Source organism: Amblyomma mixtum, chromosome 2, assembly GCF_055824585.1.
Source record: "Amblyomma mixtum isolate Tamu chromosome 2, ASM5582458v1, whole genome shotgun sequence".
In the NCBI taxonomy this organism is placed as follows: domain Eukaryota; kingdom Metazoa; phylum Arthropoda; class Arachnida; order Ixodida; family Ixodidae; genus Amblyomma; species Amblyomma mixtum.
The window spans coordinates 206,379,453-206,451,541 of NC_143013.1; the positions used below are offsets into that span (position 1 = coordinate 206,379,453).

Sequence of the window (72,089 nt, forward strand, 5' to 3'; positions counted from 1 at the left end):
GCAATAACCCCTTTAGGTTTCAACGTACTGTATAGTCTTTCTGGCTCTTGTATTAGTCAATAGTATACGCTCGCTGACTTTTGCATCGGTATAATTCTTCATCGTCCAATCTTATCCTGCTGGTGGATTCAAACGAAACCGGCATTGTCTGAACGGCGTTACCGTTAGGAGACATCTTTCGTGCTTGCTTGCGAGTTCGTGAAAAGACTATCGCCTGGTTACCAGCCTTAGAATGAGACGGGATGACTGATGACAATGAGATAATTTAATAGCTGGTGGCCTAGCGCGAGCGCTGTGTGCCGCGCCACTGCCAGCTTCTTTCTACACTGCCCGGGGCGACTCAGCGATCGTCCTGATTGTGAATAAAAGACGTCAAAGCGAAATGCCGATGGGCTTGAGAGGACGGTGCAACAGAAACGGCAAGGTGTGGTGAAGTGCTGGCCGCCACGATGAACGAGCTGAGCCAATGAGTTCAAATGCACAAAGCTTCTGTGCTGCAGGTCACCAGGAGAGTAGGCGAGTCCCTTGGACGCGCCAAACAGCATGGGCACAGGGCTGTGTCGTCACATGTGAGCTGTGTCTCGGGTCGGAGGGGTCGATAGATCGGGTCATTGCGTCTGTTCCAGCTCGTCGTGTCGGGTGATCGGGGCGGGGGAGCAATGGCGAGGTCGGTTCGTGCCTGGCAGGCGGGAGGCAGCCGGGCGGCGCCGACAAGGAGCACACGGCTCACGGCCACGGCTCACGCGGGAGCTGGAGCCTCAAGACCACAATGGCGATGATTTACCGTCATCATCATCATTATAGTCATCAGCCTGACTACGCCCACTGCAGGGCAAAGGCCTTTCCCATCTCCCGAAATTAACCCTGTCCTTTGCCAGTTGCGGCCACCTTATACCCGCAAACTTCGTAATCTTATCCGCCAACCTATCTTTCTGCCGCCCCCGGCTACGTTTGCCTTCTCTTGGAATCCACTCCGTTACCCTTAAGGACGAGCGGTTATCTTGCCTTCGCATTACATTCCCTGCCCAAGCCCATTTCTTCCTCTTGATTTCGACAGGATGTCATTAAACTGCGTTTGTTCCCTCGCCCAATCCGCCCGCTTCCGATCTCTTAACGTTACACCTATCATGTTTCCTTCCATGAATCGCTGCGCTGTCCTTCACTTCAGATGAACTCTTAACTTAAGTCGATTTACGGTACCTCACACCGAATGTTAGGTAGCGGCCAGACGAAGAATGAGACGAGATGACTAATGGTAACGACCATATTTAATGGCTGTTGTCTTAGTGCGAGCGCTCTGTGCCGCGCCACTGTCAGTAGAAATCTTCAACACCTATACGGAACTAACAGATGCCATCCGTACATCTGAAACGCTAAGACTTAAGGCCATCCAAGCTGGATGAGCTCTCGTACTCCGAGTAGGCACAGTTGCGGACATCGGCGAACTGGATACTAAATCCTCCTTAGGCAAACAACACAGCAAGTATATCTATCTGCGTGGCTCCGGTACTGAAACATATGCTTAAAGACGGTCGCACAGGCACACGACGAGAGCTAGGATCCTACCTTCGTCGACTCCTAGCCAATTACCCGAACGTGGTTTATGTGGACTCCGCAGCACATCTAGGCCATGACAAGTACTCAGTTTCGGTGGTGGACCACCGCTTGTCGACTCTGCTCGCTGCTTTTGAAAGAGCCGAAACACCAGCGTCCGCGCAGACCATCGCCGTGGACATTGCCATTATTCATTACGAGTCACGACGCCAAAGCGCTCATGCGCCAACAGATTCACAACACGCGTGTCGATACGTCATGAGAGGCCGAGTTCCCAAGCACGTCAGCTGGCTATGGACACTATTCTCTTCACCAAGCACCACCAAATAACCTGCACTCCACATGAACTGGAGGTAAACGAGGGCACATGCTCTAGCTCGAAGCATCATTAACCGAGCGGGGCCACACTCTGTGCCCCCTCTTGCCCCCTACCTTCTAAGTGCAACGAACGCCTAGTGCTTCAGCGTCTTCAAATGAGACACCTACCCGCCCCCCCCCCCCCCTCATAGGAAATTACACAACGGAGATACCGTGTCGTGACGGTAGATACAGACCAACACATTTCCAAATGGTCATAGACTGCATCTTGCACATCAACATTATACACCAACACATGACCCTGGTCCAAGGTCCGCCTTACACTTTTCGACATTTCCGGGGTCGGTGGGGGGGGGGTGCAAATCAAACAATCTACCTACTGAAAACACGTATTTTGAGCGGTGGAAGGCATTCATGACCAGCCAGAAACTTGAGGACCAACGGACCCTCATACAAAAGGTCCGCAGGGCCGCTGAAGCCAGTGGAGCCCTGGAATGAGGACTCCGCCCATAAGCTCTGGCACAACTCTCGTTCTTCTTTAGTTTTCCTCCTTCTTCTGCTCCTCCTCTATCTTAACGCAGCCAGCGCTGTCGGGTTTGAACCAGGGTACGGCGGCCGCGTTTTGAAGGAGGCGAAACCCAAAATGGCAGCCGTGTGCTGTGCGATGTCAGTGCACGTTAAAGATCCCCAGGCGGCTGCTGCCGTTGCTTCTTCCAGCATGCCTGCCTTGACAACTCAGGTGATTATTGAAGTTCATTGTGATGCGCGCCGAGATGCAACGTTTTGTTCAACCACAGACAGTGGACTGAAAACTTTTGTTGAGTATGTCACTGCGAACAAGCACTTGTCCGGTCGCAATCAGTGCGTAACGGGTGAAACAGTTTGTGTTTTGTTTTGAGTTTAATGGGCTCTGGAAGCAAAATCGCTGAAAAGTAAACGCGGCGCAGAGACACCAGAGTAGCTATGTGGACGCGGCTACCTATTCAATCGGCCATCGCAATGTACTAGCCGTCACAAACAAGAGCAAAACTTTTCACTGCTGGCGCTGTTCTCGCCGATTCTACAACCGATGCACAGGAGAGAGAGAGCGAGCAGAACTTGATTATGGCAAGTTTGTTTAGACACTCCTTGGGTGCCTGGACCACCGCACGGTCCTACTCTACGTCGGAACGTTCTTGTGGTGTTTGTTCATGACGTTGGCACCCCGAAGCACCGCATCAAGCTGCGATGGCGGGTCCAGAGACGAGAGCACGACCTCCCAGTCCTACCAACTTGATAACGCGGGCTGTCCGAGGCATTCATTGCGCTAGCCATGACCCCACGCGCGCCACCAAAATCATCTGGGACTCTAGAACGGCTGTCCTTAACCTTTCCAATGGCATAGTGTTCCGAACCGTACGCCGCCTTTTGCGTTCTTAGCACCCCGGACAATCCGTCACCCTTATTTGGACACCCGAACATGTGGGTATTCCAGACAACGGGGAGACTTGCTCCCTAGCCAGAGGTCTACCTTTGCGAGCTGAGGAGGAACTGCCACCCATGGATGCTGGGAGTCCCTGCTGTCTTTTAGAGACATCTTTACATACTACCGCGGAAACAGGAAAACATCCGCTTCCTCTGCCACGACTCTCACAATCACACCAGCCGCTCATTGGCGCAGGTTATAAACGCGCACAATCCGATACCCCATTGTCATACACGCCCGCTTTCCTGATCAATTTCATTCCACCTGCAAGCTCTGTGGCGTACCTGGAGGAGGAGGAGGAGGTAGAAGAAGAAAGGCAGGGAGGTTAACCGGAAAAATAATCAGTTTGCTACCCTACACGAGAGGAAAGGAGTGCGGGGATAAAAAAAAGAAAGTGAAAGGAGAGTAGCAGGAAATTGACGTCAGTCTGAAATGTGAGTGTTCGTTGAAGTCACAGCCTATCATGCAGGCCAGAAGTTCGCAAGAAGCGGAGCAGTGCCTTGGACTCCTTCACCGCCGACTATCGCCGCGGCAAGTGGCCGAGAATCTTCACTTCCGTCAGAGGGCGTGGATCTAGACGCTCCAGCGCACGGCTGAGAGACTGCCTTTCGGCGCTGTAGGCAGGGCAGTCACAAAGATTGTGGGTTATAGTCTCGTCATGCCCGCAGATGGCACATGCAGGGCTATCAGCCATACCGACTGAGAATGAGTATTGGTTGGTGAAAGCTAAACCAAGCCAGAGGCGACGCAGCAAAGTTTCTTCTCGTCGTGGTAGGCCTGATGGAAGCCGGAGCTTCAGACCTGGGTTCAAGGATTTTAAACATGAATTGCAGAATTGCCCGGAATTCCACGCGGCAAGCATGATGTTCCGCGCAAGTGCGCGAAGCCTGCCCGCTTCGTGTGATCTCGAAAGGGGGATCGACACAAAATCGCCGTCGTCGTGAGCAGTTCGCGCGACCTCATCCGCGCGGTAGTAATTGCTTGCTATGCCGCTGTGCCCCGGTACCCATTGGTAGATAATGTCATGTCCTTTGTTGATGGCAGAGTGATGTAGTTGTCGAATTTCTGCGACCAGTTGTTCATGGGCTCCACGGCGAAGAGCAGCTTGTAAGCCTTGAAAGGCAGCTTTGGAATCGATGAAAATAGACCACCGCTAAGGGCGCTGCCGACTGATGTGTTCAATGGCGACACGAAGAGCGGTGAGTTCAGCACACTTCGAAGAAGTGTGGTGAGCTATCCTAACTCTAATTTCTTTACTCGTTGCGGGGATGACCACGGAGCCAGACGAAGTGATGGGGTTCACTGAGCCGTCGGTGTAAACGTGCGCCCGGTTTGCATGGTGCTCGTAAAAATATTCAAAAGTGACTTGTTTTAGTTCAATCGGTGATAAGTCTATCTTCTTCCTGATGTCAGGTATCGAAAGAAGCACATCTGCAGGGAATCTGCAGGCTCGAAAGTGGGGAGGATGGTCTAGAGGCGGGTCTAAACTGGGACGGAAAAATGGCGCGATGTGCGTCAATGATGTCTGTAAACGATCTGCGCGGCCTAGTAATAGGAAGACTGACAATTAAAGATGCTGAGAGGGAACCCGGACGCGGCCGTATGGGCACATTTCGGCAATCCTAGGCAAGTCCGGAGAGCTTGAGCTTGAGCGCTTTGCAGAGTTCTTATTTTTGTTTTTCGATTTTTGGAATGTTTAAGTGCAGGGTGGCTGTAGCGAGGAAATCCCATGAAGAAGGCGTTATAGAGTTGCATCATCAACCGCACCGACGCACCCCACGACTTGCCCTCAAGAATGGCGAGAACGTGAGAAATCGCTGTCAGTGTCTTTTCCATGTATGAGGTATGAGGGGTCCATGATAGATTTCGGTCGATGATTACTCCCAGAAACCGATGGCTCTTTACGTAGGGTACTGCTGTGCCGCTTATGCATACGGTATAAGGAGAGATGTTCTTTCGTGTAAAGGCAACCAGCGAGCAACCAGCGAGCAGCGAAACCTGGAGACTTTTTATACAAACTACTCACCTGCCCCTCATTACCACATCCTCCCGATCCAGAGGTGGTCCTAGATTACTGCGAGCGCCTGCTCACCAGTACTTGCGATCGGCACTGGCGCAAGGATGTTACTAACGTTCTCTCTGGGATAGCACTTCAAGGGCTATCTTTTGCTTTGTAAGGGAGCACTCCGTACATGGGGAGGGCTCCGAGGGGTCAAGTAGGGGGCTGCGCCCCCACTTCTCTAATATTCGTAATAAATGGTTCCACCACTTCCAGAACCAGATAAGATTAAACTCACCGACGACCTTCAGCTATTGCAATTTCGTCCGCTACCTATATTAGTACTGACCGACTGAGGTGTGGCCCAGGCCCCTCTGAACGCTGAGCGCGTCCTCGTCCACGTCCAGAGCCGAAGATGAATAGTGGTAAAAAACAGTCTAGCGAATGATGCTGCTGTTGTCAAAATACAAATCCGCCGTTAAATTTATTGCTGCCGCCTCTCATGAAGTGTTTTCATTAAGGAAATATAACTATAGAAGCAGTACCTGCAAACAGCCCAGGTAAGTACGTATGTTGTCTTTTCAGCAGCTGACAACAGCGTTCGTGAACGCCACGTCGGTGACATCGTTGGGTCTTACGTCGTTGATGTCGTCGACAAGTCAGGAAAGTAGAGCAGGTTTAAAATGAAACTACTGTGGAAGGGGCCCCTTAGTGGTCGAAGACGAAGATAATAAAGGAAATGGTGAAAAGAATGACGTGGAAAGAGGTATGGAGGTGAAAGAAGAAGTTGAAGAGAAAGATGACATGAAATAATGGCGTGGCAGAAAGGTGCAAGATTAAAAAAGATAAAGAAAAACGTGCACGATATGAAAGCGCGTGGCATGACGTGGCAGGAGGGGACAGAGTGCCAGAGAAGAACGCGGCAGCTTCGAATGTGAACCCTTTGCGCTCCAGCCAGTGTCTTGTACAACGCGAGGTCGCAGCAGGTCAAGAACACCTCGGTTGGTAGGAGACATCGCCGGCTGCGGTTCCCACTTCTCACTGCGAGGTGACTTTGGACCACGAGGTGCAGTAGTTGCGAAGTGTTAAGGTCCTAATTCGGAGAAAGCGCGGCAATGAGTGTGCGATTCAAAAACAACGAAAAAGCGAACATGACTCATTTTCCCCCATGCGGCCCTCTCCGTATGACATCAAGTGGTTTATACCATGAAGAGGTTTATCATTGCAGTGAACCCAATTCTAAGTTGTCTAAAGTTAATCACATATAAAAGTACATATAAACCTGCGCTTCGGTAATGCACGACAGAAAAAAAGCGACGGTATGTGTAAATTAGCCTCTGACACGGAGAGAAATTGTGCTTGTGGGGAGGGGGTATGCTTGAACATACGTAACGCGTTTTCGAACTTTGTTGTGAGACAGAAATAGAACATCAGCTGCTTTTAATAGAAAATTTGCCTGCCAAGAATGGACAATCGCAGCCCCGCCTCCCGCGCTTGTCTTCGAGTTAAAACCCCCGAGTTGTTTGCCTGTCTCCACACTCGGAGCTCTCCGAAGCTGTACCAGTGGTCTGCAATAAGTGTGCTGCATTATACTCTCTCTGAGCGCAAATAGTGCGATGTGGAACTCAAACAAAGGGTCAGCCACGAGCGCTTGTGGCTCAAATTTAAAATGCAGCACACCTTAGGTAGCAGGGGTCGGATACTTAGTCCAATCAATGTATCCCTTTAGCCACTGGCAGCTGTGGACTCTTTTTGAGCCTAAAGTTGAAACCTTCTGATCGCCATCAGCAGCCGTTTATAACAAAATTTCCATTTTTATCGTTTGCAATATGTTACTGCTAACAGGCTCGCCTCGACTCGGCTGACAAGGGGAAATTCTTAAAGGACTGCAGTGCAATATTTTTTACGCGATTGCTCTGTGTTGCAGGCAACGCGTCACTAAATGTTGCGTTACGCGACCTGTTTTCCTCTCACTAGAACCGCAAGCATCTTTTAAATATGCGCGGTTTAAGCCTCTCCAAAAAAGGTCGTATATTTTGGTTTCATGCTTTATGCGTGTCTAACTCAAGCAAAGAGGAAAGCCGTAGTGAAGGGCTCCGTAAATTTCGACTACCGCGGGTTTTTAGCGTGCACTGACATCGCACAGTGCACGGGCCTCTAGAATTTCTGACTCCATTGAAATTCGAGCACTGCGTCTGGGATTGAAATCGCGTCTTTCGGTCAGCAGCCGAGAGTCATAACCAATGAGCCATCACTTCACGCAATTTGTTATTGAGAAGTGGTGGAAAACTTTCGCATAAAAGGAAAAAAATATCGCGCATTAAAACGAAGACTTTGTGCAGTATTTGATAATATAGCAATGAAGCCATATGTTTCATTAGTCTACAAATGTTGATGAGAATTTCCAATATATTGTAGTGGAATATAAGTGCACCACGTATGTTCTTTTCATCGAACCCCGGCTGCATACGTCTGTAGCAGTAAAGGATAGTGAGTACCCAAGTTCACGGATTGTTAATAAAGGTAATTTATTTATTTTGAACATCGTTTACAATCTTTCTTTCTTGTCCACTTGAAGCCATCAATGCTTCTACGCTGACCACGGCAGTGCAGGGTGAGACTGCAACACAAGCGTCCACAATCTTCAGGCACATATATGAAATTCCTCATTCTTTCTCGCTTTCTATACAGCCATAGAGGCAAAGAACTAATGTTTAACCACTAAAAACTACATAAAATAGGAATACCACCATGAGATTTTAGTAGGCACTATTCAGGTCAAATAAACTCTTCTGTGTCGTTTGAATTTACGCATAGGAAGAAGAGTAGAAGAAAAGCATTGAAACATAATACTTATGAAAGTTTGCATGGAAAAGAACCTATTCAGGAATCAGTTTTTTCTCTTTGCCTATCGAAATTATTCCAGAATTTGAAGATAATTGAGTAAAATAATAGCGCAAATATAATTTCCTTGTTCTTTTACCATACCCCGCGAAAAGTTGCCGCCTTACAAACTCTTCCATTTTTCTCTATTCGTGCTGCCAACAGTAACACTTTATGCACCCTGAATATGAAAAACCTCTTAATTATTTCCGACATGTCATAATAGTTTCTTCTTGTCCTGTAAATGACGTATTATATTAGCTAGTACCTTGCCTAATCGATATATACGATATTACGAGGCCACATATAACTAATGAATGTAGACTGGCTTCCGTCATATTGAAGCTTCGACGGCTTAAAACGATTTTCTGAATTAAGAGTTTCATGTCGTTCTTATTCTGTGATTTACTGCGGTGACATCCATAGACGTATGCTGGGTGTTCGGTGTCAAATTTTGATGAGCATATTTCGTCAAATACTAATCCTAGATATATTACAGTCATGAAATTTATGAGCGTGAACACGGCAGCGCGTGGCAAATAGCCTCCAGCCCTACTTGTGGCGATACGCGGCGGCTGCTTTCCGCAACGTGGTGGAAAGGGTTATACCGCCTTGCCTGCTTCCGACAAGCCGAAGGACAGACCTCCCTTTCCACTTTGTGTACGAAAGCGGCCGCCGCGTATCGCCACGAGTAGGGCTCGAGGCTATCTTCCACGCGATGCCGTGTTCGCGCTCATAAATTTCATGGCTGTACGCATCATTGCTCAAATAAAGTAGTCTTGAACTTTTGGGTCTTCAATGCTTGTTGAAAAGACAAGTGAGGTTTTTTTTATGCAGAAAACTGTACTTTCTAAGAAACTATGCTATTAATTTGTGGATACGTGTATGCATCATATATATGCCGTTTTTGTAATCTGAGCCTGCAAGTACTTGCGCGGTATCACTAACGTATCACAACAACCTTCAATGCAAGGACAGATGTCATTACGAGAGCCGAATGCATGCCAGGCAGAGATGCTGCTTCAAGGTGACCGAGAGCAACCTTGTAGTTAACAACACCTGCCGTGAACTGATATGTGACATGCTTTACGACACATCTCTGAAGAATCGTGTCTAGAAAGATTTCAGCGTTGCAGCCCTGATATAATGCGCTTTTATGCGCTCTGGTGCAAATTCGTGCGGCTGTCTGTTTTAGTTCAACCCGAAATAAAGATGATGTGAACGTTTTCTGCACTCTCTTCTTTACAAGCACTCGATAGAGCGGCAAGCCTTTTCTGGTCGCATACAAAGAGAGAATTAGTGGCCTTTTTCACAGCTGTTCATTCATATGCTATGTTTCGGAACACTGAGGAATACAAGGTTAAACACACAAAAACCTATCTAATCGCTTAGACATTTGCAAGCCTAAAGTATATCTGAATATTTGATATTCCGTCTAAAACAACTTCTTGCATATTTCTCAATGTCTACGGTCGTGCGACTAGTTTGCCGATATATGGCCATCACCAATGCAAACTCGAAACGGCTTGTAACTCACAGTTTCAGCTATGTCGACGGAGGAAAGCAGTTTGGGGTAACGCACTCCTGCGACGCTTGCAACAAGAAATATACTAAATCGAAAGCGTGCAAAGCTGGCCGCTGCAAACATGCGTTGAGTAGATTTGTGTTTAATTCGTCCTCCTACTTGTGTTTCATTCGTCCTCCCACTTAGGAATATATTTAATGCAGGCAAAATTGCGTTTTTAAAGTAAATTAGTTATGGATTCCTTCTCGCAGGTGTGAACGAAGCTTGATGACAAAACCAAACGGGGAAGCGGTTATCCAAGCGTGGTTAATGCGGATGGCGAGCTCGCTATGTTCTATGGGAACACTGCTTGGCTGCTTTACCCTGCATGAGCTGAACCTCCGTGGGCAGTGCGTTGAGCAGACAACCGTCCCTAAAAGTCTATGCGGTGACGCAGTTGAGCTCTATAATGGCATTGAGCTCAACGAACCGGCTCCCAATAGAGCTGGTTCGAAACTGCCCGATGGGCGGGCGAAATGACGAACTGAGGTCTTTGGTACAGTGCGCACGGGCTGAGCGATGCTCTATTAACAGGGGACCGGTTGCTGGTTTCTCGTGGCCTTGTAGTGCGCGTTCATCATGTCCATTCGTCTAGAAACGGATGACCGGTGTCCACCGAGATATGAGAAGCAGTTACTGCGCAATTTCATTTCCTCAAATACAATTTTCATTTTCTTGATTACGGCCCCTCTTTCTCTTTCTTCTTTCACTCTCCCTTCCTCCGTTCCTCTACAAACGGATGACGGGTGTCCACCGAGATATGAAAAGCAGTTACTGTGTAATTTCCTTCCCTGAAATACAATTTTCACTTTCTTCATTACGGCACCTCGTTCTCTTTCGTCTTTCACTTGCCCTTCCTCCAATCCTCGACAAGCGGATGACGGGTGTCCACCGATATATGTGAGACGGTTACTGCGTAATTTCCTGTCCTGAAATACAATTTTCATTTTCTTCACTACAGCCACTCTTTCTCTTAATTCTTTCACACCCCCTTCCTCCATTCCTCTATAAACGGATGACGGGTGTCCACCGTGATATGTGAGACAGTTACTGCGTAATTTCTTTTCCTCAAATAAAATCTTCATTTTCTTCATTACGGCCCCTCCTGCTCTTTCTTCTTTCCCTCTTCTGCCCTCTCTATACGGTGCGGTTCTGGTGTCTACCGAGATGACAGAGAATTACTCCGCCATTTCCTTCCCTCAGAAAGCGTTGCGTTCAAAGGGGCAAGTTCAAGAAGAACAGCGCGAAATAGACAAGGACTAAAGGAAGATACACACAGACAGGCGCTAGATTGAGAAACAGTTAATAGGGTTCGATGTACTAGGAATGAAACTCGTTAGAACTGATGCTTGGGCGAGTTGGTTTGCCATGTTCAAGAAGAACAGCGCGAAATAGACAAGGACTAAAGGACTATCTTCCTTTAGTCTTTGTCTATTTCGCGCTGTTCTTCTTGAACATGGCACACCAACTCGCCCAAGCAACAGCCCCAAACGGCAATGCATCGCGCCGAATGGGTGGTGGCGTTCCGTGGACTCCCTAGCAGCGCTACAACACGCTGTTCGTTCCACTCCTAAAAGCGAAGCTTAAGCGTAATTAATTAGCCATTAATTGGTATTTTGTAATTAATAATTAATTAGCCATTAATTAATAATTTGTCATTACTTAGTCATTAGTAACTATTTATGTGTGACGGCATCCAGTGGCGATGTCACCAGTGCCACAGAGGCAGTCCAAGTGGTGTGGAAAACGCTTTCGCCTCTATGCACTTTCGAAAAAGTGCCCCATGAATTTTTCTTGCTATAATTCAACTTTCTTTTCATTGTAATGTCTCATGGCTTCACAGGCGACCAACTTTCGGCGACACAATTTTGTATACTTCCGGCGTCAACATAGCCTTCTATTGCTTTCTCATTAATAATTTAATAATGAGCGTGTTCCGATCAAGCGAGTAGCGGTTTTCAGAACGCACTCAACGCTTCAGACGCCAAGCCGCGTCTAGTTGCCCGATACACCACACCTTGCGCTGTCTGACCAGGTTCAATAGGAGTTCTTGCTTGGCACAGGAGGAGCACTGTGCGTTTAAAGCCCCGCTTGACATTCGCGCTGAGCCGAGACGACGACGACGTGGAAACAGCCGTGTGAAAAGCGCTCGAGCTAGACTCGAGTATTTAAAAAAAAATCATGGCTTCACTTGAAGTCACAAAAGTCCATGGTTAAAAGGTCGCGAGTGGAGTTGCTTGTCAATGGGGCCCGGAAAACGGGATTCATCAAGTATTGCGAGGAGAGGGGGTCAATAAGGCTACAACCCTATCACCTCTTCCCAATCATTTAATGATTAATAGATGTTTTTCACCACCACAACCTCTGCGGGTGCCGGCACTATTCTCTTGGATGTTGGCAATATGCAAGTCTGTTTCATCTTTATAGTCACCATACGGGCTCCTCCACTTCCGGTTCGGCCGTTCGCGGAAGGAGGTTTTCTTGATTCCTTAGACTTAATCTTTAGGTGAACTCGAATAATACCTCACCTCCCTGCCATTCTTACAACCTAACCCATATGCCCTCTACGACGTGGGTTCTCGCCTGCTTTTTACTTTCTTGCCGTTCAATTATTTAATCTTCTATGAGGACATTCAACTACGCTTTTACATCACTAATTGTCAATTCTTTACATACATTTCGGCTACTTCCACATTCATTAAGCTGTGACCCACAGTTCCAGTGCGAGCTCTAGCGCGTCTTCTATGTAGCGACTTTCAACAAGAAACTTGGTCCACAATACCAGGTGGCGGACAGCAGCAACGAATGCAGAGTATGCGCTGACCTCAAGTGCGGTCGACGAAAGCCAGTGAACGCCATTATTGTCAGGCATTCAATGTCTGCAGAAATGCTTCCACGCTGTCGTGGTCCCGACGAAGCGCGCGCTCATTGGGCATGTACTGTCTGAAGACGAGCATGGAGGATATTACCCCAATCTGTTTGTATGTGGCTTAAATGTCGGTCTTCATATTGTGCAACGAGCTGTTATCAGGAGGAGATTATGACATTCCCCGCAATCTGTTTGCATGTAACACAAATGTCACTGTTCACACTGTGCAATGAGCTGTTATATCTTGCTGTGGAGCTTTGTGCGTTCTCACCGCGGATCACACTGACAGGCTCCCCGTACTTCTAGAAAACTGTCCCATTTCCAGAAAAAATTGCTTGTCTGCCATTGCTAGCCCACCGGCTAAGCAACGTTTCCAGGAAGATTTAAAAAATACCTCGAAAGTAGATTAAAAAGAAAGGCACATCAGCAATGGAGGAGCCGGGGGTCGAACCCGGGACTTCTCGCATGCAAAGCGAGCGCTCTACCTCTGAGCTACACCCCCGCCGAATATTGCAGAAATTTGTTATCACTATATCATTAAAAGAGTTGCGCGCTAATTTTTTCTCCACGCATACTCTAACAATTTCGCATTTATTGCTACAAATGCGAGAGAGTGAGTGTTGCCAGTACACGTTAAAGATCTCCGGCTGGTAGAAAGTGTTCTGGTGCCCTCAATCACGATGTCACTTTTTCTCTTTCTTACACTCCAACGTTTCCGCTTCCTTCGCGGTGCGGCTGTGTCCACCGAGAAGTGAGCGTTTCCGCACCTTTCATTCTGGCAACTATTCCCCACACAATATATCAAACGAATCTTTCAAGGATGTTTCTTCCGCTGCATTAATTTCGAAGGCAGTACTTCTGGGCATTATGCATACAGATGTTTGGATGCATGTGGTTTGAGTAGTTTAAAAGTGTAGAAACACAACTTGTGGGAAGAATTGAAAGCACCAATAAAGGGAGTGGTTCATGGTGTTTTAACGTCCCAAATCGACTCAGGTTATAAGGGACGCCGTAGGGAAGGGCTCCAGAAGATTCGATCACCTGGGGCTCTTTAACGTGCACTGACACCACACAGTACACGGCCTCTAGAATTTCGCCTCCATCAAAATTCTACCCTGCGTCTGCGACCGAACCCGCGTCTTTCGGGTCAGCAGCCGAGCGCCATTACCACTGAGCCACCACGGCGGCTGAAGACGACGAGGAGAAGAATGACGTGGCAGAACATTGCTGGTGGTTTATCTCCGGTTTACCCGTGTAAGCGAATGCTTCATCGCATGGCTACACAAGAGTACAAACCTTTTCGTTAGGCTGCCTGCTTTCGACGCTTTGATAGGCGTGCTTCTCGTTCCTCGTACGTCTCGGCGTACCTCTTGGCCTTCTCCGCTTCTAGCGCTCGCTCTAAAGCAGCAACTGGACGAGCAATGTCAGGCCTGTGGTCTGACGCAAAAGACGGTGAAGCAAAAGGCAGCAAAAGACAATACAGAGGTATTCACACTAATTGAAAAGATCTCAAAAGCAATGCAAAACATGCAACAGAAGACACTTTACTACAAACAGTGGTTTAACAATTAACTATGCACGAGAGTAAGAACAAATAAACACCAAATTATTGACTGGGCACTGTAGTACACCGATATCTGGAGAGTCACATTGTGGCCGTCCCGTAGACGTGCGCCTCCCGCTCGCAGATTGGTGGGCTTACCGAAGAGCGGGTTGACCCCCGAGCCGAGCGGTAGCACTTCATAATTCACTGCAACATTAGCTAGCTTCCCTAAGCAACGTGAGCTCAAATTATAACGCGCCTCATCTGTCTGTCACAACGCGCCAAAGCAGGCGTTCACATTAACGGAGCTTTTACAGCACAAATGTCCTCTGTCCCTCCGGAGAGAGACACGCGTTGTCATTGGTCAGGTGCGCTGGAAACGTCGGAAACCTTCTATTGGCTTCCCCGCCTATGAGTCAAAGCCGCCTCCGAGCAATGAGGACATGATGAAGCCAAGTGCGCGCAAGTTTACAAACTTTCAACGCGTTAAAAGGAGACCTTCGCCATAATTCTCGAACAGTCTGTGGTGCGACGCGCCCGCGCTTCCTAAGCGCCCCGTAGGCTTAACAAAAAAGCGCACCAATTTTCGTGACATACGAGCCTCCCAGGGTCTGAGGAGGCGTCGGACCACCACTTCTTGCGTGACGAACACCGCTATGTTCTCTTCCCAATTAGGGGAGAGAGTTAGAGTGGGATAGGGTGATAAAGAAATGCCCAGAACATAACCAACCCTTACATATAACGTTCACTGATTACAAGGAAGCATTTGACTCAGGTTAAACCTCAGCAGTCATGCAGATATTGCGGAATTAGGATGTAGAAGAGAATTATGTGAAAATACTCGAAGATCTCTATAACGAGTCCACTGCTACCATAGGACTTCATACAGACAGCAATAAAATTACAATAAGGGAGGGCCTCAGGCAGGAAGACACTATCTCGCCATTGCTGGTCACCGCCTGTTTAAAGGAGGTATTCCGAGGCTTGGATTGGGAGCAGTTGTGGATAAGAGTTACGGGAGAATGCCTAAGTAGTTTGCAGTTTGCTGATGACTGCCTTGCTAAATCACTCAGGTCATAAGGTTCAAAGCATTATCAAAGAGAAAGGAGAAAGGTAGGTCTTACAGTTGACACGCAGAAGACCAAAGTAATGTTAAACAGTCTCGCAAGGAAAGAGCAGTTCACAGTTGGTAGCGAGGAGCTGGAAGTTGTAAGGAAGTACTGTACTTAAAGGAGGTAGTGGCTGAAGATCCGGACCACGTGGAGCGAATGAGTAGAAGAATAAGAATTGGGTGGAGCGCATATGGCAGGCTCTCTCTGATCATGGATGGGAGTTTACCAATATCGCTCAAGAGAAAAGTATACAACAGCTGTATCTTCCCGGTAATCACCTACGGGGCAGAAACGTGGAGCGTAACAAAGAGGTTTGAGCTTAAGTTAAGGATAACGCACCGAGCTATGGAAAAAAAAAGATCGGTGTAACGTGATCGTGCAAGGTCGCAAGCGGGCGGAGTGGGTGAGAGAACAAAAGCAAATTAATGACATCCTGGTCGAAATCAAGAGGAAGAATCAGCTTGGGCAGGGCATATAATTTGAAGGCAAGACATCTGCTGGTTCTTCAGGGTGACGGAGTGTATTCCAAGATAAGGCAAGCGTAGCAGGGGGCGCCAGATTAGCAGGGGGCGGATGGGATTGAGGAGTTCTCGGGGATGAAGTGGCTGCAGCTGGCAGAAAAAACAGGGTTAATTGGAGAGACATGGGAAAGGCTTTTGCCCTGCAGTAAGCGTAGTCACGCTGATTATGATGATGATGGTGATTTTAGGGCACTGAGTTTGGTTGGTCGAGCGCAATGAGTGAGGGCAGCTCCAACTCACCGGCTTTGAAAGCTGTTTTGAGAGAGACCGTCGCTTCAAGCTTGAGCAGTACCACATAGTCCCCGGGTTGCATGCGCAGAGTTGGTTTGGGCACACACGAAGATTCCAGTGTCTTGTGGTTCTTCGTATGAGTGCTGGAGGAGAGCGCGATTTCCTCTCTCGGAGAGTTAAGAGTGGAACCTGTAACCCCGCCCTTGCCTTGTTGGCGACGGCGTTGCTGTATAACTTGAAACGTGGCCTCTTGCGATGGGGAAAGTGCTTCCGCTAGGCTGAAAAATGTCTTGCAGTGATGTTTGTCTACGATAAAGTAGTAAGATGGTATCCGTGAATAGTCAATAGACGTTGCGCTATACGTCCGACGCGGGCGCGCGCTCGCAGCATTCCCCCGGGATGTGGGAGAAGTAGCTGTTGTGAACACGAGGCTTCAGAACATGAGCAAATCTACTGGCTGAATTGATGTCTTGCCTAGGAGGATTTGAAGTTTCTGGTTCACAAATTTAACAACTCCTACTTGACACTCAGGTGGAAGCCCGAGGATGAGAATTATCTAATAGTTCGACCGCATGTTTCAGCAGAATCTCAAGGCGGAGTTCGTTGATTGCAGCACCCTTTATGCAGTCTTCCACCATGGTCGAAACATGGTCAATCTGTCTTAAGTGAGCGATCTATCCTCTCCTACACCTCGGAATCTGATACTGCAGACTAATCAGACAGCGATTCCATAGAATCTTACCACCCCCGCCCCCCTGTGAAAAAGAAAAGGACGCAACAGCCCGAATCATTAGACGGTTACCCCACATGCGTATTTCAACAAATTCGTATAGAGCACAGGTGGCTAACACAAAGGTTGTTTTAGGCTTTACTCAAATCGCCGAATGCTTTACATAGATATTCTCAACATGCTAGTTGCTCGACTCTCTCCCTTGGATGCCCTGCCCCAATCCACCTCCTCTCAAGCGCCTTCCCAACCATAACCCCCTCCTGCACCCTTGCCTCATCTTCCCGCTCTTCACTCTGGATATGGCAACGGAACTACGACGGGTTGGAGATGAAGAGAGACAGTTTCTCACTTTACCTACAGCAGTCTACACCCAACCCTAATGTCATCTGCGTACAAGAGCCTTTAAAAGCACGCAAGCTTCTCATCTATCAGGCTATACACTCCAATTCTACTTCTCCGTTGGTTACCACATTTATCCAGAGAAATCTCGTGTATATAGCTCACGATCTCTCCTCCGGTGTCATACAGGACAAGTAACAAATTTTATTTTAAATATCTATTCTCGACCTAGAGATAACCTCACTGCTGTATCTGAAGCAATTGACAAGGACATCCAAATAGCAGGCTCCGCTCCTATAGTGCTAACCAGTAATTTTAGTGCACTACACGTAGCAGGGGACACAATAAGAACACTCGCATAGGCACCAGCCTCTCTCATCCCATTCAGCAAAACAGGTGGATCCTCTTCACTGACTGCGCGCTACCCACACGCATTGACAACAGTCTGAGCAGAAATACCAGCCCCAAACTTAATTTCACCGTGAACGTCCGTCAAGCTGACTGGACTACCACGGGAATCAACCTCGGCAGTGATTATTGCATCGTATCAATTACCCTGTCATGTGCCAGTTTACGGCCATGTTCCACCTTCACCTATTGTAGACTGAGAAAAGTTCCGCAAAATTAGAGACCAAAACCCAGCACCACAAATTCAGGACTACATGAACTGGGCTTCCAAGCTCTAACAGGACGTTGCTCTTACCAAAAAACTGGCCCCGGCAGAACATATTGGCACCTCTGTAGATAGCAGGAGACTGCACCCATGGGAGGCCTTTTGGAGAAATGGTGGCTCAGACAAAACCACAATTGCAAACTAAAACGAAAAATGCAGCAAATGCTTAAGCCCATCACCGAACACGGGGATGTGCTTTCGTCACATCACTGAATTCCTTTATGCAACAGACTAGACGGCAGTCTCGACAGGAAGAGCTCGTCGTCCCTCCTCCGCCATATGTTAGACCCCTGGTTCTCTCGGTCGGAAAATAATAAATAAACCATCAAACTACGGCACGAAGTGCAAAAAAAGGCAAGACCATGAAGCCGATCCTAAAGCCACATACTTCCCCGACCTAAAGCAGGAACAATGACCGACCTACAAAGGAACTCGCACTTCGGACTTCGACGCTCCCATCACAGAGTCGGAGATATGAGCTGCCCTGGGGCAGCTTCGCACCTCATCCGCTCCTGGTCACGATGGAATAACTAACAAAGCGCTCCGAAATTTAGACGCCAAATCATTAGAAGATCTCACTAGGTACATGAATCAACAATGGGAGAAGGGCACTCTGCCCCCTGAATGGAAATGAGCTAAGGTAACTTTCATCCCCAAGGATAACAAGCCTTTGGAGCTTAAGAATATGAGACTCATCTTTCTCACCTCCTGCACCGTAAACTTATGGAGCACGTGATCCTAAATTTACTTAACTGCTAGATGGAGAAAAAGGAACTCTTCCCCACTACCATGCTTGGCTTCTGAGCGAGGCTGTCAAATCAAGACTGCATGTGTCAACTTAAGGAGCATGTTCTCAATCCTGGTTTGCCTCAAATTACCACAGCTATCCTTGCATTGGAACTGGTGAAGCCTTTTCATAATGTTGCCCAACCCTTCATTTTACATTCACTGAGCGACTTAAGCGTGGGCTCTCGCACGCACGACTATTTTGCTGCCCTCCTCAGTAAAAGATCCGTCTGGCTAAGATTAGGCACTGTCAATTAAGACCTACCCCTTCACGCTAGGAAGCAGCGGAACACCCCAGGGAGTAGTTTTGTCACCCTTTCTTTCAAACATTATTCTTAATTTGTAGCGGGGGATCTTACCAAAATTGCATAGGTTTGGCAGTCCTTGTACGCGGGTGACATTACCACCTGGGTCAATACCGGCAACCATGGCGAAATTGAATCCAAGCTCCTGCTGGCTGCTGACACTGTTGCTATGCATGCGAGCAGCATTGGTCTAAGCTTCTCGGTGGATAACTCTGAACTCCTCCTCATGGACCTAAAAGAACGGGACCCCCCTAACATTCGAGTCACACTAGGCGACACACCCATCAGCATGGTCAATAGAATCAAAATTTTAGGTCTCAATATTTCTGACAATGGCTGTAACCCCGGGACCATAAAATTAATTCTTACTGCCATTCTTAAATCCTCGATACAGCGCCTCTAATTAGGCCTATCACCAATCGCCATCGCGGCATGAAGAAAGCAGACACACGTCGCCTCATTCAAGCCTTTTTCCTATGCAGGATCACCTACTCAATCCCTTACCTCTACCTCACACCCACGGAGACCAACCAACTCCATTGACTCCCCCGCACAGCCTACAAAACTGCTCTCCTTCTCCCTAAATGAACGCCAACTGAGAAACTCCTGCAAATAGGGATGCACAAAACTCTGGAATAGTTGGTAGAAGCGCATCTAATAAGTCAGTACCATAGACTCACGGACCGAAACCGGCCAAATTCTCCTGCGCAGAGTTGAAATAAACCTCCCCGGCCATACCATCGCGAAACTAGGTCCTCCCACTGCTGTGATGGCAGGAGCTAGCGTGGGTGCCGGGCGGTCGCATATCGCGTCGGCTCCGTGACAGATCGCAATCAGTTGCGCTACATCAACGTTTCCCCCTGCCAACCTGGTATCATCGTCTCCAGGAACCTCAGCGGCACCCGTCTACACCACGTTTGTTAATGCGGGGCCAATTTTTTACCACTTTTCGGTCATTGGAAGCTTTCGTCACGCCGCGGTGGTACTGAGCCTAACTGCGCCGGGGCCTGCGATGGCCCCTGTCGGGGATCCCTCGGCTCTGGTGGCTGGTGTCACCCAGCAACAGGCGCCGGCTAGCTCTGCGCATGCGCAGGGTGGGAGTGCGCTGAACGCAGCCTCGAAGCGCTCTAAGCAACTCCGGTGGCGGCCGCAGAACACGCCGTGCATCGAAAAAGACGGCATCGTCGTGGTACAGAAACTGCGAAACACGGTCGACCTCAAGGCAACTTTTCGTCCTTGACAAGCCGGCGCTGCAATCCGCAGCATCCTCGGGGACGACGCAAATGCGAGACTTGCGGTGTGGCCCGTTTCAGACCAAAACGTGCTATTATGTGCACTGAGATCAGTCGACGCCGCGGAGAAGCTATTCCGAGATATTGTACTGCCGGTAGGGGAACGTGAGCTACCGTTCCGGGGACACCCCAAACTCTCCGGTGTGTTCTGTCGAGGCGTCGTGATTCATTCGCCAGACGAAACGTCTGAAAGCGTTAAACGCAAGCTCAGTGCCGAACAAAATGTGGTGTCTGTGCGCAAGCTGGGGGGAACCCCGGTTCCGGTGATCACCATCGCGGGGACCAAGGTGCCACGGACGGTGTTGTACCGCTACGAACGGCTCCATGTTCGCCTATACAAGAAGACAGTGCCTGCATGCCACCGCTGTGGCAAAGTGGGCCATCGGGCCGATGCGTGCCCGCGACCGCAGCCGGGGCACTGCAAACGCTGCGGGGTGCAGGTTCCTGCAGCCACTCCTGACCGCCCGGCGGAACATGACTGTGTTCCGACCTGCCTCATCTGCGGAGGCGGCCACCCGACCGGAGTTCCTGGCTGTGCCGGGCGGTTCCCGCAAGCCATCAAACCGATCTCCCCATCCGGATCCAAGCCGAAGGCAAAGACGGCGCCCAAGCAGGCTCCTCCGCCCAAGGCCAAGAAAGCGCCAGCCGCTAAGGAACCCAAGGCCCAAACCAGGCCATCGAAACCTGTCAAGTCCGGGACCCAGGCGGTGCCCCCGGTCGTCAACGCCAGGGACCTCCCCCTTTGGCACCCGTCCAGCCACAGGTTAGCAGTTGGAGTAGGGCAGTTTCCGGTCCCCTACCGAAACCGTCCTACAGCAGCAGGTAGAGGTGCTCAGGCGCCAGAACCAAATTTTAGCACGCAAAATTCAAGAATTAGAGGTCAAACAGGCCGGGTCATCCGAACTAATGCAGAAAGCAGAGCCAAATGACGAGGATGACGGATCACCCGTAACATCTTGCCTCACTAGCGTCTCGGGGCAAACCGGAGACTCGATAGTTGGATCAGTTTCCACTGCTGGTCGCGTCGGCGGCCTCGGGGCAAACCGGAGACTCGATAGTTGGATCAGTTTCCACTGCTGGTCGCGTCGGCGGCCTCGAGGCACTGCGGCGCCAAACCGAGCAACTGGATGAGCAAGTGGCGGCCCTCCCGAATCAAATTATGTCAGCAGTCCGCGTGTCCTTCCAGGACATGTTCAAGGCGGCTTTAACGCAAGCGCTTAACGCAATTCAATGAAATTGCCCAGGAGATAAAGGTACCTGGGCTTACTGCAGAATCAATCGGGGCACTGCACCGGCTGCCCGCCAAACAAGGTAAAGCACCTGGAATAATTGTTCGTTTCCTCCGACAGAAAGACCGAGACTATTGGTTTTCACAGAGTAAGGCAGTGAAAAACACAAAAGATTCTGTGTTCATCACAGAAAATCTGACAAATGGGAACAGAGAACTGTTGTTCAAGACGAAACCATGGGCCAAAGTCTATAACTATAACTTTGCCTGGCATCACAACGGCAAGATTTTGCTTCGAAAGGCAGAAGGTCTTTCCGCACAGGTCATACGGAGCGTAGACGATCTCTCAGAGCTTGAGTAATTCTTTTCCTCCATTCATAAAGAGTATTTAGAGGACCCTTATGCGTCATGTTTGAGCAATGTTTTAAACCAAATGACTTGTGTTCGCTTATCAAAGGAAGACCTGCATCAACCCTTACCTTCTTACACCTGAATATGCATTCAGCCCGAAATAAGAGTGATGAATTTTGTGCATTTCTAGAACAATTTGATTTTGATTTCACAGTCATCATGATGACTGAAACGTGGTACAATGACACCAGTGATGTTATGCATCTCAATGGTTACGACCCATTAGTTTTGAACCGTGAATGTAAGCGCGGCGGTGGTGTTTGTCTATATCTTAAATGTGGAAATGACTATGAAATTATGAGTGACTTATCACTGTCTACTGATCATTATGAAGCTATTTGTGTAAAGAGAGGTAATTTTGTGTTCTCTGTCATGTATAGGCCACCCGAAGGTGACCTAAACAAGTTCTTTAGTTATTTAGATTTGGTGTTTTCCTCTGTAAATCAGTGTAACTACACAATGGTTCTTGGTGGTGACCTTAGCATCGACATTCTCTCTTGCACCGCGAAACAAAAAGAGTTTTTAATGATCCTTGAGTCGCATTCATTTTACAACGTTGTAGAGACCCCTACACGCGTTACTGCAAATAGTGCAACGGAAATTGACTTATTTATTACTAATATTCTTGATAATAATATACTTAGTGGTACTGTAACAGCAGCAATTAGTGATCATTTACCTATATTTCTGGTTGCCGATCACAAACTTGTACCCACAAAAAATTGCGTGCAAAGTTTTATCATTCAGGATGTTACAGAAAATACACTTCAGCTGTTTCGAAACGAAATAGCTATCACACACTGGCATGACTTGCTATGTTACTCTTCGCCCAATGACGCATATGCCATTTTATTTCACTGTTTTCTTCAATATACAAGAAGCATTTTCCATATAAAGTAGTAAAGAAACCCAAACGTGCACGAAAGTCCTGGATGACTAATAAATTACTAAAAATGATAAAGGTTAAAACAAGGATGTATCACAATTTTCTTGAGAGTCGTGACCCTGAAGTTCTAGAAGATTTTAGAAAATACCGGAACTTGTTAAGTGTTTGAAGCATGCAAAACGCGACTATTATGCACATCTCTTTGACCGAATTACGGATTCTAGACAAGCATGGAAGAAACTGCGTTCAATTCTACCTTCCAGGCATCAGACAAGAACTTTGGAATTAAAAATAGATGGCCAACAGTACGAGGGAAAAGCACTAGCAGAAAAATTCAATGATTATTTTCTCTCATTAGTTGAGAGTCCTTACAACACCGACGCCCAGCGATATCTATCTGCCCCATTAGAACATTCCGTTTTTTTGAATCGTACTGACGAGTGTGAAGTCCTGAATTTATTCCATGCTTTGAAGAGAAGCAAATGCGAGGATATAGATGGAATAAAAATGCAGCCGGTTAGCTTTGTCATTTACCTTATTGCCCCATACCCAACCCATATTTACAACCTAGTTTTATATACCGGTGTATTTCCAGAGCAACTAAAGACTGCTAAAGTGACAGTAGTGTACAAAAGTAGAGAAAAAGATAACTTAGGAAATTATAGGCCAATATCAATATTACCAATATTGTCAAAACCACTCGAGAAAATCATTTTTATAAGACTCACTGGTTTCTTTGATGCTAACTCTGTTATTACATCATCGCAATATGGCTTCCGCACAGATAGATCTACTGAGACAGCTCTACTTCACCAAGGAGAATTAATTTTAGATAATATTGAAAGGAAGCCATTAACACTAGGACTATTTGTGGATTTCTCCAAGGCTTTTGACAGAATCAGTCATAATATCCTACTAGAGAAACTGTCTTGCTATGGTGTTCGTGGTATTTCTTTTAATTTGGTTCAAAGTTACTTGACAAATCGACATCAAGCAATATGTATAGGAAATGAAATGTCCTCATTACAAAAAATAAGCATGGCGTACCTCAGGGGAGTATTCTCGGCCCACTGTTTTTCAATGCTTACATCAATGACCTTGTATCTCTAGATAGCACTATAAATTATGTTATATACGCCGACGACACGAGTACATTTTTTACAGGAAGCACTGCAAATGACCTTTTCAAATCCGCCAACCTATTCTTGGACAAACTATGTAAATGGTCAAGCGCTAATAACCTAAAATAAACTGTTCCAAAACAAAAGCAGTTCTCTTTTAAGCTAAACAAACAAATGTTGGCATAAATCAACTGATGTTCGATAATACTGAAATAGAATTTTCATCATCAGCAAAATCCCTGGGTGTCGTTATTGATGAAAACATGCTGTGGGATTTTCACGCCGAAAACATACAAACTAAACTGTGCAAAGCATTAGGTATATTGAGAAAAGTACATTTTTTACCTCTCCCCCCAAAACTAATGCTCTATAACACGCTTTTTGCACCTCATCTCTTATATTGTCATCTTGTTTGGGGTACTGGCACCAAGAAATCACTAAATAGATTAGTTACATTACAAAAAAATGCAGTTAGAGCCATTTCAAACTCTCCATATAATGCCCACACTTCCGACCTATTCCTTAAATACAAGATTACTAAAATTTTCACGCTTTATGAGCGCCAGTTGCTGGCATCTTTGAAATCTGAAATCCATAAAAATATAACAACATTACGAGCCGTTGCAAAGTTGCAGATTAACATGTCATCTCGCTCCACCCACCACCATGAACATTGGCACGTTCCGCGATCACGTACTAACTACGGTCTCCAGATGCTTCGAAACAGGCTGCCTAGTACACTTAACAAATATAAGCTAACGGAAGAGCAGCTGCGGGTTCCAACGAAGAAAAAATTATTCGACATTATTAACTAACCTGTACTGTAAGATTTGATTGTATTTTTTAACTAATGCACTCATTCACTGTTTTTGCACTTATCTTGTTCGTATGTTTTTTTCCATTTTTTCCTTGTTATTCTTCCCATCATATATATTTTATGCCCTTCTAATCTGTCGTGCTTGCTGCCATGTTGTTCGGGGAGACGGGGCCAGTCAAGCTGCCCTTGATGCAGCTTTTATCCCGTCACCCTCGCCACACCTCGTACATGCCATGTATTTGTTGTGGGAAATAAATTGAAACTGAACTGAACTTCCCGACCTCATGGTCCAGGTCACTGACCAGGTCCGTCCTTAAAGCCGTGCAGCCCTGGGTCAGCGCCCAAATTAAGTACTCCACTAGCTGCGAATCGCCTCACCTCAAACGTAAAAAAGCCTCCCACCAGGCAGCGGAGGAACACGGTTCAGGCTCGGCTGATTGAAGGAAACGTAGGGTGCAAAGTAGAATACCTTGTTGAGGGCCAGCGTGTGGGCAACTCGGCAAGCATGAACCTCGTGGAGACCTGAGCGCCGAGTGACCACGCGCCGCAGGAGGTGAGTTACGGAGTGGCAGGTGGTGACAGCGTGGTGGAGGGCTTGCACGTTCTTGGCTGCATGCAAAGGAAAGTCAACAACTTTTAACTGCGTGACGACAGGAATGGGAGAGCCAGAAAGGTGGAGAGAGACGAAGTGGTTGTGTGAGCGCTGGGATGAGGAATGGTTGAGAAGGAGGAGCTCGGATTTTTCAGGAGCACGAGAGAGGCCAGCGGTGGTGAGAAAGGAGTCGATGAGATCTAGCCCACGTAGCAGGGTGTCCTGTACGTGACCGGTAGAGCCAGACGAACACCAGATAGTGATGTCATCGGCGCAAAATATATGATGCAGGTCGGGAATTTCAGCTAGCTGGGAGGCGAGAGGGGCCATAGCAAGATTGAAAAGGGTAGGAGATAGAACAGCACCTTGAGGAGTGCCTCGGGTGAGGTTGTGGAGGTGGTGGTGGTGAAATCTTTTAATTGCTGAAATCGAGTTTGGGAGCCACAGAGTGGCCCTGCTACATGGTCGGCGTCCCTAGTCCGGGACACCGCATGACAATGCCCCGTCTCTCGCCCGTTTCACTAGAGCCCTTTGGGACTCAAGCGAGGAGCAGTTGAGGAGGGCAGTCTCCCATGCCTCTCTGGAAGGGGTAGGGGAAGTGGGGAGGTGGGGATTTCGAGCGTATGCCCACACCATGTGGAAGATATCACAGGTCTCCCCACAGTGCGGGCATCGCCCATCCGTGTTAGGATCGTAATGTTTTAAGATTGCAGGACAGAGTAGAGCACCTGTCTGCAGGCGCCTTAAAGGTCGCTCCTCCGTCTTACTCAGCCCCTTTGCAGGGGTCGGGAAAAGGCGGTGGTTGTCGCTATAATGCGTTATTATTACCCTGAATCGCAGCAGCGGCTGGTTAGACTCCGAGCCAGAGGAGCTTGGATGAGGAGCCCGGTGAATAAGCGCTCGGGCAGCCGCGTCAGCGGCCTCATTACCTCGTAAGCCCTGATGGCCAGGAGCCCAAAAGTCCGTCTTAGAATGCAAGCAGCTAAGGGGGAGATCTCCCCTGCCAAGTAATGACCACATGCTTGTCGGGAGTCCGTAATGATTATTCTCGAATTGGCGTGGGCGGCAGCAAGCGCTATCGCTACTTCCTCGGCTCTTATTGAATTCGGGGCTCGAAAAGAGAGTCCATCAACGTGCATTTCCTGGTGAACGACAGCGGCCGTGTAAAATCCCGTGGGCGATGGCCCTGCTACGTCTACATAATATACACCGGCTCGGGAGCCGTGTTGTCTCTCAAGAGCCCGAGCCCGCGCTTGTCTGTTTTCGTGCATGTCGGTGTCCATGTTACGGGGGAGCGGGGAGACCCACAGCATATGGCGCCACAGTACAGGGATACGCTCCGCCTCCTCTGGAGTGCAGTCCTGTTGGATGTGTAAGCGGTTTAGCAGGCGGCGCGCAGGGGCCGTCTGCATAAGCCGCATGTATTGGTTCACGAGATGGGCCTCCCGCAGCTCCTGGTAGGAGTTTAGCACCCCAATGCCTTGACTTTGGCATTAGAGGTAGCCACGGGAGATCCAGCGCTCGCTTAGTTGCCTTGCGGATGATGGCGTCTATTCGCGCCTCGTCTTGCTTAGTAGTGCGGAGATATGGCACGGCGTAGAGGATCCGGCTAGTCACGAAGGCATAGACGAGCCGAAGCGCATCCCTGCCACGCAGACCGCCCCGCTTGTTGGAAATGCGGCGGATCATGCGCCCTACCTGTTCGCCCACTCTCTTTAGTTTCACAATGGTGGAGTCCGGTCTGAGTCTGTGGTGAATGAAAAGGCCCAGAATACGGAGCTCCTCCACCTCTCTAATAGGACCTCGTGACAGAGAGATGTGAATTGCTGTCCTATCCTTTGGGTTCGCTCTGACATGCAGAAGCTCTGATTTCGCTGGAGGACATTGGAGCCAATAGTCAATAGCATACGCATCGACTATGGAAGCGGCCTGCTGAAGGCGGGCCTCCATGTCCCCAAGGCTCCCATCAGTGGTCCAAATTGTAATGTCATCTGCATATAACACGTGTTGAATGCCTTCCACCCGGGCCAGTTGGCTTGGGAGGCGCATCATAGCTATGTTGAACAGGAGCGGTGATAACACCGCTACCTGAGGTGTCGACTCGAAAGCGAGCGACACGTTTAGAGACGAATGAGCGGATATAAGAGTACATGCGGGAGCCACAGTCTAAGGAGGCGAGTTGGGAAAGGATGTGGTCGTGGCAAACACCTTCGAAGACCTTGCGAATATCGATGGTCACAAGTGCGTGAATTTGAGTGGGGGTAGGTGACAGAAACGTGTGCTGGAGAACCAGCAACATGTCCTGTCCACAGACGCGGCGTCGGAAGGCGATGAGAGAATGGGGGAAGAACTCCCTCGCCTCGAGAAAATTAGAGAGGCTAGTCAGGGCCATGCGCTCAAGGGTCTTACCAACACATGATGTCAGGGAGATTGGGCGGAGGTTAGAGAGAGAGGGAGGCTTGCCCGGCTTTGGAATCATAGAAATGAGGGAGGAGGTCCAGGAGCTGGGCAGGCAGCCGCTGTCCCATGCCTCATTGCTGGTTTTAAGGAGGAATTCTTTGGCGCAGTCAGGAAGGTTGCGAAGTGTGGTGTATGTAATGGCATCCTCACCGGGAGCCGAGCGTGTAGCATTAGCAGCCAGAGCCGATTCGAGCTCCCGGAGAGTGAAGGATTGGTCCAGATCGGGGTTAAGTCCACCTGAGTACACCGGGTAGGAGGGTGCCAGAGGGGGCGGGAGATAGAGAGAGGCGAGCTGATCAAAAACATCGGAGGGAGTCCCTTGAGTGAGGGCTTTAGCTAGAGTGGGAGCAAGGGCAGGCTTAGTGCCAGGGATGGATTTGAAGAGGTGGATCGCGAGTACAATGCAGAGTCAAGACGGTCACAAAGAGCACTCCAACCAGAGTGCTCGAGTGAGGCGCAGTGGGCGACGATCTCGGCCCGCAGAGCAGTGATCCGGGAGGAAAGTTAGGCATTGTGGGGTTGGCAGCGGAAGGAGCGTTGAAGACGTTTACGGCGACGCCATAAACGGAGTAGGTGAGGATCTCGCGTCTGAGACTGGGTGACAAGAGCGAACACGATGGCTACTGGACCTGAGCGCTGCAGTGATGCGCGACGTCCAGTCGTCGTAGGATTGAAAGGAGTCAGAGGCGAGATTAGCGCGGAAGGCGTGCCAGTCAGTATGAGTGACCGGATCACATCGAGGGATGTGGGAAAGAGAGGTGGAAATATGGACAAGAAAGTGGTCACTGAGAAGAGTTTCGGCTGTCACTTGTCAGTGAAAGGAAAGTGAACCCCGAGAGAAAGTGAGATAGTGTGTCGTGGGGCGCTGTGAGGCAGTGCCCGCTCGAGTAGGGGAGCCAGGAGTATTGAGAAGGTTGAGGTGGCGTTCCTGGGCCAGACAGTGGAGGAGGCGGCCGGGTTTAGGGTAGCCCCAGAGTGTGTGAGGGGAATTAAAGTCACCACCGAAGAAGAGATGGGAGCTAGAAGGAAGAGAGTGAAGGAACTTGCCCAGGGCAGAAAATAAAGAGGTGGTGACGGGGGGGTTGTAGCAAGTCAAAAGGGCGAGTGAGACGCGGGAAGAAGGGTGGTAAGAGACCACGCCAACTAAATATTAAGGCGAAACCCTTTAATGTCTCATCATTGTAAGCAGCAGTTGTCGACAGAAATGTCACGCTTTTCAATTGGTCGAAGCGGTCGTGACGTCACAGTGCGCGAATTTCAAACGGGCCAATTGTACTTTGGCTAGTAACCATGCAACCAATTGAAGGGATCGTATAGTGATGCTCGAAGTGGGACTGAGCTTAGTTAATTGCTTAATTACCCAATTAGCCTAATTAACTTTTCTAGTCAGGCCATATAAATAAATAAAACCGAGTAGGAAATTGGCCGAGCTCGGGAATCGAACCCCGGTCTTCGGCGTGCGAGACAAGCGTGCTATCCACTCCGCCATGACAGCGCGACGGTTAGGAATGAACAAAGGCGCCTCTAGTGAATAGGGTGTCTTCGCTCACTTCCATCCTCCTTCCTTCCCTCCTGGCGAGGTTTAGGTGTCCACCGAGGTATGAGAGACAGATACATTTCTTTTCTTCAAAAACCAATTTACCAACGAGCGAGGCGTAGAACCGAATGGGCGATGGCGTTCTATGGACTCCCTGGCAGCGTTGCAAGACGCTGTCGCGTTCCACTCTTAGAGGCGAAGCTTAACATCTTAACCACACATCAGTGACCACACTTTAGGTCAAAGTGCCCCCCTGAATTTTGACGGCTGTCCATCGAGATGTGCGAGACAGTTACTGCGTAATTTCCTTTCGTCAAATACAAGTTTCATTTTCTTCATTACGGGCCCTCTTTGTCTTCTTTCACTCCCCCTTCCTTCCTCTACGGTGCGGTTCAGGTGTCCACCGAGAAGACAGATAATTACTGCGCCATTTCCTTTCCTCAAAAAGCTTTGCGTTCAAAGGGCAAGGCGTCGCGCCGACGGGTGGTGGCGTTCCGTGGACTCCCTGGCAGCGCTACAACACGCTGTCGCGTTCCACTCGTAAAGGCGAATCTTAAGCGTCATTGATTAGCAGTGAATTAGTATTCAGGCATTAATCAGTAATTAAGTATTAATTAGTGATTTGTAATCACTTAGTAACTAGTACTCAATTATATGTGACGCCACCAGTGCCACAGAAGCAGCGAAAGTGGTGCGGAAAACGCTTTCGCCTCTACGCACTTTAGACAGTCAAAGTGCCCCCTGAATTTTTTAAGGAGGACGAAGGGGATACCAAGTGGCTCCAGGAGCACGTCGCTACGTACATAAATAGACGCAAGTGGTGTGGCCGTAGTGGCATGGTAGGCGCGGTAGCCTGGGACAGTGCGGGCCGTCCGGGTCTCCTGGAGAAGGAGAAAATGGGGCAGGGAGGGGAAGGCGAATAGATACTGGTGGAGGGGGGTCTTATTATGGCACAGATTTCGGCAGTTCCACTGCACAATCTCGAGGTCCTCACCAAAGGCCATTATGATAGTGTAGAGGTTGAAGCTCGTGAGGGTACGCGTACCTTCTTTTTGGCCGGGGGCAGAGACTCATGCAGGGATTGGAGTGTAGAAGTGAAGGATTCCAATTGTTTGGATTGTGCTTTGAGGGTGGTGAGAATCTGCAGAACCGATGTCTCTAGCTGAACCAAGCGAGTGTGGTGTGCCTGTGTGGTTGGTTTCGAGAAGATCAGCCAAAGGGGCGACCTGGGCGGTGGAGGAGGGAGTGGTGAGTGTGGCAAGGTGCTCATTTAGCTTGGTAAGCTGGGACGTAAGAGAGGAGGTGGTTGTCTGGAGGGTTTGGGTCAAGGAGTGGATCTGTTGTTGTAGGTCTTGGGAAATGCGCTGCTGCTCTCGCTGCTGGCGTTCCAGCATAGGGAGCCGGAGGTCAAAGGAGCGGCTCTCGTCAGTCAGGGATGGAGAGGGTGGTGTAGTGGAAGAGAGGCTGGAAAGGGACGCTGGAACCGAGGAACCTTTAACTTTGGCGGCGTAGGAGCCTGGTGGTGACGTGATCGGAGCTGACAGAGGTTCATGATTAGAGGAGGAGGAGGGGGTGGGTTGCGTGGCCCGGCGCAAAGCTAGGCGTCGGAGGTACGCAGTTTGGCACACTCGCGTTTTTATGCGAAGCATACTACTTTAGCTACCACTTCAGCCCTTCACCGTGGTTATGCGCCTCCAAATCACGTGATACATGACGTCACACCACGTGACACGATAACGTCACGACAGTACAGAAACGGGGGCCCACCTCGCGCCGTCGCTGTGGTTGTGCGCCTCCAAATCACGTGATACATGACGTCACACCACGTGACACGATGACGTCACGACAGTGGAGAAACGGGGCCCACCTCGCGCCGTCGCTGTGGTTGTGCGCCTCCAAATCACGTGATAAATGACGTCACACCACATGACATGATGACGTCACGACAGTACAGAAACGGGGGCCCACCTCGCGCCGTCGCTGTGGTTGTGCGCCTCCAAATCACGTGATACATGACGTCACACCACGTGACACGATGACGTCACGACAGTGGAGAAACGGGGCCCACCTCGCGCCGTCGCTGTGGTTATGCGCCTCCAAATCACGTGATACATGACGTCACACCACGTGACACGATAACGTCACGACAGTACAGAAACGGGGGCCCACCTCGCGCCGTCGCTGTGGTTGTGCGCCTCCAAATCACGTGATACATGACGTCACACCACGCGACACGATGACGTCACGACAGTGGAGAAACGGGGCCCACCTCGCGTCGTCGCTGTGGTTGTGCGCCTCCAAATCGCGTGATAAATGACGTCACACCACATGGCATGATGACGTCACGACAGTGGAAAACGGGGGCCCACCTCGCGCCGTCGCTGTGGTTGTGCGCCGCCTCCAAATCACGTGACACATGACGTCACACCACGTGACACGATGACGTCACGACAGTAGAGAAACGGGGGGGGGGGAGAAACGATGATGCTTCGCATTCTCCAGGCTTAACCAAGTTAAGCCTCAGCCATTTTAGCGACGAGGAAGGGGCAAGTGGGGTCGAGGGAGGGGTGGGTGTTTTCCTGGCAATGAACGCACCATGACTGGGCACATACATGAGCGGAAGGGTCGGCGGGTAGAGGAGCAGCACAGCGAGGGCACTTTGCCGGAACGCTGTGCTGGGGACATTGGTGGGCGCGGTGTCCAAAAGCGAGACAACGGGTGCAGGTGGGAGGCTTAGGCTTATGGGGACGGCACCGGAAGGCAACGCGTTTAAAATACACAAAGTGGGGGATTACGGTTCCAGCGAAAGATATGAGCACCGATTGAGTGGTGCCCATCATGCGAGCAGCAAAATATTGGTTTTGAATGATTCGATATCATGCATGAGGTCATCAGGGGTGAAGTGGCCACCGACGTTATGGATGACGCCGAGGCATGAGATGGGAGGATTAGGGGCATATGGTTTGATGGTGATAGGCTTACCGTGAAGCTGAAGATGCGTGATAGAATGTAGGAGGTGGGCGGTGAGAGGAGAATGCGTTTTTAAAAACACAAGGCTTTGGGCTGGCTTGGCTTGAAGGGTAATCTCCGCACTGCTACCGGAGGACAGTTGTGCAGCGGAGACGACTGCGGCGAGCACGTTGTAGAGTGGCAGCTTGGGGGTGACAGTGCCAGGCGGAAGCAGAATGGCAACTTTGATGAGCTCGGTGCGGGGCCGGGTGGCGGAGGCAGGCTTACGGCTGGCACCGATGGTGCTCCAGCCGACCTCAGGGGCCGGAATGGAATGGCCGTCGACCGGGGACGCCGTAAGGTCCATGTCTGCTGAGTCCTCAGCCTGAGCCGCAATCTGCGACGCAGGTGTCGAGCTGCAGGACTTGCTATCAGTGGGAAGTGTGGTCAGTGTAGGTGCGGCGGCACTGGCGGCGGCGACGAACGCAGTCGACTGTGATGCGTCTGGGGGCCCGAAGCTCTTGGCTTCCCTTAGTGCGCGGAGTTGGCCAGCAGTGGACGCCGCGGCGGTGACGAACGCTGCCGGCTGCGTCGCAGCTGTCGATCCGGAGCTCCCAGCGTCGGTGAACGCGACGGGAATGGGAGCGGTGGTGTGGGCGGTGTCGAACGCAGCCGGTTGAGACATGGCTGTCAGCGTAGTTGGAGTAGGCCCCGCGGCGGCCGCGTCGGAAGAAGTTGACACCGGCGAGGCATCGGTGGGCCTCGGCTTCAGGGGCTTGGTGAGACGCTGCATGCCAGAGGTGCAGGCGTGGCGCGTTAGGGTTAGCGAGGCGCCGCGCCGCAGCCGATTTTTGGAGGCGCTTGGAGGGCCATCTCGACAGCGGGCCGTGATGCCAATGGTGTCCACGTGGTGCGGATGTCTTCCTGACGCGATGGAGTGTAAATCCAGGGGCGGGCAAGGCCCTGGACCAGGCCAGGGGCAGGTGAAAACGGAGCACGATAGTCAGCCAGCTAACCAGGGTGGCGCCACCTAGCGGTTGTATCTAATTAGTAGTTAATTGTGTGTGACGTCATCAAGTAGTGAGGTCATCAGTCCCATAAAGGAAGTCTAAGTGGTGCGGAAAACGCTTTTGCCTCTCCGCACTTTGACAGTCAAGGTGCCCCCTGAATTTTTCTTGTTATTTTTCAACTTTCTTTTCATTCTAATGTCTCATGTCGTCACAGGGGACCAACTTCCTGCGACACATTTTGCGGACACGTTCAGTGTCAACATAGCCTTCTCCTTCTTTCGCATTAATAACTTAATGATGAGCGTGTTCCGATCAAGCGAGTGGCGAAGTTGTTCGGAACGCACTCAATGCTTCAACCGCCAAGCCGCATCTAGTTGCCCGATACAGCACACGTTGCGCTGTCTGACCAGGTTCAGTAGTAGTTCTCTTGCTTTGCACTGGAGAGCAGTGCCGCGTTTAAATTCCCGCTGAACATTCACGCTTAGCCTTGACGACGATGACGCAGAAGCGGCCGCGTAAAAAGCGCTCGGGCAAGACTCCACTATTTAAAAAAAAATTAACTGCTTCACCTCCAGTCATCAAAGTCCTTGGTTAAGCGGACTCGGGCAGCGTTCCTTCTCAATAGGGCCCCGAAAAAGGGGCTCCTCCTAGTATTGTTGGGGAGGGGTGGGGGGGGGGGGGCAATAGGGCCACAACCCTATCACCTCTCTGCCACCGTTTAATGAATCATCATCATCATCATCATCAGCCTGACTACACCCACTGCAGGGCAAAGGCCTCTCCCATGTCTCTCCAATTAACCCTGTCCTTGGCCAGTTGCGGCCACTGTATCCCCGCAAACTTCTTAATCTCATCCGCCCACCTAACTTTCTGCCGTCCCCTGCTACGTTTGCTTTCTCTTGGAATCCACTCCGTTACCCTTAAGGACCAGCGGTTATCTTACCTTCGCATTATATGCCCTGCCCAAGCCCATTTCTTCCTCTTGATTTCAACTAAGATGTCATTAACCCGCGTCTGTTCCCTCACCCACTCCGCCCGCTTTCGATCTCTTAACGTTACGCCTATCATTTTCCTTTCCATAGCTCGCTGCGTTGTTCTTAACTTAAGCTGAACCCTCTTTGTTAGCCTCCACGTTTCTGCCCCATAGGTGAGTACCGGTAGGACACAGTTGTTGTATACTTTTCTCTTCAGGGATATTGGTAAGCTACCATTCATGATCTGAGAGAACCTGCCATATGCGCTCCACCCCATTCTTATTCTTCTAGTTATTTCCCTCTCAAGAACCGGATCTGCGGTCACTACCTGCCCTAAGTAGACATATTCTCTTACTACTTCCAGCACCTCGCTACCAATGGCGAACTGCTGTTCCCTTGCTAGGCTGTTGAACATTACTTTGGTTTTCTGCATGTTAATTCTTAGCCCCACCGTTCTGCTCTCCCTGTCTAACTGATTGATCATGCTTTGCAGTTCTTGTCCTGAGTGGCTTAGCAAGGCAATGTCATCAGCGAATCGCAAATTACTCAGGTATTCTCCATTAACTCTTATCCCCAACTGTTCCCATTCCAGACCCCGGAATACCTCCTGTAAGCAGGCAGTGAAGAGCATTGGCGAGAGATGCCCTAAAGACAAACAGGGCAATGTCATCAGCAATATGGATAAGATAGTTGAATTAGCCGAAGATTTCTACAAAAATCTATACAGTAGCGAATCTAATCAAGTTACTGAGGGAGGCAGTCGAGCACAGCAATGTGACATCCTGCCAGTAACGAAGGAGGAAGTAAAGAAAGCCTTAGGAGCAATGCAAAGAGGGAAAGCAGCTGGTGAGGATCAGGTAACAGCAGATTTGTGGAAGGACGGAGGAGAGATTGTGCTACAAAAACTAGCCACCCTGTATACGCAATGCCTTGTGACCTCGAGAGTACCAGAAGCTTGGAAGAACGCTAACATTATCTTAATTCATAAGAAAGGAGACGTCAAGGACTTGAAGAATTACAGACCAATCAGCTTATTGTCCGTTGCCTACAAGGTATTTACTAAGGTAATCGCTAATAGAGTCAGGACAACCTTGGACTTTAGTCAACCAAATGATCAGGCAGGCTTTCGTAAAGGATACTCGACAATAGATCACATTCACACTATCAATCAGGTGATAGAGAAATGTGCAGAATATAACCAACCCCTATATATAGCCTTCATTGATTACGAGAAAGCATTTGATTCAGTGGAAACCTCAGCTGTCATGCAGGCATTGCGGAATCAGGGTGTAGAAGAGTGCTATGTGAAAATATTGGAAGATATTTATAACGATTGCACAGCTACTATAGTTCTCCATAAAGTCAGCAATAAAATTCCAATACGGAAAGGTGTGAGGCAGGGAGACACGTTTAATGAATAATACATGTTTTTGACTACCACCGCCTCTGCGGCTGCCTGCTCATGTCCGTTGGATCGTGACAATATCCAGTCTTTTTCATCTTTGCACAAACCATGCAGGTTCTTCCACTTCCTGTACTGCTGTTCGCGGAACGTTTTAGTGAACCTTAGACTTAATGTTAAGGTGAACTCGACAAGCAAGGCCACTCCCTGCCATTCTTGCAACCTTAGCCGTATTCCCTATAAGGCCTGGCCTCTTGCACCTGTTTACTTTCTTCGCATTTAAATATTTAATTTCCTATCAGGAAACTGACCTTCGCTTTTACATCACTCATTGCCAATTCGATACGTACGTTTCTACTGATTCGTCATCATGACTGGATGTAGGCGCTTAAGACCGTAGAAGCTTCAGTTTGTGCCTGGTATAAGATTCATTAAGCTAAGACCCACAGTTCAAGCGCAAGCGTGTCTTTCCTGTAGCGACTTTCAACAAAAAACTTGGTCCACATTACCAGGTGGCGGACAGCAGCAACAAATAAAGAGTATGCACTGACCTCCACTGTGGTCGACGAAAGCCAGTGAACGCCATCATTGTCAGGCATTCAATGTTTGCAAAAATTCCGCCACGCTGTCGTGGTCCCGACGGTGCGTGCGCTCATTGGTCGTGTAATGGTGAAGACGAGCATGAAGGCGATTACGAGAATCTCCACAATCTGTTTGATTGCAACTTCACTGTCACTGTTCACATTGTGAGGAGAATTGTTATCACATCTTGGTGTGGAGCTCCTTGTGTTCTCACCCCGCGTCACACTGGCAAGCTCCCCGTAATTCTAGCAAAGTGTCTCAATTCCGGAAGCGGGGGTGTAGCTCAGAGGCTTTTAAAGATGGGTACACTGGCATTGTTCTAATCCTTTTGAGCACATCTGCTCCTGCGCTCCGCAATTTGACAATCGGTAAATTGGTACAGGGAACATTGATTCTATAAAATCTTTATACAGATTTTTCCTAGTGACATTGGAGAGGTACTGCATTGAAAATCGCACTTGTAACATTCTCTACGCAAGCACAACTTCACGCAGATAACCTCTCACGGTACCACGCATGTTTTCAACAGAACTTACTACAACTCATTCATCCTTAAACTTCAAACCGGTACACAGTCGGTAAAAACATGGATGCATGATAAAGGTCTCTTTTTCCCTTTGTCGACAGATTGTTTTCTATGTAAAAAACCTGAAACAATAGATGATGTGTTCTTAGATTGTTTGGGATCGTATTTTTTTCTGGGATGTGCTTCAAGGAATTTTAGTTGAAGATTTACCGCTACACCCGCATGGCATCAGGTTCTTACCGGTAGGAACACAGGACATCCCCTATGACGCTATTATGCTCCTTAGCCTCCATAGTTTATGGAAAACAAGGACACAATTCAACAATGCAGAAGTAGTTGTGAGATCTCCACGCGAGCATTTCATTGAATGTGTCATACGTCTTTGGGAAGTGTATCAGGCGCTGCCTGATCAGCCAACTTGGATAAATGTGCTGTATGACTTGGTTGAACTGAAAACATTTTAACTTGCCGTGTCAGTGCAAGTGTTTCTGGCATGTTTTATACGTTTGTACCAGTTTTGAAAATGAAACACGCAAAAAAATGGGTGTAGCTCAGAGGTAGAGCACTCGCTTTGCATGCGAGAAGTCCCGGGTTCGACCCCCGGCTTCTGCACTGTTGCGCTATTTTTTTCGATGCTTAATGGCTTTGAGGCATTATTTTATTCAAGATATTATTCTTGTAAACGTCGGTTAGCCGGTGAGCTAGCATTGACAGACAAGCGAGATTTTCTGGAGATGAGAGAGTTTGCTAGAAATAGTGGTAGCCAGCCAGTGGGACGCGGGTGACAATGCATGAGGCTCCACACCAAGATGTGATAATTCTGTCATGCTGTCGTGATCCCGACGATGCGTGCGCTCATTGGGCATGTAATGTTCAAGATGAGCATGGAGGAGTTAGATTACGACAATGTCCGCAATCTGTTAGCATGTAACTTAAATGTCACTGCTGACATTGTGCAACGAGCTGTTATCACGTCGGTGTGGAGCTTAGTGCGTTCTGACCCGCGTCACATTGGAAGGCTCTTGTATTTCTAGCAAACTGTCTGATTTCCAGAAAACCTCGCTTCTCTGCCAATGCTAGCCCACCGGCTAACCGACGTTGGCAAGAATAATGTCTTAAAAAAAATAATGCCTCAAAACAAATGACAGATTGAAAAAAAAGCACATCAGCAGTGGAGGAGCCGGGGGTCGAACCCGGGACTTCTCGCATGCAAAGCGAGCGCTCTACCTCTGAGCTACACCCCCGCTGATTTAGTATGAATTTTAATGACAATACATGGCTTGAAACGTCTGCGGTAATTTTTGCTTCCCACATTCTCTCACATTTCCGCATTTATTGTTACAAATGAGAAAGAGTGAGCGATGTCAATGCACTTTAAAGATCTCCAGGCGGTGGGAAGTATTCTAGCGCCCTCCATCACGACGCCACTTTTTGTCTTTCTTTCACGCCCACCTTTCCGCTTCCTTCAAGCTGCGTTTGAGGTGTCCACCGAGAAATGAAAGTTACCGCACCTTTCAATTCTTGATAACTAATCCCCACACACTCTGTCAAACAATTCATTAAGGTTTCTTCCGCTGCTTTAACTTTCACAGGCAGCACATGCGTGAGTTATACATACAAATGTTTGGATGCGCGTGCTGTAGTATAAAAATGAAGAAACACAGCTTGTGCGAAGAAATGAAAGCAGCAATAAAATAAGGCTCGACTACTGAAAGCCCATCGCAGCTCGTAGCCCATCGCACTCGCATAAAAAAACGTCCGTAAAGACGGCATTTTCAAGGGGAAGTACATATTATTTATTTGAAAAAATGTGAAAACTTTTGAATGTATAAAATATGTTAAGTTTTGTCCAAATTAACCACAATTTACTGCCCATTTACGTTTCCTGATCTATGCCTTTAGTCATGGCGTTCACCGTGATTCAGTTATTCCTTAACTTACACTCAGCTTTTGCCGTTGCTTCTTTGGACACGCCTCTTTTGAGAACTCGGGTGAATAAGGAAGATCATTGTGATGAGCGGTGAGACGCTACGTTCTGTTCTCGCAGGAATTGGACTAAAATCTCCGGCTAGGCATGTCACTGCGAAGTGCTTGCCCGTTGGCGATCAACGCGCATCGAGTGGAACAGTATGTGGTTTGTTTGGAGTGTAACGAGCGTCGACAGCAAAACTCCTCGAAAAGTCAACGTGGCGCGACAACTAATAATGTGAAACTCACCACCGATCTTCAGCCGGTGAAAGTTCGTCGACTATCTATCGTGTACCCAGCGATGGAGGTGTCAGCGACCTAGCTGAAAGCAGAGCGTGTCCTCAGGTCCACGTCTAGAGCCGAGGACGAATAGGTATACTCAACAGGGGGGTGACTGTCATTTCTGTGTTAAAAACACACAGAAGCCATGAAGTTTGTGGCCGCTGCCTCTTTTAAAATAGTTTTCTTCACAAAAATATAACTAGAGAGACAGTTCCTGCAAAGAGCTCAGGTACGTACGTCTCTCTTCAGCAGCCGACAACAGAGTTCGTTCTTGAACGCTACGTCGCGACGTCGTCGAGACGTTGGGAAAGTTGAAGAGTTTTGTTTATTAGAATACACTTGAGGAAAGAGGCCATTTAGTGGTCGACGACGAAGTTGATGAATTAACTGACAAAAAGGGTGAGCGGCAAGAGATACGGAGGACACAGAAGAAAAAAGATAACGAGAATAACGCTGAATAATGACAAAATGAATAAAGGCAGAAAGGTGCAGAACTCAGTGAAGAGAAAGACGTGCAGGATATTAAAGCGCCGGCATGACGTGGTACGGGGCGGACAGAGGACCAGAGAAGAACGCGGCTAGACAGTGTTCTAGACATCGGGTGCTCCCAGCAGAGCAGGAACACCTCGGGTGGCAGGCCAGATCGCCTGCTGCTGTTCTCACTTTTTACCGCGAGGTGTCTTTTCACCCTGAGGTGCAGCAGGTGTGACGTGTAACGTTCCTAATCGGGAGAAGAAATGTGGCGCGGAAATGATCGACCCACAATACACTACATTACATTAGAATGAACCGAATCCCAAGGTGTGTAAAAGAAATCACGGATAGAAATGCATACAAACCTACACTGCGGCAATGCATGACAGAAAATAGCGACAGTATAGCAGCGTAAGTCAATTAGCAACAGTAAAGTAGAGAAATTGTGTGTGTGTGTGTGGGGGGGGGAGTATGCTTCAACATATGTAGCTTATTTTCAATCTTTGTTGCTAGATAAATGGTGGACATTAACTTCTTTTAACCGCAAATTTCTTTACCAGGATCGACAATCGCTGCCCCACCTCTTGCACTCGCCTACTAGTTAAATCTCCCGTGGTTCCTTGCTTGCCTCCATACCCGCACCTCTCCGAAGGTGTACCAGTGGTCTGCAATAAGTCTGTTGCTTTATATTATTTTTGAGTGCAAATACCGCGATGTGCAACTTAACCTAAGGTTTGGTGTTAGATCTCGCTATGTGCGTTTGTTGCTCCATTGTAAAATGCAGCTCACCTCATGTGCTAGAGAGCAGATACCTAGTCCAATACATTAAAGCCTTTAGCCGCTAGCAGCTGCAGATTATTTTTTCATGCGTAAAATTTAAACCTTTTGATCGCCATCTGCAGCCATTGATGTAATGAATTTCACTTTTTTATTGATGTGGGGCCCGCGCTATATGTTACGCCTAACAGACGCCTCGACTGGGCTGACAAGGGGTCGTTGCTAAAGATCTCGACCGCTACATTTTTGATGATATTCCCTTATATTGCAGGCAACATAATCCGCTCAAAAAATTGACAGTCTTCTAACTCATCTAAAGATAGTTACAAAGAGTGAAAGCTCCATTAATCTTGCCTATGCTTGGTCGGACGCTTGCAACGCCTCGCAGGCATTTCAGACACACTGTAGGCCGCGCTCTCAACATGGCGAAACTACATGCTGTTGTTGGTGTGACTGAAAGAAGGATGTAAAGCAAATTGCATGGGCGTGCCTACTGGCTCGAGCTGAGCCACAACCACTGCCACGTGGAGATAGAGGAGAGCTGAAAGATATGAGAGGAAAGAGCGAAAGATCAGATGCGCGTCGCAACAACCGCGTCCGCCGAAGTAACGATGTTATCTGTAACAGATAGCCCAGTGACCCCTCACTGCATGCGAGACCGGCGTCGCCTTCCTAAACTAATGCCGAGCCTCGTGTTTAATCACATGACCACATCTGGTGAAGCAGCGTTCGGCGCTACGCGGTCGGAACAGTGGAGCGGCGGCTGCAGCTCCGGTGACTCACGTGGTCTCACATCACAGTCACACCTCTCGCACTCCTCCTGCTGAAGGTCAAACTGTAACACTCGATGACGTTGGCAAAACATGGCGTTGTTGACCGCTCACTCCATTATAGTTGATTTACCGGCTTTTTTCTCGCCAGAGCCACTTGCAGGCTTAAAGCATGTGCTGCTTAAGAACGTATCAAATCACTCGTAGATTTTGTTCTTCGGGCGATATGTTATTGCGAAGTGGTGAAAAACAGTAACTGCAAAAACAAAATAATGAGCGCAATAAAATAAAGGCTTTAGGAATATTTAATAAGCCTACTGTCGCGTCCGGTCGCTGTGTTAAATTCAGGGAAAGACGCACACGGTACTTTAAGATTCTCTATATTTAAAGATGAGGGTGTCACCAGCATCGAGCAAGGTGGAAGCCGAACTGGCCGCCCGAAGGAAGGATGGAGCGGTGAAGCATCCACAGGAGGGAGTGGCTTTCGGAAGCAAGAGGAGGGTGCGGGGGAACACCGGGGGGGGGGGGGGATCTGGAGACAGCGCGCGAAGAGGGGCAAGTGGCCTTCAGGGCGTAGCATTACACTGGTGACACACACAGAAGGAAAGAAGGGGACACAACACTTCCTTCCCCCTTAGAAGGTTGCCTGGTAGCGTGCACGGGGTCGGCGCGGATGCATTGAAGAGCGTTGGCTTTGTTTGCTCGGGGGAGAAGCACTTGTAGGCTGTCTGTTGTTCGCTGTCTTCTAGGTCTGCCCTGGAACTTTTCTTCCGGGAAGAGTTGCCAGGCTACGTGTTAAGATGGTGAACGTGTTCTCTCCGCTGGCGGACAGCTCTCAGACGGTGTCGTAAATCCACGCTGCTGGTTGAGGTCTCGGCGTGCTACTGTGCCATGTATGTTGACGAGTCAAGAGCGCTGGCCTATGCGTCTGACAATCGTAGCTTCCTCCCAGTGTGGCTTTTTGAGAAACTGGCGGGCTAGGACGCGCTGCCCCTCATGAAGCGTACCGCAGCGCGGAATTGGTTTATCTTCCTGGAACGCCTCCGCCTTTGGCTCGGGGAGTATGGCTTTAAGCAGCATTCTCATTTCGCGCTCTAACATCCGCTGCGGTCTCGCCTATTGTGCCCAAAACCGTCGTGTGCTGCTTGTAGTGAAAGCGCGCAAGGTGGCGCTGCAGCGACCCTGTCTCGTCCCTTTCAAGGGCGCGTTTTAGTTCGGCCACGTAGCGCTCGGCCGATGTAAGTGATGAGATCCCGTTGTCGCGATAAAACCTGAGAATCTCCGCAGACACAAAACGGTGTTTCGTTGTCCGACGCGACCTTGCGAAGCAGGCCGAACGCTGCGAACTGTGTTCGGAGGTTGTCAATGGCTTCTGCCGAAGTCGTCAGTCCCATTTGCCTTATCTCAAGCCACTTTGTGTAGGCATCTACCACCACAGGAAAGGTGCAGCCCTCAATTGGTCTTGCAAAATCAATGTGCAAGGTGTGCCAGAGTGTGTCTGGCTTTTCCCATTCTGGAACAGGAGGTTTCGTCGGGGTGCTCCGGCTGCTCTGGCAAGGCTTGCATTCTCGCATCACTGTCTCAATGTCGTTGTCGATACCAGGCCACCACACGCAGCTTCTGGTACACTTTTTCATTGCAACGATGCCCCGATGCCCAGCGTGGATGAGAGACACAGCTTGCGCGTGTAGTTCTCTCGGAATCACAACGCGGAACCCAAATATAATGCAGCCGCAATGAGTGCTCAACACTTTAGCTCGCCTGCGGTAAGCGCCGAAGTTGTCCCCTTTGAGTTTGTGCACGTTGCCTTGTTCATTGCATCACACCTTGACGCCAATTCTTTTTTTCTTCTGAATCAGCATGGTTCCCGTCGAGGCCTTTCATGCGAAACACAGCTATTCGAATTCACAACAGACCTTCACCTTAATCACGATTCCGGCTTTCAAACTGACGTCATTTATCTGGACTTTTCTAAAGCGTTTGACTGCGTACGCCATCGTCGCCTCATGGCCAAACTTTCGAGCCTCCATCTTGACCGGCAGGTTTTATCGTGGATCCATTGTTTCCTTTCTAACCGTTCGCAACGCACTGTAATAGACAACCACCATTCTTCAGCCTCAAACGTCATTGCAGGTGTTCCTCAAGGCTCTGTGCTCGGCCCTCTTCTTTTTTTGATATTTATTAACGACCTTCCTTGCAACATATCATCGTCAATTCGCCTATTTGCAGACGACTGCATTCTGTATCGACGCATATCATCAAACACCGATCAAGCCCTCTTCCAAAATGACCTCAACGAAATAACCAACTGATGCAGCCGGTGGCTGATGACATTAAACGTTTCAAAATGCAAGTACATGAGAGTATCACGTAAACGCAATAGCTTAAATTACCAGTATTCTTTAAGGTCGATCCCCCTAACACAAGTCGAGTCCTACCGGTACTTAGGAATAACAATCACTAGCAAACTTTCATGGTCCGAGCACATCTTAAACATAGTAGCTGAAAGTTCTAAATCGCTCAACAAACTGAGAAGGTACCTAGCCGTGTCCCCTCCATTCATCCGCAAACTCGCTTATGAAACATTCATTCGTACTAAACTAGAATATGCCTCACCCATTTGAAATCCGCACCAGTCATACCTAATTGAAGCATTAGAATCAGTACAAAGTCGTGCAGCCCGATTTATTTCTTCAAGTTATGATAGCAGGACCAGTGTTTCTGGCACAAAATCATCGCTTGACATACCGCCACTGTCTTTTCGCCGTACAATTTCCCAACTCTGCCTTTTCCACAAGTTATACTACAGTTTTCCTCAATTGCAATGCACACTTCTACTCCCTCCCAATAGAACATCTCGTCGTTTTTTAACAGTCTGAGCCTACAGCGTTTACATGGTTCCACCAATGCCTTTCAAAAATCCTTCCTGCCATCCCCCATTGAACAGTGGAATGAGCTGCCTGAGGCAGTTGTAACTGAGTGCGACCCAAATAAATTCAAAACCCTGCTTTTATCATATCTTTTTCCTTAGCGTACTTACAGTGTAATGCCCGACACTCTTGAGTACCACCTCTGCACGTGTTACATTGTTGAACCCTTGTCTGCTAATCAGTGTTACCATTTTCCTCCCCTTGATATAGCGTGATGGCCACAGTGTGCCTGTGATTGTTCCCTTTTTCATTTTGCATTGCTCTCTCTCGTCAGCAACAATGCTTGACCTGTTAATTGTCAGCAAGTCGACTGTACTTATATCGGCAGGAGTCATTGACAGTTCCCTCAGTGACCATCTTCCAGTTTACGCAATTTGTACTTATGATGTCACACATACTAACCCTAGCATGAAAATAGAAAAGAAAATGCAGCATATTAATTGTGACACGTTAGATACTTTCAGAAGTGCTGTTATCAAGTTTGACTGGGGGCCTGTACTCAAATATAAAAATGCTGATGAAGCATTCCATTTTTTCTTAGAACAGTTCATTTTAATTTATAGAGAATGTTTTCCATACAAGACGGTTAAAGCAGCTAAAAAGGCTCGCAAGCCCTGGGTCACGGCCCATATTCTTAAAATGATTTCAATGAAAAACAAACTGTATCAGAAATTCCTTAAAAGTCGCGACTCAGGTGACTTCTTAGTCTTCAAAACACATCGGAATAAACTAAATTCTGTCCTAAAGAAAGCGAAAGATGACTATCACATCAACCTATTTTATGGCATCAAAGATCAAAAGATCGTTTGGAAAAGACTAAACACACTGTTGTGTAAGGAGCAGTCTAATGTACCTAGCAGTTTAATTATTGATAACGAAACATTTACCGGTAAGGACCTAGCTGACAAATTCAATGACTACTTCGTTTCGCTTGTAGATTCTGGACATGATCCTAGTGCTATTGATTACATAGACAATTATAAGTCCAATACTCTCTTCCTTACTTCGTGTGACGACACGGAGGTACTGTCAGCCTTCAGGCGTATGAAAGTTAGTAAATGTGAAGACCCATTTGGATTTAAAATGCAACCAGTTATACATGTTATAGATATTATTTGTCCAATTTTAGCTCACATTTATAACTTAGCTCTAGATACAGGTGTATTTCCTTTTGAAATGAAAAAGGCAAAAGTGATTGTCTTACACAAAGGCGGTTCTAAAGGTGTTCTCAATAATTACAGGCCTATATCTATTTTGCCAATATTTTCCAATGGCTTAGAGCGAATAATGTTTGTACGCCTGTCTGATTTCCTTCAAAAATATAATGTCATTACAATGAAACAGTTCGGAATTAGGCAGCACTCATCTACACAACTGGCACTGCTCCGACAAAAAGAATTCATTCTCACGAACATCGAGAACAAAATGATCACTTTAGGAATATTTGTAGACTTCTCAAAAGCCTTTGACAGAATAAATCATACTACCCTTCTCTTAAAACTTTCTGCATACGGTATTAGGGATAAGATGCTTAATTTAATTTCCAATTACCTCAGTAACCGCGAACAGTCTGTCGCTGTTGATAATTTTCACTCTGCTTACAGACCTCTTAAACACGGAGTTCCCCAGGGAAGCTTACTGGGTCCGCTGCTATTCAATATATATATTAACGATCTAACAAATATAGACAAAGAAGTTGAATATATAATGTATGCAGACGACACCACTTTCTTTTTAACTGGCTCAGACCTAAATGGCTTAGTGGCAAAAGGAAATGAAGTCTTGCATAAACTGCATCTGTGGTCTATCAAAAATTCTCTCTTAGTGAACTCAAGTAAAACAAAAGCTGTATTTTTCAGAGCCAAAAACACGAATTATAACATAGAAAATCCCCTGAGATTGGGGGTGAATGACATAGAAATAACTAAGGTAGTCAAATCCCTGGGTGTTTACTTTAATGAATACATGCTGTGGGATGCTCATATTGAGCATCTACAGACCAAGTTGTCTCGTACAGTCGGAATTCTTAGAAAACTGCAATATATGCTACCTGAGAGAACCAAGCTTCTTTTGTATATCGCACTGTTCGAACCCAATATAAGCTATTGTAACTTAATCTGGGGCAGCACAACAGCCACCAATAGAAATAAGCTGTTAACGGTACAAAAAACCGCGCTGAAAGCAATAGCAAATGTGCCTTCTTTTTCGTCTTCTGGGCCTTTATACTCAAAATATAATATAATTAAAGTTTCCTCGTTTTATGATTTTCGCCTCCTCCAACTGTACAAATCCTTGTCCGAACGTCGAATGCCGTTCTTAGAAGAAACTATCAATCTACTCGAAAATACGCACTCCCATCTAACTCGCCATCATGAAGTTTGGTATGTTCCACGTCCTCGCACTAATTACGGATTTCAGACACTAAATTACGCCTTACCTACTTTGCTTAATCAGTTTCGCCTACCCAGCTCTTCCGTTCGTTTACCTTCGAACCAACAGATGAAAACTTTATTTTTGTAATATTTGCTAGCCTTGCCTTTGCGATGCCTTGATTTCTCTTTTTGTTGGAATGTGTTTGCTTTGATATGCTTTTTCTTTTTGTATGTGATGTAAGATATATTATGTTGATTGCTTTTCCGGTTGCGGATAAACCGTACATTCTTATTTTTTTTCGATTTCTTTTTTGTTATGTTCAAATTGTGAACTGAGTGCTTTGTATGTTTGTATGTATGCTTTACACGCTTATCATTATCCCTGCCGCCGATGTAGTGTGGGGGAAGGGAACGTTGTCAAGCCACAATATTGCGGCTTTTTTCCCTCCTCCCCAGCCATGTGATTTTCTTTACATGTCTGAAATAAAGTTGACTTGACTTGACTTGACTTCTTTTAACAATTGTTTTGCCTTCTTCGCTGTTATATTTCAAATGTTCCTATTGTTTGTGATTTTGCTTTTTGCTCCCCCCTTATGTAATGCCCCACCTAGGGGTTCTTAAGAGAAACTAAATGATGATGATGATGATGAGTGCTTAAATCCGCTAATGTTTTTTCCAACTTAGCTATTAATTGCGTACCAGGTACTATAGTTAGTTACCTGAAAACTGTTTAAGCAAATGTACGGGTGTTTCTATTTGCGCTCAGTTATTTTCTATCTCTGGCGGACATAGATTTTTTAAATAAAATTTTCAATGTCCTCTCAAGGAACATTTTTGTCGGTTTTGCTGGTCATTGTCTCAAAAACGGTTTGTCGCAGAGCGGCAGTAATTATGCGTTATGTTCTATGCTAACTGGTCTATCGTACTACGGACGTTCCTATCCATGCGGCTTTGTGATAAGGAGATATGGTCGCTCAAACTTCACCAAAATACGAAAAAAATAGAAATTTCTGATGAAATTAAAAAAACGATATTTTTTGTATTTGTTTATGCTTTGCCCGCATGTTCTTTATATAGGCTTGAGCAATCATTAAAACCATGCGGTGTAATTTTGCCACTCGGTTACGGTCGGTGACTGGTGCAACCAGCGGAAGAAGAAATCGCCACGTCCACAAGTTTTTCCCCATCATAGGTCCACGCACTTCTAGAGATGCAGTTCAACATTGCACAGCGTACACGACAGCCTGTCCTACACCGAGAAAAGGATGTTTTTAGGGTAAACGAATTAAACATTAACTGTATGCAGCCAATGCAGACACCTGAATAATTAAAAACGTTTTTTGAAGGCTCATCCGAACACACCCCATAAGCTTAGCGCAAGATCGATGCTCTTCAGTTTCATTCAAGAGAGCACTGAAGCATCTTCATGATTCCCTTGCCACTGAGCGGTTTCCGGAGGTTCAGCATTGCTGTTCTGTGTTCCAAGCTGCGCACCATGGTTTTCAACGAACAGACACAGGTGGAACTGTCGCAGTCAAACTATCTCAAAGACTTTGTGTAAAAAGCAGAGTTGCCTGTTCCTGTTCCATTTACTTCCATGTCACTAGAATATTGTTTTCCATGAAATGATTCCTGTTCAGAAATCAACTAATAGAAGGTCAAGGAAAGAATTTTTTTGTCATTTACTGAGTGTCACTGATGTTAAATTAGATTTTCCACAGACCTTTTGAATTCTGACCTCTCTACAAGTAGCTGATGTTCTGGGTACCCTTCCAACAACCCCTGCGGACGCCTAAGTTCAAACCAAGTTATCTAAGCGTAGCTGCAACAATGGTCATCTCGAGATGACAGACGAGGAAAAACACAGGGTGAACATTGCGAAAGGCGATGCAAAGTGTCTCACCTTACATGTGAAATTTTTATTTTGCTTTTGCGTATATTTATATCTGTTCCTAAATGTTTCCAGTGGCATATGTGCATACTTCCGTGTGCTTAAAACTTTTCTGGTGTCAGTTTTTCGAAGGAAGGGAGTAGGTCATGTCTTGAGTTTCTGTTTGCGTTATATTTCATGCCCTTTTTACTTGATTATTGGAATTTTTTTTCACGTGACCTTGTCTTATGTACGCCATTTCCCTTTAAATAAAAATGTCTTTGGTCCACGCCACGACCCAGCCTCAGCCTACTTCAGTCGGACGCCGAGGGCGACACCACTAAGCCGAGCACCAGGCTGAGGGAAAGCTCGCTGTATCACCTGTTGGCCCTCCGCGACACTGAGGATCCTTTCTGCACATTCTGCAGGTTAGGCGGGTCCACAATCAGCTATTCGACCACTTTTTTTTGCAAAACAAAGAATTTACTCAGAAGAATCGATTGGTGGGCGAGTTGGTACGTGACTAGATGATACAAAGCGCAAAAGGGACAGGACGAACGAAGAAACAACAGAAGCGCCTTGTCCTGGCTGTTTCTTCGTTCGTCCTGTGCCTTTTGCGCTTTGTATCATCTATTCAGAATTTACTACCCGCATTTATGCATGCGAACGACCTATTCAAATATTATTTAAAACAACGCCAGCTACTGCTTGCGCTGCGCTGCTGCTCTTATGTTGCCTGTAATCCTATATAAGTTTTAGGTTTATAGAGGTTTAACGTCTAAAAGCTTCTCATGCTGTGAGGGACGCCGTAGTGAAGGGCTTCGGAAATTTCAACCATCTGCGGTTCTTTAACGTGCACTGACATCGCATAGTGAACGGGCCTCTCCACAATCTCGTACCAGTCTACAATTTCGCCTCTATCGAAATTCGACCGCCGCGGCAGGGACCGAACCCGCGTCTTTTGGGCCAGCAGTCGAGCGCTAAAGCAACTCAGCTAGCGCGGTGAGCTAATCCTTTATAAGGTAGGTTTCTACTTACAACACGGATTTTCTGTCTACCGCTATTGATAACAATGCAATGTATGCTTATATATCTGCCATCATCATATATTTGTCATAAATGCCGGCAAATATAAAATTTTCTGACCCTTGAATACATGCGTCACACGCAAACAGCCATGGTGCTTGCATAGTGCTCCTAAAAAATTCTTGAGACTGTAATCAAAAGTAGCAAGAAAGCTGCGTCCTTGTTTTGCAACTTTTTATTTCGGAAACAAGTGAATAACAGGCCGCAGAAGACCACAGCGCATCAGAAAAGATAGCGGCAACCGGTTCCTTCAGGACACCTCGTATTTAAAAAAGGTGTGGTCTGCTCTGCACTGAATACAGTCGTGTGGTAGCCGTGTTGCCAGAGCTGAGCTCCCTCGCCACTTCCTGGCTGGCTGCTTCGGCGCGGTAGGTCTCCATGGGAGCGGCTCTGGACTCTGGCTCCAAACCAATGACAAGGGGCTTCGCTACAGCGTCTAGAAGTAGAAAAATGTGCGCAACCACCACAAAAGATTGGAACTAGAGTCATTGCTACTTAAAGTGTACAGGCATGAGCAAAAGTGTAGAGAGTGCAGCTCCGGCGGGAGAAGCGGCTGCGGGGATGCATCACGGCGCTGCTATTTCGCGCTGCGCGCTCACTGCGAGAGCTAGTGGTCGCCCTGGTGTTTGTCACGCTTGATAAATTTCCAGTGCGGTACTTGTGTACTTCGCTGCTGATGGTCGTGACGAAATGAAGCTTGCATCGCAAAGTGTCCAGTACGGCGCTTTCGTCCAGTAGATGGGGCAAACGAACTGCAGCGTGATGTCCAAGCACTCGGCATAGGAGCCGCAAATGCCAGCTTGATTTAAGTTGCAGAAATTTTTCGTATTTGCCCCGCTCTAAACAAAAGCTGATTTTTTTTTACCTTGAGTTGCGAACTCGTCTCCGCGATGTTCTGGCTGTCTAACCCATGTATTACGATGTTGAAATCGGTGATCCAGAGCAAGCTTTCTTGCTCGTTAAATCGGAAATCGGATTTATATTCAGATCCTGAATTCTGATTGGCTACCGCGACTTCGCCGCGTATATTGTGGTCGTTCTCCTGTCGATTGAATTGCGCCAGATCGAAGGGAAACAAACGTGGAGAGTCCACAGGAACTGTGGCAGACCTAAACAGAACGGCCTATCAGCGACATTTGACGGCGCATGCCTTCATGAGCAGTGTGCCCTTCGTAATCTTGCTGTCCTGTTCAATAGTGCATTTTACTGAGCCACGGATTCTTCAAAAAGAAAAAAAACTCAAGAGTCCGTGCTTTGTTTTCGCTGTGACAGGCAAGCTTGTTCTGAATCTCCGAATAAAATACGCTTTTAGAAGTGCCGCACTGCGGAAACCACCTGCAGATAAATTTGCCCGTGAAGGTAAGAATAAACCAAAATTTCTTCGGTGCCAAGAAATATTTAAGATCAGTGCAGCTGAAATCAAATCGCCTTTTGCGACTGCGCAGCGCAGTGCCTTGACGCCCAAAGCCGACATGCTTGGAAGCGGAAACGGTATGTCCTGAACACGTTGTGAAGATCGCTCCCCTTCACAATCACTGTGAGCAGCAGAGCAGCAAAACGCCGCACTAAATGTTCATCAACCCACGCACGAGAACGAGGCCGAAGTTTGTCGGCACTCTGGACGCTCTCGGAGCCATAGAATGTAGTATAACTAGAGAGAGCGCTGGCGGCCTTGCACTTCATCCAGCATGGGTATTTGCAGTAAAACCAGGAAGGTTAGATTTCTTGCCCAGGTTCGATATCTTTGGCGTTTAACGTGGATTCTGGCGTAAAAATACGACTCTCCTCCAGGCAAACCTCGAAGAAATGCTGTGCGAGATTTCATGGCAGCCCAACACCGAATTTTCACTTCTGTTAAATCTATTTAAGGACTGAAAAATGCAGCATTGAAATATCTTAATATGGGCACAGAGGAGACCATTGCGGCGTAACTACCAATTTCGAGGCACAACGCACCTTTGCGCCGTACCATTTGCCACGCCGAGCACGAAACCTCGTCTACCCGGCATTCTCGCGGCAGATGAAGTGCTCTGTAAGAAACAGGGATAAACTATGGCCCCAGCTTTCGCTTTAGATAATATTTAGAAACTCTGCTCTCAGGGAGCGCGCGGCGCGAGATAGCAGCGGCGTGGTGCGGGCGTGTAGCCGCTTCCCTTACCAGAGCCGTGGTCTATATGTTTAGCCAAACCTTACTTGTCACTGAACACGGAACAAGCGGACGTCATTCGCACAGTTTAAACTAACACTGTCTTCAATACACAAATTCTCTACAACTTGAGGTGCCGTGACACAGCTCACTCTGCCTGCTGTACAGAGATCGAATTAGACACCGAACACATTCTCCGCTCACGCAACGCTGCCATTTCCTCTCCTTATTTCCATCCCCCTCCCTACTGGATGCTCTGCCTTCTCTCGGGCTCGGCAGGTTGTCAGGGGCCTCGGCACAGCAAGCCATCATGCTCAGTTGCCCTGAATGCTGACCTCAAATATTTTTTTTACCGCCTTCATCCTGTTCTCCATTTTTGCTGATGTCTCTTCTTTCGCATGGTACTGCGAACAGCAAAGAATGATCTCTAATCTTTTGGTGCCATAGCAATTGTCATAGCATTCATGTGCTCGAAACTGGAACGAAATTGGTGTTCAAGAGCATTGATTTTTGCGCAGTTTAATTTGGGATCCTTGTTGTGATGCATTCAAATGTTACATAGCAAGTGGTTTGAAGAAACACACTCACCCAACAAATATTCTGGATTTAAATCAACTCCTCTATTCCTGAGCTCACGTGTTGCATGAAAAATAGTGCTTTTGAGCTGGTGTTGAGCCTATTACTCCTCATAAAGAAAATTATTATGAGGAGTAATAGGCTAAACGCAAAAGTTTGGTCTACTCATAGAATATACATCAAAAACAAATTAAGCACGTGATATATTCGCTTATTAAGGGTATGTTTATTAGGAAGCGAGTGATGTGCAACATGTAGGCCTCAATTGTATGGGCAGAAAATAGTACTATTTTTCAGTGTAGTGATGCTTCAGGTTAAGTATTTCTCCAATACAAAAATTTGATGGAATTAAGGAACTGCTTGTGAAGGCTTACCACAGGTTAGAAGAGCGCAAACGGTGAAAGCAAAAAGCACTGCTGGCGTCTTCATGGTTTTAGTCTAGCTGAAATTACGTCAAGAAGTGTCTGGAAGAAAATACAATGAATGCAGCTGAGAGATAGACAAGAAGCTTTCAGGGCAATCGATCTGAAGCAAAGTGGTTCGCTGATTAAATAAAATAATATTATCTAAAGGAAAGCACCTCAAACGTGAACAAGGTTCAGCTGCGGGGAAGCATGCCGGTGTGTCGCTGATAACGATCGAAACGCACTGTACTGGCTCTCGTTCCGCTTATTCCTGCCATATTCTAACCAGTTATTGCGCTCAAAAATAAAGAGGAAATAACATGTGCTTCTTAGTTCTGAAAAAAAAAGAACCCTTTTGAGGTACCCTAATGTGTAGCAGCGCCGAGTTTTGATCCGATTGGCTGTCAGCGCTTTTTTCGGGTATGCAGGGACTGGAAAGCACAGTGTAACCTTCACCTGCTATTCACAGTTAATTCTGCTGCCTGAAAGGAGCGAGCACGACCGAGTTGCCGAATGTACCCTGGCCAGCAAGAGATATTCTTCTGACGATGCTTGGTGTTGTACTTTTGAAAACGGGACTGAAGCCTATAAGTACTAAATATTGAAAGTTTTTCTTTCCTGATAAAAAAAGAGTTTGAAGTAGCTTTCAAGACGTCGTCGTTCCCAAACCGGGAAAGAGGTGAAGATTGGCCAACCTACGCCCAATATATCTGATATCGTGCGTGGTAGATCTTATATAAAAGTCGGTTCACAACCGCCTACCGAGCTATCTTGAAGACAAGGCCCCCCTCCGCACAATTTGTTCGGTTTAGGGGCATCTTATATAAATGTTGGGTCACAATTGCCTACCAAACTGTATCGAAGACAGGGCCTCCTACCACACGTCCTGGTCGGTTTTGGGGCTCATATATAAGGGGGATCCCCCTCCCACTAAAGAAAGAATTTATTGATCCACCACGGAAAAACAGCAAGATAACTATTCTGGCGTTGAACCTGGAGGTAGCATTTGATCACGTGAAACACTCTACAATAATGAACAACCTCTAAGCTATTAACTAGGGAACACAGACCTAAGCTTACACCCTCTGCTTCCTCAATGAACGGGAGGTACAAATCAACATTGCAATGCAGCAGACTCATAAGGGAAAATGGGGGCAAGGGTTCTCAAGCAAAAAGTGGTGCTCTCTACACTTGTGTTCACCATAGCTATGATAGATCTCCCATCCGAAGTAAATCATACTTCAGGCATCAGTTATGAGTTGTGCTCACATGACACTAATATGGACGACGACGGCCCGCATGGGCCCAATGGAAGTCTCTCCAGCAAGCAGCAGCGACTGTCCAGATCTATGCACAAGGCTGTGGACTCGCATGCTCACTTGAAGAATCAGAGCTCCTTGTCATTCGATAGCGGAAGAACCAAGACACCACAGAATTCGAGATCAACGACACCTCAATACATGAATTTGGAAACACTCAAAATTCTTGGGCTTCACATCAACAACAGGGGCACTAATTCACTAAAACAACTTTAGCTCCGTGACCTGGATGAACAAGTTACCCGAATGCCTACCCGAATCACAGTCAGGAAACACTGTACGACAAAAAAATGGCACCCCTCGCCTCATGCAGACAATTGTTATCAGCCGTATTGTATATGTGGCACCGAACCTTCGCCTTTTAAAAAACATGATATAAAGTATTATGACTCAACAGTTAAAACGCCCTAGAAAAGAACTATGCCACTGCCCATATCAACACCAACAGACCTACTGCTTACTTAGGGGTCCACAGCACCAACGAAAAACTAATCGAGGCACACTTCACGGCTCACGTCGCCCGACTGGCAACCACACAAAAAGGAACAAGGGTCCTCAGTAACCTCAATATTCACTGTCCCTCAGCCTTCTAACTAAAAGAGCCATCCCAAGTGCCTGGCGATGATGCTTCAACGCTACTACTCTCTTTTCAAGGAGCGTGCCCCTGACGTACCACAAAGCACGAAGACAAGCAAGGGCAAAGGGAATCCCGAAACACTACGGCATGCAAGAAGGCGTATACGTTGATGCCGCGGGTCTTGAAAAGTATTAGCCACACTGGCGATCTTCCAAAATTCATGGGGCACTTTGACTGACTAAAGTGCGTAGAGGCGAAAGAATTTTCCGCACCACTTACACTGCCTGTGTGGCACTGGTGGCGTCACATGTAATTGAGTACTAATTACTAAGTGATGACAAATCACTAATTAATGATTGATTACTGATTAATGTCTGAATATTAATTAACTGCTAATTAATGACGCTTAAGCTTCGCCTTTAGGAGTGGAACGCGACAGCGTGTTGTAGCACTGCCAGGTAGTCCATGGAACGCCACCACCCGCAACGTTACTAGATTACCTGACCACCCGTTCGGCGCGATGCCTTGACCTTTGAACGCACATACGTCCCAATCCAAGGTGCACAACCAAAATTGCCCTCTCCCTGCTTAGTGGCCCGATACCTGAACACGGTGAAATCAGAGTATTGCGACTCTACATACAAAATAACCGCAAGATTGACACCACGCTGAAGAAACTCCGCAAGGTGGGGGATCAGGTGGGCCGTATGGTCCGCCGGGTATCAAACAAACGAGGGGGGTTGCGATGCAAGGACGCCCTGCGGCTGGCCAATGCATTCGTAACCAGTCGAATCCTGTATTCGGCACCGTACCTCCACCTGCGCAAATGCGATGAGAACGCTTTCGAAGTGATTCTCCGAAAAATCTATACGAGAGCTCTCGACCTCCAAATTGCAACATCCAACAAACGTCTCCTCGGCCTGGGGATGACGAACACCTTTGGGGAGCTGCGCGAGGCTCATCTCAGCAATCAATACTTGCGGTTAAGGAAAACACGTGCGGGTAGCCGCCTGCTGACCCGCCTCCACATCAATTACACAACCCAAGAGGAGAAGCGGTTATCCATGCCCGAGGCCTGGCGCTTCGCACTAAAGGTTCGCCCCCTCCCCAATAACATGACAAAAGATGCCCATGATGGCCGCCGCCTCGCGCGAGCGGAGGCCATTTCCAAGCAGTATGGTGCTCGACCAGGGGTATTTTACACGGACGCGGCAGGTCCACACCATGGGGGTTGGTACACGGCTGCCGTTGTCCACCAAAACAACCCAGTTCAGAGCCTCACCTTCCGTGCCCCCAACATTACATTCGCGGAGGAAGTTGCAATCGCACTTGCAGCTGCGGATCCAGCGTCCCGAGTCATTATCACCGACTCAAGAGAAGCTTGTCGCAATTTTGAACAGGGCCAAATTCCAGATCGTGCTTTCGAAATTTTACACAGATGTGAGTACCGGGATTCCCCAACCCGGCGCACCATCATCTGGGCCCCAGCACATGCGGGGATAGAGGGAAATAAGGTAGCGGACACTACCGCCTGTGCGCTTAACCACCGGGCATCGCCTCTCTCGCCGCCTGATCCGGCTACTGATTTTAATCCGGCCGTTACTTTTCGGGAGATCTCTCTCCTGTATCAAAACGCTCACGGCCGATACCCACCCCCCTATAAAGGCCTCAATAAGGCAGAGGAGCGTTGGCTACTTCGCCTGTACACCAACACGGTACTGTGCCCGGCAGTGCTCAAACATTTCAATTCGGCCTTTTCGGCGAGTGTCCACACTGTGGGGAAGTGTTTGCGGACACCTATCACATGGTGTGGGCATGCCCTGCCAATCCTGCTTTCCCACCCCACCCCCACCCCACCCGAGAGGACTGGGAGGCTGCCCTGCTCGGCTGCTCAACTCTCCAGGACCAACGAGCCCTGGTGACAAGAGCCCGGGCCGCCGCGGAGGCCACAGGGGTCCCGGCATAGGGATCCCTCCTAGTGATTGTGAGGGCCGGGCCCTTCAGGCACGGTCCAAGCAATACCTCTGTATATAGTATAAATAAATGTTTTACACCACCACCACCTTTGAACGCAACGCTTTTTGAAAGGAAATGGCGCAGTAATTCTCAGTCATCTCGGTGGACACCTGAACCGTACCGTAGAGGAAGGGAGGTAGTTTGAGTGAAAGAAGAAAGACAAAGATGGCCCGTAATGAAGAATATGAATATTGTATTTCAGGAAAGGAAATTACGCAGTAACTGTCTCACATATCTCGGTGGACACCCGTCAAAATTCAGGGGGGGGGGGGTGCACTTTTTTGACCTAAAGTGCGGTCACTGATGTGTGGTTAAGATGTTAAGCTTCGCCTCTAAGAATGGAACGCGACAGCGTCTTGCAACGCTGCCAGGGAGTCCATAGAACGCAATCGCCCATTCGGTTCTACGCTTCGCTAGTCGGTAAATTGGTTTTTGATCAAAGGAAATGTATCTGTCTCTCATATCTCGGTGTACACCTAAACCTCGCTGGAAGGGAAGGGAGGAGGATGGGAGTGAGCGAAGCCACCGTATTCACTAGACGCGTCTTTGTTCTTTCCGAACTATCGAGCTGGCATGGCGGAGTGGATAGCATGCTCGTCTCGCACTCCGAAGACAGGGGTTCGTTTCCCGAGCTCGACCAATTTGCTACCCGGTTTTATATATTTATATGGCTTGACTAGAAAAGTTAATTAGGCTAATTGGGTAATTAAGCAATTAAATAAGCTCAGTCCCACTTACTTGGAGCATCACTATATGATCCCTTCAATTGGTTGCATGGTTACTAACCAAAGTACAATTGCCCCAGTTTAAAATTCGCGCACTGTGACGTCACGACCGTTTCGACCAATTGAAAAGCGTGACATTTCTGTCGACAACTGCTGCTTACAACGATGAGACATTAAAGGCTTTCGCCTTAAAATGTGCAGCCAGTCGCTGGACTTACAGTAATCAGCCACGGCACAACAGTAGAAGAGATGGCAGCAGCTTTCGTGGCGCCACATCCCGCCTCAAAATAGATACTCACACACTCCAAAATAGCATAAAGAAACTTTATTAAGGATAGGGCTGCCCACTTGCGCCATGATCCTCCAAACCAGACAAGCCTGCGCTGGCGTCAAAAAGTTGATGTGTATAACTCCCGGCATTGGTACAGAGGGGAACGGGTTGGCACACAACTCAGCCCGAGCTTTTCTTCCCCGGGGACTTCAGAGATGAACCTCGGAATAGGACCAGTTTCATCCACTCACAATTGGAAACGATATACTGCAACACCTTAGATGCATATCTTCCACCTGCCGAAACCTAACCAAACACGAAGTTTACCTCTGTAGACTACAGACTGAGACATTACATGGCCCTTAGTTATTAGACAACATAAATCCGAATTCAATGAAATCAAAATGCAGCTTTTTGGAGCAGAAGGCTGTTCTTTACCATATGGTATGGGCCTCCCAGAAGTCAAAGACGTGGATATTATAAATAAGCAAACGCGGGAGGTGTGGGAGGCAGTACTGTCTATGTCAACCTATGCTTATTGACCGCGCAAGGACAGCAGCTAACACCAGCCTTATCTTCCTCACCGTCTGCCTGTACTACAATGAATATTTTTTATCGTCTAGACCTTCTCAGGAACGAAAGGCACGTTAATCGTAAAAATAGACCGTCATTAGCGCGTTCGCAGAAAATGCGCAGTAACCACTTAATTTTTTTTTTCAAATATTATATGCCCAAACAAACACTGCTCTATATGATTCAGATAGTGGTGTGGAACTTGTATGGCTCTGAGAGGTTATTGCTTCCTAGATAGAAAAAAAGGTGCCCTGACTACTCAACGCAATGAAGAAGCAGCGTGAATCTAACGATCGAAAATTTTTTATGCCCAAACTCTTCCTCTGGGTGTACGTACTTCGACAGCGAATGAGCTGTCCAATATTCAGAAAGTTTCAGAAGGATATTAAGGCCGGAAATTAGGACCACAGGAGATCAATAACGTTAAAGTACCGTTTTTAGTTCGGCAACTATGGCGCGGGCACAGAAAACAATTATAGCAGCATATGGCCGACACAGTGATACCATTTGTGAAAAGTGATTTAACCTGCTCGATGACGGCATTTTTTGTCATTTAAGAAACATTGTTAAGTTGTGTTTGAGGTGCAATACTTATCAGACCTTATGTGCGTAATCTATGAAACACTTGGTGTATTTTTCGATGACGGCCCTAATACCAATTGTGTTTCAGCGTGTTTAGATACGCTGCAGTACAATGCCCCTTTTAGAGGTGGATAACAGCGCGATGATTACGCTAGGTGGGTCCGCTCTGGCTAGCTGGCTGCCTATCGTGCTCTGCTTTCACCTGCCCCTGGCCTGGTCCAGGGCCTCGACCGCCCCTGGTTTTATTTTGCATCGCTTAAGGAAGACTTCGGAAATCCGCGGACACCATTGGCATCACGGCCCGCTGCCGAGGTGGCCCTCCAAGCGCCTGCGAAGCTCTGAAGTGGCGCGGTGCCTCGCTAACCCTAAAGCACCCTGCCTGCACCTCCGGAATGCAGCGTCTCACCAAGCTGCTGCTGCCGAGACCCACCGATGCCTCGCCGGCCTCAGCTTCTTCCGACGCCGCCGCCGCGGGGCCTACTCCAACCACATCGACATCCATGCCGCCATGATGATGATGTTCGTCAACTTTATCAGGCATAAGCCCACCGCGGCCTAAAATTCAGCATCACTCAATCCCATTGACAATTGTAGTACATGGCTTTCTTGCCTCACCATGTAATGAAAAATTACGAGGAACTTTAGCGGCTAAAGTGGTGAAAGGCGAAAGCCTGAGTGCTGCATTCTGCTACGCGATTGTTCACTGCACATTTTGTTGGTGCATTAATTAACTGACAATTAATGACGCTTAAGCTTTGCTTTTAGGAGTGGAACGCGACAGCGTGTTGTAGCGCTGCCACGGAGTCCAAGAAAAACCACCACCCGTTCGGCGCGATGCGTTGCCCTTTGAACGCAACGTTTTTTGAGGAAAGGAAATGGGACTGTAATACTGTGTCATCTCGGCGGACACCTGAGCCGCACCGTACAGGAAGGGTGGTGGTGGTGAAAAACATTTATAATACAATAAATATTTACAGAGAGGTGATTGGGGTAGGCCCTATTGGCCCTTCCCCTAACAATACTAGGTGGAGCCCCTATTCCGGGGCCCCATTGGCAAGCAACGCCGCCCGCGTCCGGTGAACCAAGGCCTTTTGGGTCTTTAGGTCCTGACAGCCGAGCAGGGCCGCCTCCCAGTCCTCTCTGGTGGGGTTGGGGTTGGGGGGGATAGATGGGTTTGACTGACACGCCCAAACCATGTGGAAGGTGTCAGCCACCTCCCCACAGAACTGGCACGCGCCATCAAAGGATGTATTGAAATGTTTAAGCACCGCCGGGCACAGTACAGTGTTAGTAAGAATTTTGATGAGGAGGCGCTCGTCAGCGCGATCCAGACCCTTACAAGGGGCCGGGTAGCGCCGGTGCTCCTCCTTGTAGTAATCGGTGATTTGTTTGAATGTAATGGCCAGATTGTCTGATTGGGAGTACCCTTCCAAAGACAGGGAGATAGCCCGGGGAGAGAGTGCGCGGGCGGCCTGATCGGCCTGTTCGTTTCCCTGGAGTCCCTGGTGACCGGGGGCCCAAATCAGGTTGCGTGGAGTTGGATCTTCAGATCGGCAGCTATATTCCAGTATGCGCCAGGCAAGCGGGGGAGCCCAGCCCAACTCGTAGTTCCGACAGGCCCCTCGCGAGTCGGTGATGATGTGTTTCGACTTGGGAGTAGTGAGAGCAAGAGCAATGGCAATCTCCTCCGCATGTGTTGCGCTGTAGGCTTTGAAAGTGAGCCCGTTGACTGTGTTTGTGGTGTGTACGACTGCGGCCGTGTACCACACCCCGTGGTGTGGGCCGGCAACGTCCACGTAATACACATGTTGTTGGTTACCATAGTATCGCGCCAACGCTTCCGCGCGCGCCTGGCGACGACCGCTATGGTCTTATCTGGACATGTTGCGGGGAAGGGGTCGGACCCGGAGGGCGCGTCTCCAGGGTGCTGGCACTCTCTCCCTTTCCTCAATATGGTAGTCATGTTTGATGTGTAGCCGGTCCAAGAGGCGGCGACCGAGGAAGTGTGAGTGAAAGAAGAAGGAGGGGCCGTAATGAAGAAAATGAAAATTGTATTTGAGGAAAGGAAATTGGGCAGTAACTGTCTCATATCTCAGTAGACACTAGTCGAAAATTGTATTTGAGGAAAGGAAGTTGCGCAATACCTGCCTCAAATATTTCGGTGGACACCCGTCAAAATTCACGCGCGGTGACGTCACGACAATTTGGACCAATCTGGAACGCGGAGAAATACGCCTTGCTCGTCGGTAAATTGGTTTTTGAGGAAAGCAAATGTGTCTGTCTCTCATGTCCCGGTGGACACCTAAACCTCTCCGTAACGGGAAGAGAGGAAGATGGGAGTGAACGAAGACACCGTATTCACTAGACGCACCTTTGTTCTTTCCAAACCATCGAGCTGGCATGGCGGAGTGGTAGCGTGCTCGACTCGCACTCCGGAGACCGGGGTTCGATTCCCAAGCTCGGCCAATTTCCTACTCGGTTTTATTTATCTGGTCTGACTAGAAGCGTTAATTGGGCCAACTGGTTAATTAAGCAATTAACTAAACTCAGTCAAACTTACTTGGAGCATCACTATACGGTCCCTTTAATTGGTTGCATGGTTAGTAGGCAAAGTACAATTGGCCCCGTTTGAAAATCACGCACTGTGACGTCACGACCGTTTCGACCAATTGAAAAGCGTGACATTTCTGTCGACAGCTCCTGCTTACAACGATGAGTCGTTAAAGGCTTCGGCCTTAAAATGAAAGAGAAGGCTACGTAAATAATTTCGTACAAACTTTGAGTGCAGCTACCTGGTCGTACAATATATAGCTGAAAGACAGCGCAATAGCTTCTTATATTCTATTCTATGCACTTTTGCGTTGATGCTAAAGTGCAGCTTTGATGTCGCTCAGCAGGAATAATTATAACAACTGGGAAACATGGAAACATAGACAGATATGGCGCTCTGTATCTGCAAACCGACATATAAAAATGCAGGAGAGGGCTGGAACAGACTACCTGATAAAAATAAGTGAGAAATGACGCCGCTGATATCATAGGCGTCATTATTAACATGCCCAAGGAGCAAAGGTGATTGGCCCAATATTGGAATTTTATTGGAAAATGCCCCGCGGTCCTAGAAAAGGCCAGGGTGAAACCATTAAATTGCAATATTGGGCCAATTAAATGTGCTGCTTGGGCTGAGTCTTTAGAGGTACCTCGGAAAAAAAGCACGTATTTTGCAACTGCTCGGGTGACCAGAAAGTAGACTATGCAGACCCATGCGTGCTCCTAGTAACTCCTGGCATCATTACTTGACCCGTGCATCAAATAGCAGTCAACAAAGACGGCTCATGGCACAGGCAGCAAAGGCAAAATTGGGGAGAAGATAGTTCTGATCCTTACCAAATGCCTAGGCGGAATTCTTTGTCGTGCACCGCGGCCGCTGTTTCTTTTATTCTGATGTCCCATCCCGCCCGTCTAAAATAAAATAAAAAGAAATGCATGCCGCATTGGCAACGACATGAACTGATGACGCATATGAGGCCGTAAATGTTCAAGGAAAACTTTACTGGCCGCGGCTGTCTAAGCCAGCCGCTGCAAGTTGATGATATCAAGCAAGGTGAACGCGCAGTTCTGTACGCCAAAATATCTGAACACCAACAAAGCTTCCCGACCGGATTACTATTTTGTCCGAACACTTCCTGCAGTGCTCGGTAAGGCCTGTAAATCCAGAAGCGTTCTGTAAGTTCGAAAGAAATATTTTAACGGCAGCTGCTAAAATGTACGAAGTCAAGAGGAAATGATATTTGTTGTCCAGCATTATTTGAAGAATTTGCGGGTCTTTAATATACGATTTAACGTACTGCAAACTATCATCCGGTGCGAGCAGTTTATACCCTTTGCAGAATGACACTCTAGCTTGACGGCTGTCGTAAGGACAAACAATGGTCATTGCCCATTGGAAGGCTGCGCTTATTTTTATAAAGTCACGGCATAAATGCAGAATATCCATTTCAGAATGCCACTTTAGGTTCACTGCTGTGGTAGGCAGAAACAAAGGTGATTGTTCATTGCAAGGCTGCGCCTATATTTATGAAGTCACGGCATAAATCTAGAGCTTTGTACAGTCAACGTTCCAGATACCACTTGCTTTTTGGAGACATGCTATACGCGACTAAACAGACACGAAAAGCAAAATTCAAACTGGAGCAAGAGTTTGAGCAAATTATTGCACAGGGAGGTCAGATGTCTGTCCGGTTATTGATCGCCTTGAAAATACGGTTGCCTTTAGCTGAAAGACATAACAAGCCAAGTTTATGCAGTTTATTCTCCGCGAATGTTGCTAGTTTGAACTTCCTCTTCATTCAAGGGCAGAAATATGGTGCTGCCCTAGAAAGGCTTCGGTTCGCATGTAATGCTGCGCTTTGTGTGTTTGTGTGTTAAAACACGGAACACGACAACGTTAGATACGACTTGGTGTGCACGCAAGCTGACATGGAGGTGTAGAAATGAATTTCAACGAGGCATCTCCTCGCATAGACAGTCAGCCGACGATCTTTTCGGTCTGTTATGGCAGCACAATGGATTCGTAGACACGAAAAATGGTCTTTATAGGAGGTAGTCATGTGGAGTTAAGCAGTTGGAAGGAGGGGGGAGGTGCGTGCCTCGGTGGAGAAAAGGTGAGATGAAAAAGTCGCTTCGGGAGCATGCCGGCGTTAATTCGTAGCAATCAGGATGGTTTCTTCTGCTGTGTGGCGGCCCTGAGCCTTTGAAGGGTTCAAACTCGCTCGCGCTGTAAGTGTTTCACCCATTCATCCAGGGTTGGTCGATAGGGAGCCCGAGTTAGCGGACGCGTTTAGTATCGGCTCCGCCGATTTCTGGTTCCTGTGTCCAGATAAATACTTTCTAGGACCTTACAAGGTCTTCAACAGATCTTAGGAGGTACACAGACACTAATGGCTACCATTTTTTGGATGTGCCCAATGATCTCGGTGAACTACTAAAAGACTATGGCCGCCACGCCACTGCGCTGAGCCGCTCCTCATCGAGGCTAGCCTCGCCGGTGGGCCGTGTTCCTCACTCCCCAACTGCCATGGAGGAGCCCGTGGATGGAGAGACCATTAACCCGTCGGGCTATCAACCTGGTGAGTGAAAAACTGCGCTCCATGCTTACGGAAATCGGACCCGGGTTCGAATTCGCCCCCAAAACACCCCGCATCGGCATCGGTTCAAAGTAAGCCAAACGCCAGCATAGCCGGGGCGCCACCGGACGCTGCATCTGCAACCTCTCCATCCACGTTCAAGGAGACGCCACAGCTGCTACGCATGACGCGCGCTGTCGTACAAAGAAGCAAGCAACTCGCCGCACAGCCGGCGAGAGCCATCAGAGTCACCTTTCGCCCGCGAGGCGGCCTCTCCCTGTAGAAGCTCCCAGCTCAGAGTATTCAGCAGGCACTGCAGTCAACGCTCAGCTGCTCACTGTTCGGTGAATTACACATCAGAGTGCAACCCACTCACAACACCCTCACAGTGGCGACGGTAGCGGAGGCAACAGCTCTCGCTTTGGTGAAAATACAGCGAATCACTTTAGATGGAAAGCAATACCCGATAGCCGCGTACATCACGGCATTCAAAGCGGCAGTCAAGGGTGTGATTTTCCGGGCATACTGGAATGAGACACCAGAGAAAATCCTAAGTGACTCGCAATAATGAAACCCGGAGGCTAACATCATTGCGGCACGACGCATGGGGAAAACAGCACTGGGGCGCTATGCCGGAAGGCCCGAGTTTGGCGCTCGCCCGAGTTTCATCCGAGTTTGCGATGACGGCTGTCAGTGAACGAAGATAGCGCGGAACATGCGCAGGCAGCGGACAATAAAATGTAGAGATAAAGCCACGTAAAGGCGATACAAGCGCACCCTGCGCGCCTGTTTCACACTTCAAACACAATAAATACACTGCACAATTCCAGGCCACAGCGCTACCTGAAGTTATCAGCGCCATATCAGCAATCGCGAAATCGTGACTTCTCTGCTATCTATCTGCACACTCGCCGCTAGCTGTTTGACACGCCTTTTCGGGCGCGTCAAAGGCGTGTCTCCTCTTTCAGCTCTGTCTGTCTCTCCATTTCCGAAGACGAAGAGTGCGCACTAGGTGCACTCTTGTATCAACCCTTTTTCTTCTCTCGAATACGTTAAAAGGCAACAGATAATATTATGAACATTTTGTTCATTTCTAAATAAATTTTAAAATCTGAATCCAATGAAGCGTTGTCGAAAAGCATAGTTTTAAGAAATTAACAAAGATTTGACACTTTCTGCCGCTAGAGGCGATAGTGAGGCAATTGCTTGCAGCGTGGCTTGCATACGAACTAGAGCGGCAGCCCACCGTGTCGCAAACGAGAGAGCTCCTGCGCTGACACGCCGCCGGTAGCGCTGCCTTCGACTGGAAAGACTGGGCAACTACTACAAGCTGAATCTGTCTTATTTTTTGGCCATTGCGATAATATATTTTATTGTGTCGTTTATCAAAATATAACAGTCATGCATCTTCTGGCTTGCATAATAAACAATAGCAAAAAACTGAGCTTCACTGCACCCCCGCGTCACTGCTGCTCTCTGCAGTGACCTCAGGTGGAGCTCTCCGCTGCTACGGCCGCTGCCGCACCCCGCTATGGCCAACCATTGCTTTTAGTACGCTCTTGGCGAATCTCAGCGGTAGAAATTGGCCGTGCGAGCGGCTGTGATGCGGTGTGAGAAAAAAAATGCTGTTTGGCTGTGTTCAATGATTCATTACGTATGCCTGTTGTGTGTGACGCCTCTTTAGTGCACTGCGGATGCGAAGAGCGTGCTACCCAGCGACACAACTCATCCTATGTCATCAGACGCTGACTAAAAGCTGTGAAGGGGGTGGCGCGCGTATCTGCGTAGTATTTGTTAACGACGCGCACTTCAAGGTTTTGCGGACTGGTTTGGTCACTAACGTCGATCGCCGTTGTACACCGCTGGGACATCGCAGTAATATCATTCGGGCAGGTGAGAGATCCTGTTTGTAATAATGGAATCGGAATTATAACAGAGAAAGGTGTTACGGTTGTGAAGTACGCAGTGCTTGCGTGCTAGAAATTACAAACACTTTATTGCACTGGGTCTGGAGCAGCGATCGTTTGTCGATCCCAGATGTATTTGACACATTGATGCTGAGCTTTATCACCGATGGAAGGACGGCCAAGCCAAACACCTGTGATGCGATGTTGTTGGAGTAGGACGTGCTCCAAGCACCGGTTCATCGTCGTGCTCCGTGTTTGACGCCTTGCAAGCTGGTGTGACGCGCCTTCAGCGTTGTGCTGTGTCTTACGTGGTTGCAACAGGCTATAGTGTTGTGCAATCTTGGTATGCGAGCGAAGAAATCGGCGGCTTTCGGCACGTTGCGTGTCCTTCGCAGAGGTGCTTAGATTTATCAGCGATGACGTCCGTTTTGCCTGTTATATTTCGATGGTCAACATCGTCGATGTCTGTCAGCAATCAGCACAGCCGCGCAGCATACCTGTAGCCGGCAGGGATGTTGGGAGTGGCCCACCCATAGCGCGTACGCCTATAATTTATGTACGGCACGCCGGGGGCGTGACCAATGGTTTTGATTGACAGGTGAACTCGGAGCTAAACTCGTGAACGGTGAAGTGCCCCGAATTCATCTCGGGACTGTCATGGCGGCAGCAGCAGCAGCCTGGGTAATCGCTTCCTCTGACGGCAAATGTCAGTACGGCCGGCTGGACCCGTTTACTGCCTTGGCCGACGACGAATTCTAGCGACATTTTCGCCTCTCCAAAAAATCGGTACGATGGTTGTGTAAATAGTTAGGCGACGACCCACGCCTGCGGAGAGTGCGTACCGGGTTTCATTCGCTTTCGGTCGATGAGCAAGTCCTCTGCGCCCTACGGTTCTTCGCGACTGGGAGCTTCCAGGGGAGCGTCGGCGCAGACCGCTTTATTGGACGCCAATAAAGCACTGTGAGCCGCTGTGTGAGGGACATCTCCAACGCGCTTATCGACGCGGCTGTGCAGAAGCGGTGGCTCGCATTGCCCACGACTGCGGCCGAGCGTGCGTATGTTGAGGAGCGTTTCCTTCTGCGCGGCGGCATCACAGACGTCGTGGGATGCGTCCACCGGACCTACATTGGCGTAAAGGCCCCTTCGAATTTGAGCCCTGACATGGTGAAGGCCAACTATTTCACGAGGAAGGCACATTATGCATTGAACATTGCAATCAGTAAAAAAAGATAATTGTTCACGCCAAGTCCTTTGGGCTATCTCTACAGCACAGTGCCAAAGTCGGTCCCAGACTCTTTTGGCGAAGACTGGATCAGCCGCTAACCGGTTCCACAGAACAATTCATAGCATGCCAGGTACCTTAAGAGAGGCCCACAGAAAAAAAAAGTGGGCTCCTCGGCAACGGCGAAATCGAAAGTTGCAGATGGCCACTTGTTAATCGGGCCACTGCAGAGTACTCACCACTGTGCTAATTAATTAAATCCGACGAATGAATGTCATCTTCCGCACACACCTCTCACTTGCATCTAAAAAGTATAGTCACAATGCTGCGGAATCGGGAAGATAACCGCCACTGCTGACCAAAAGCCGGTGCGAGCTCATTGACAACGAATTTCGGACAGCTCACATTAACGCGGTATGCATGAAATGAACAGATGCATGCAGTTCATTTCAGAACACGGCATAATATTCAAGCGATTCTGAACAAACCGAGGTTTCTCATTCAAGTCACGCGAAATTCAACTTGCGATGAAAAAAAAATGTGTGATAAAAAAGTTTCACCATGCGGGATTTCATCCCACGCGCTCCCATTGCCTGTCGACTCTCCGGAGCGACGCGTTAGACCACACGGCCACAGAACAGCGCGGAGTGATACACCTCTCTTTATTTTTTTTTGCGGACTACTTCCGTACTGGCTAGTGTGCCGAGGGCGCGCGCTCGCGTGGCCGCCGCGGTGATGCCTTCCCGAAGCCACCGCAGGATGGCGCTGCCAGTCGCTAAGGTGCCACCGCGCAGCGTTCGCGGCATTGGCCCGGCGTTGGAAACTAACCATGCGCTGCGCTTTTCGCTACGCAGCCCATCTTTCTCCGTGCTTTGAGAGCACTTTTGTTCAAAACCTTTCTCGACGGAAGATAAACTCAACGGCCTAACACTGTCCGTAGAAAATCATCAACCGAGATAGCGCCGCGAGACCTACGATGCGTTGTACAAGTACTATGGTTGTACCGATTTACTACCAGATCCAATCCGTAAAATTTTTATTCTTTCCACCGTACACTGAACACGCTGTACTCTGTACAGCGTCACTGTACAGAACCCGGGCCCTGAAGTGAAAAATAAAGGTAAATTAAATGCCGAATATCCAGCGAGGGGCCCAGCTTACCAACTTGAAACAAACACCGAAGGCTTACAGCTGCGGCCACAGTATCCCCGAAAACTCTCCGATCCGGATTCGTTGCTGATACATATGGGAACTTTCGATCACGATTTTACTCGATCCGAATTCAGTTGACTGCGATCCGCGCATCTCAACCGCGACCGTAGGCTGTTGCACGTATTGTCATGGTGTCATGCTCAACCAGCAGTATCCGGGTGGCTGGACCTCGCAGCGTCGACCATTCTTAAATCGCGATAAAACAATTTTCACCCCAAACGGATCGATAGCGATCGGAAGCGCCCGTGTGACACTGGTATTTGGAAATAGCATCCATATATCTTTTGCAAAGGTTATGACCCAAGGGATTTCAGTTCTACAGTCCAGTGCTACACTTCTGGACATGTTATACCGATGTTTTTTTGCAGTTCAACCGCGCGTACTGGAATTTTGATATATCAGTCAGACAATATTTAATAGCGTCGTGTATGTGCAAAAAAAATCACAGGGGCTCTTTCCCAACATTGCATCTGTTTGCGATGATCGTATGTAATGAACACATGCAGCCTGAAGAGGGCTCGTTGCATTTCATTTGGAAGTTAGAACTCGCTTTATACAGAAGTAGTTTTTATGCAGGTGTCTGCGAATTTTCGTCATCTCCCCCCCCCATACACCCTTAGTGGGGTCGGAACCCCCCAGGGGTCCGTCCTCTCCCCTTTCCTCTTCAATGTCACTCTCATTCCCCTTGCCCACAAGCTACAAACCATCCCTCACCTTCGGCATACACTCTATGCCGATGATATCACGCTATGGACCACCCATGGCAGTGATGGAGACATAGAGAACACCCTACAGTCCGCGGCTATCCTCACCCAAACGCATGCGCGGAGTATCGGACTCTCCTGCTCACCGGAGAAGTCGGAGCTCCTCATAATCCGCCCCACAACACAAAACTGTCCCACAGCCCCCATCACCGTGACACTGGAAAACCGGCCCATCCCGGAGGTAAACACTCTCCGGGTACTTGGCCTCCACATCCAGAACAACGGGAAAAACACACTCACCATACAGAAACTCAAGCAGACAACTGTGTCGATATCACACCTAATCCGCCACGTTTCTGCACACCACCGGGGCATGAAGGAGCATGACCTATGTCGTCTCATTCATGCCTTCGTCCTCAGCCGCTTTATCTTCACGCTCCCCTACCTGAAACTCCAGGCTAGGGAAATCTCCACCCTGGATGCCATGATTCGAACAGCATTTAAGACAGCATTACACCTACCCCAAAATACCTCAACCGAAAAACTCTTTCAACTAGGCCTGTACAATACGATAGGGGAGCTTATTGAGGCCCACCGACAGACACAATACATACGTCTCGCGAGAAACACCACCGGGAGACACATCCTACACACCCTCGGTATACGCCTACCAGTTACCGATCCCACACAGCTCCAGGTACCCCGCCTCATTCACCGCGATTTATTTATTAAACCTCCCCCCAAAAACATGCATCCCACCTACCACGAACCCCGCCGCAGAGCTCGCGCACGGGCACTCCACAAATACTATGGCACGGAACCGTATGCCGTTTGGGTGGATGCCGCATGCACGGGCGAGGACGCGGTTGTCGCCATCACGAACCCCTCCCTCCAACCCATTGCCACACTTCACATAACCCCTACTGCCACTTCGGAGGAGGCCGAAGAGGCCGCCATTGCCCTGGCCATCACCCGCACGGAGGCGCGATATATACTGTCAGATTCCAAAACTGCCATACTAAATTTTGCTCGCGGGAGAGTTCACGTCCCTGCATTTCGCATACTGGACTCCCTCGCCGCGCACCCGCCCCGCCATGTGGAGCTGATATGGGTGCCTGCCCACTGCGGGAATCCCGGAAACGAGGCCGCCAACGCTTTAGCCCGAGCTTCTCTCAACCGGGCACCGGCGGCCTCCGACCTGGGGTTCTCGCGGGAGCGCATGCACTCATTCAGTGAAATGACGCAGGCCTACAAAGCCGAGCGTCGGCTCTACCCCCCACCTCATCCTTCCCTCGACAATTACCATCAGACACTTTGGAGGCGGCTCCAAACACGCACTTTGCCCTCCCCTTATATACGCTCGCGATATCACCCAGTCCACACGAACCCTTCCTGTACCCTCTGCCACCACCCCAAAGTCACCCTCGACCATATTCTTTTCCTCTGCCCGGCGGATCCTCCCCCGCGGGGCCTGGAGCACCTTACCTCATGGGAGGCTTGGGAGACCCTACTGCGCTCCGAGGACCCGGCCAAGCAAGCCATCGCCACCGGCCGGGCTGCCAGCGTCATGAGCCTCCGGGACATGAACGTTTGAGTGCAGTGGGGCCGTGTGGGGGCCCAAGGACCGACGTGTCCAAAACTCCCTTGTTATAAATAAAGTTTTCATCATCATCATCATCGTTCCATCTTTTAAGGGAAGAAAAGGCAAGAACGAAAACAAAAAAGTGATCCTATCAGTGATTCTCTTCTACAAAGGGGTACAATATACTGCAAACTGTAAAGCTACAGCTATAATAACAGGTAAAAATAAGTGGTCACTGCTAAAAGTTTGTACAAAGTAAGCAAGGCACTGAATTATTTATTAACTGAACAAAATATCTGAAGTTGGTCGTTGGAGAGAGTTATAAAGAGAAGCGCCTAGAAACAGTACACAGCCATACCATTTAAGCAAGGCACTTTACATATACAGAAAGGAAAACACTGTATTGATATTAGCAAACTAGTTGCAGTGTCTGAACTTCAACAATTTTTTTCGTTGCATTTGTGCCTCTCTGTCTTTGTTTAGCCCTTTAACATAAAACGTAATTCTTAGCAAAACATAAAACAACAATCCACAGCCTGGTTGCTGCTTCGTGTTCGGGGCAACCAAGTGTTTGCAAGGCCACTGAACTGAAGCAACTCAAGCACGATTAGTTGCTGCAACTTTCAGTTCATTTGCTCAAATCACAGCGCAAACAAAACCAAAGAAACGCGCAGACGCAAGCTAAACACAGTGCACAACACAAGGCTTGGCTGGGCAACTGCAGCAATCAAGCACCTTTACGACAGGAAGCGCCCTCTGGCGGCGTAAATTGGAAGGCAGCGCTGGCGCTGCCACCTCCTCCCATGCGGAGACCCCTCCGCTCGAGACACTAGCCAGTATTCTAGGCACTATAGTTGCACATGTACCTCGTCGCCATTGGCGGTCAGCTGATCACGGTCGTTGGTAGCGTTCCCTCGCGGTACAAAGCAAAATTTAATAATGCATAAATCACTCCAAAGCGCTTTAAATCCAAATCTTGCACACTATAAAATGCTTATAAAGGTGTATTAAGTGCATTATAAAATTCAACAAACCATGTTTGTCTAATTGCACACGCAGTGCACTTGGTGGAGCGACACACAAATGAAAAGTGCACCGGCGGTTGGCTCACGTGACCCGTTCTTTGTAGACCGCCCAAGAAGCAGATGAGGTGGCGCCGATGTGATGATAATGCACGGAATATATCCAGATAACGCAATGAAGTTGGAGGCGTGACGAGGGTGGGATTTTGTCTAGCTACCATTAGTTCACTAATCTGAGGGCGTCGCCAGAGCTCGGGAAGATTCCGAGTTTCAGCAAACTCGAGCCTTCCAGCATAGCGCCCCTGATTCTTATAACCTTCGTCTCTGGTCCTGTGCTTCACGCCATTAAATATTTGTTTGAGGTACACCGCTATACCAAGTACATGGGCAGCCCTGATGCTTGTACGAACTGCAGGAAACCTGGTCACAGGTATGACGTGCGATCTCTCCCAAAGGCTGGATTGTGCCCGCGGTGTGGCGAGAAGCACGTCACTCAAGAGACACCTTACACGCCGAGAGGCATTCTTTGTGGTGGGAACCACCTTAGCGGTGCAAGCTCGTGCAAAGCTAGTACCTCAAAGACAGACCGCGCCGAAATTCAAACAAGCAGTGCCGACCCCAAATGACTTTCCACCGCTAGTGCCCCATCAAGACCGCCAGTGCGCCTGGACCAAAACCACCAGAACATCCCAAACCACACACCGGGAGTGAAAAGATAGCTCGCCTGTGGGAAGAGGTAAGGCATCTTAGGGCAGCGGTTAATTCTTTTGCCTCTACCGTTTCTCCACCGTTTCGTTCACAAACACCTCAAAACTCTTCACAAACTCCCCAACCCTCCACATCCCCTCCGCAAAGAAACAAAAGACCGGGCGACACTCCAGACTTGGATTCTAAATTAAAAAACTTTTCCCAACAAC

At 48.4% G+C, this 72,089-nt stretch overlaps 1 protein-coding gene and 3 non-coding genes across 5 annotated transcripts; 1 reads left to right on the forward strand and 3 right to left on the reverse strand.

Annotated features, from left to right (window-relative positions):
• Positions 1-7,863: 7,863 nt before the first annotated feature.
• Positions 7,864-33,213, reverse strand: LOC149362349 (uncharacterized). Of its 2 annotated transcripts, XM_089569702.1 has the most exons (4): positions 32,219-33,213; positions 25,117-25,256; positions 13,949-14,089; positions 7,864-7,956 (listed from the first exon to the last, which is right to left on the reverse strand). In XM_089569702.1, exons 1-3 carry the CDS (start codon positions 32,976-32,978, stop codon positions 14,051-14,053), a joined length of 939 nt encoding a protein of 312 aa, XP_089425828.1. In that variant the 5' UTR covers positions 32,979-33,213; the 3' UTR covers positions 7,864-7,956; positions 13,949-14,050. The 2 variants fall into 2 exon arrangements, with proteins under 2 accessions (XP_089425828.1, XP_089425829.1); XM_089569703.1 differs by lacking the exon at positions 7,864-7,956 and having other exon boundaries at positions 13,949-14,082.
• On the reverse strand, positions 13,083-13,154 carry TRNAA-UGC (transfer RNA alanine (anticodon UGC)). The gene has a single exon. It is a non-coding gene; the product is annotated as a tRNA-Ala (tRNA).
• A 4,006-nt stretch (positions 33,214-37,219) lies between the features above and the next one.
• On the forward strand, positions 37,220-37,291 carry TRNAA-UGC (transfer RNA alanine (anticodon UGC)). The gene has a single exon. It is a non-coding gene; the product is annotated as a tRNA-Ala (tRNA).
• A 560-nt stretch (positions 37,292-37,851) lies between these two features.
• On the reverse strand, positions 37,852-37,923 carry TRNAA-UGC (transfer RNA alanine (anticodon UGC)). Its single transcript has one exon. It is a non-coding gene; the product is annotated as a tRNA-Ala (tRNA).
• Between the last annotated feature and the right edge of the window lie 34,166 nt (positions 37,924-72,089).

Excerpts from the sequence above, each read along its gene's own strand:
- LOC149362349 (XM_089569702.1), bottom strand. The coding sequence starts at position 32,978 with ATGCAGCGTCTCACCAAGCCCCTGAAGCCGAGGCCCACCGATGCCTCG. Across the intron at positions 25,257-32,218 it reads CACGCATCTTCAGCTTCACG|CCAAGAACGTGCAAGCCCTC; the intron begins GTAAGCCTATCA and ends CTTTGCATGCAG. Across the intron at positions 14,090-25,116 it reads ACACGCTGGCCCTCAACAAG|ACCACAGGCCTGACATTGCT; the intron begins GTATTCTACTTT and ends CTTTTGCGTCAG.